Source organism: Hoplias malabaricus, chromosome 11 (genome assembly GCF_029633855.1).
Source record: "Hoplias malabaricus isolate fHopMal1 chromosome 11, fHopMal1.hap1, whole genome shotgun sequence".
Classification (NCBI taxonomy): Eukaryota; Metazoa; Chordata; class Actinopteri; order Characiformes; family Erythrinidae; genus Hoplias; species Hoplias malabaricus.
Window position 1 is genome coordinate 32785756 of NC_089810.1, and position 72089 is coordinate 32857844.

The 72089-nt window shown below is 40.8% G+C and overlaps 2 protein-coding genes across 2 annotated transcripts; one reads left to right on the plus strand and one right to left on the minus strand.

The window, feature by feature from the left end:
- Positions 1-7757: 7757 nt before the first annotated feature.
- rnf7 (ring finger protein 7) lies at positions 7758-10929 on the minus strand. Its single transcript, XM_066685060.1, has 3 exons — positions 10707-10929; positions 9308-9355; positions 7758-8205 (listed from the first exon to the last, which is right to left on the minus strand). Exons 1-3 carry the CDS (start codon positions 10927-10929, stop codon positions 8087-8089), a joined length of 390 nt encoding a protein of 129 aa, XP_066541157.1. The 3' UTR covers positions 7758-8086.
- Positions 10930-19155: 8226 nt separating this feature from the next.
- trpc6b (transient receptor potential cation channel, subfamily C, member 6b) lies at positions 19156-45192 on the plus strand. Its single transcript, XM_066684816.1, has 12 exons — positions 19156-19289; positions 26249-27014; positions 30202-30387; positions 30582-30746; positions 32193-32409; positions 35120-35347; positions 36146-36410; positions 39072-39267; positions 40973-41170; positions 43958-44014; positions 44141-44216; positions 44349-45192. Exons 1-12 carry the CDS (start codon positions 19156-19158, stop codon positions 44483-44485), a joined length of 2625 nt encoding a protein of 874 aa, XP_066540913.1. The 3' UTR covers positions 44486-45192.
- Positions 45193-72089: the final 26897 nt, after the last annotated feature.

Sequence of the window (72089 nt, forward strand, 5' to 3'; positions counted from 1 at the left end):
TTCAACACATTCACATCACCAAGTATGAACAGTGCATGGCTCAAAAGAAGAGAGAGGCAAGCTCCCAGCAACATTAGAAAAAAAATTCCCAGCTTTAATACTGGAGCATATTTAGAGTACATGCCTTGTCAGGGAACTCTGAGGCAAAAAAACAATACCGAAATCATCATTCGTTAATGTAATCGTGGTGAATTATCCAATTAATTGTGATATTGATTTGAGGTCATATTGCCCAGAACTATGCATAACTTCACATACTGAAATGATATTATAACTATCCGTGTGACCTCACATTTGTAGAAATGTTGAAGAAAGACTGCACATTGCTTTATCATTCAAGAAACCCATGAAACCCCTGTGTGTGTTGTGTGTGTTGTTGTGTGTGTGTGTGTTCCTCTTGCTCATTATGCACACCTCCCTGAGGACATGCTGTGAAACGCTTATCCTAGTCATCCAAAAACAGCACGGAGGGCCTGAGATTTTGTGAGTGGATCAACATCTGTTGGTGTTTTACGGAGCCTGTTTTTATGTACTGTCATTTTGAAAGACGTGGAACTGATCAGGCCTTTCTGCAACATGTCTGTGCATCCACACACGTTCGGCTAATTATATGAACTTCAGTGAAACCCTATAAAAGAGTTAGCGGCATGTTAAAGAGTGGCGCAGGCTGTCGGTGGTGGAGGGTTTCGTGTTAGACCCGTGTTAGCAGCCACATGGCAGCTTGTTAAAATGAGATTACAGAACACAGGCGAAACCTAACCCCCAAAATGTGGTGAGCTCCAGATTGCGGCCTGGGTCACACAGGGCTAAACTTCCACCACCTAAACCCGTATGCGTGAGGAATAGGCCCAAAACAAGCACAGGCTTAAAATGTGTCGTGCTGCCCAAATATGTCCATTGTATTCAAATGGCATAGCCAAGCCAAGAGATACACACTATTGTTATATTGTTACAGCCTCCCTGCTTCATGATCATTGAGACTCACACCATTGTATTCCAAAGGCGCTGACACCACTGTAAAATCCCTTAGCGCAGCAACATGTGTCAGTAACCCACAGAGCCTTTACCTTCAGGGCTCTAAACAAGGCAGGGATTCTCTTTTCTCCTATGTATCCCTAAACCAAGGACTCTTATTTGTAATGGCAGAACACTCTGTTCTTCTCACTAGCCTTAAGCATTGAAATCGGATTAAGCCAGAATGGGTCTGTATTAGAGACAATAACTTCCATTTTATAACCTCCACTGATTTCTTGTTTGCCCCCTTTAACCCTTTTCTTCAATGGTCAGGACTCCCACAGAGCAGGTATAATTTGGGTGGTTGTTCATTCTCAGCGCTGCAGTGACACTGTCGTTGTGGTGGTGTCTTAATGTGTGTTGCACTGTGTGTTGAGTTTTTAAACCCACTCACTGTCCACTCGGTTAGACACTCCTACCTCGTTGGTCCACCTTGTAGATGTAAAGTCAGAGACAGTAGCTCATCTGTCATCGCAGAGTCTGTGTTGGTCGTCCTCTAGTCCTTCATCAGTGACACAGGACATTGTCGGCTGGATGTTTTTGGTTGGTGGACTATTCTCAGTCCAGACACTGAGGGGATTTTAAAGCTTCAACAGCAGTGCTGTGTCTGATCCACTCGCACCAGCACAACACACACTAACACACCACCAACAGGTCAGTGTCACTTTAGTGCTGAGAATGATCCATCACCCAAATCATACCTGCTCTGTGGTGGGCCTGACTATTGAAGAACAGGGTGAAAGGGTGTTAATGAAGTATGCAGAGCAACAGATAGACTACACTCTGTAACTGTAGAACTACAAAGTGATCTGTATGGTAAAATAGGTGATTTTAATGTCATGGATGACCAGTGTGTCTATATATGTATACAGTAGATTGTCTTTAATTTGAAAGAAAGTGGAAAGTGTCTCGTATTGTTTCACGCTTTTCAGTGACACGCACAACTGGACATCTGATAAGGCCACATCATTAAGTAAAGACCACAATGTCCAGTGTCTGTGTGGTCTGAGCCCCAATTTACTGCATCAAATGAAAGTCAAAATTCAACACATTCCTTCCTTTAGAGGGGCAGTTTGGGGGGTGGTGGTTGGGGGTGCTGGAAAAAAAATATCACAAAAATATTCCCGCCTCATCCACCTAACGCAAACAGACAAGCCTTATTTTCCTAATAAAACCGCAAGGCTATTTCGGTTCTTGCCCTCGTGGCCAAAAACACGAAGGACTAATATCATCTCCTTTTCCAAAGCCACAGGTTACTCTGTGCTTTAACCACGTCCTCACTCCTCCTTCAACAAAGGGGCCTTGTTTTATATAATAGTAAGATCTATTAAGTTTATCCAAACTTAAAGAGGAGGATTTCATTTTAATTAAAAGGCATTTACATAACATTCTAAGGATGTTTCTTCACATTTAGCTGCTTTCCAGTCTGTTTTGACTCTGGAAACTGTTCTAAACTGTTTAATAGCCACCATGTCTGTAAACAGATAAAAAAAACAAAAAAAACAAAGTGTCTCTGTCTGGTATGCTAGGCTCCCCCCCCCCCCCCCCCCTCCACTCACAGCAGAAAAAAAGCATCTGGCGGTGCTTATAAGAAAAGAACAAATGTTAAAAATTATGAAAATTGATGATGATACTGCTCTATTCCTACTCCATAGGGTGGTAATATTGACTTATCTTTGCTGTTTCTGATTGCTTATGGTGGAACTCTAAATTTGGGCGTTCACTAACTGCATGAAAGTAAACAGTGTGAAAGCGCTACAAATCTAAACAACTCAAGTTACAAACAAGTTTCTGTGGTAAATAACACAGTGAAGAAAAAACCTACAGACAAGTTAAACATCAGTCATTTTGTTCCTCAAACACACCATTCCACTTTAAAAAGCATAAAGCTTCTGAACGTAAACAAACCAGAGAGAACTGTAGTTCCCAACAATTGTTGATACTGAAGGTGTAAGAAAAACCCAAGGTGAATCTCAGGCAATATTAGCTCCCTCTTCTGGCCAGGTGCCGGTGCATCCTTATATTGTACAGCAAAACATGTCTGGCATGTGCTTTTATAAACTCACCTTTGAAGGTGAACCAGTTGTGGTCACAGAAGTGTGTATAATCTCAACAGAAAAGCATTAGCATTATATTTGGAGTCTCTGAAGCAGATGCTGGAGCTAAGTGTTGGTGAGAGGTGTATAAAGCCCCAATTGCTCAATGGCTCAATACCTCTGGGATGAACAGATAGTGGCCTGAGGCTGGGGTCGAACCCAGGACCCTGAGACCCTGGAGCTTTTTGTTGGCACTGTACTGACCTCATATACATTCAGTCCATAGAAATTTGTCAAAAATTAATCTGACCTCATTTGTCACTTTTATGTGTTGTGATCCTCTGTATTTTAAAGAGCTTTTGCTGAATTAAGTGTCAACCAAAGTGCTTCACAATAAGAAAGATCAGGCTTCTGGTGTGATGACCCCAGTGTACAGTAATAGCCGTGAAAGTCTGACCAAGGGATGCAGCTGGACTTGATGGAACAAGACCCTGTGGGTGAGCATTGACTGCCACTATCTGGTAGAATATGGTCAGTACAAGTCATGGCACACCATGAACATCCGAAATTAAGAGCATCAGTGGAGATTGTGTACCCTCTGCTCTTATAGGAAAGCTTTACACTAGGTTTTGCTATCTTTGCTGTGAGGATTTGATAGCATTAGGCCACATAAACATTTAGAAACATTCAGACATTGGATAGTTCTGGAAAACAAACACCAACCCAACTCCTCCCAGAGAACATTCCATTTCCATTGCTCCACAGCCCAAAGATGGGAGGTTTTATATAAGTGAACATTCATTCATTGTCTGTAAGCACTTATCCAGTTCAGGGTCACGGTGTCTACGGAGCCCACCCGGAATCAGGCGAGAATACACCCTGGAGGGGGGCGCCAGTCCTTCGCAGGGTGACATTCACTCTCACATTCACACCTAGGGACACTCTCGAGTCGCCAATCCACTTACCAACGTGTGTTTTTGGACCGTGGGAGGAAACCGGAACACCCGGAGGAAACCCACGGGGAGAACACACCAACTTCCTCACAGACCCTTGAGCTGTGTGACTGTGACGCTCCCTGCTGCGCCACAGTGCTGCTCATAAGTGAACATAAAGTAAAATAAAATTGTTATTTTCAGTACTTGGTGAGAGTTCCTTTGCGCTCAAGGCTGCCTAAAGTCTGCTTGGTGATTTCCCCGGTGTTGCTCTTTATACACTTTTCAGTTTAGGGGCATCTTTCTTTCTTTCTTGCCTTCACTAAGTGCAATACAAGCCCAGTGGGATTCAGGAAAGATGTTTGACTGGCGTGTCAACAACATCCCACGGCTTTGGCCTAGAAAACTGCGTAGTTACATGGTTCACTTTGAAATAAACTGTATCCTGTGCTTTCTGTTCTTGAGGCTTTACAGTGGTTTGCGTCATGTGGTGATCCCTCTGTGCGGCAGTGTTTAGTTCTTTGTGGATGTAAGTGACATGGTTGCACCGAGATCTTTGAGACTTTGGTAAGATCTTGGAGATTTTGTTTCATTTTAATATCTTACTATCTGTAACAGTTAATTAAAGGGGATATTCATTCATTGTCTGTAACTGCGTATCCAGTTCAGGGTCATGGTGGGTCCGGAGCCGTGGTGGGAATACAGCCCTGAAGGGGGATCTGTCATTCGCAGGGTGATATTTACTCACAATGAGGAATAAAGGGATGATTTAAAAACTGTTCAGTGCATGTGCACATTAGTATGGGAATCTGGGGCCCACCCACACACACACTGTGAAACAATACCACCAAGTCAGTTTTCTGTGGGCTGACTAAGTCAGAAAACATTGGACAAACCAAGCCTTTCAGATTAACGCTCCACCTCTGAAGTCAAGTGCAGAGATTTGAGAATGGACCCCTCCCCCTCGCCTGAGTCTCTCCAATCACAGCGCTGGAAACGTGTTCATGCGAGAGTGCAAAGCTAATCTGACATGAGGGGACAAATGAGAGAACCCAGCAAAAACGGCAAAATGAGAGAGGGGAAAAAGAGAAGTGAGTAAAAACAATAGAAACCAGGGCCCACAGGTGTGAGTGTGTGAGTGACTGGGTGAGTGTGTAATCCCCTGATGGATGGATGAATGAATATGAGTTTTCTCATTGATTAGTCTGTACAGTAACAGGACAGAAATGTGTTGAGAGAGAAAGGTACAGATGTTAAAAAAACTTGGTATTAACCATTCAGCTGATGACTGAGGAATATATATACGTTCAGTTATTTCAGTGATTCAAACCAGTTTGAAGATTTTGAGTTTTAAGGAGGACCTCCCGGCCTGATTAGTTTTAATATCTTTCAATTGTTTGAGAGGATTTTGTTGCTCAAATGTTACAGCAGGGCTTGGCATGATCAGAACATATGCTGGAAATGTCATAGCAATATATACAGAAAGAAATGCATCTCAAGATTAAGTTTTAGGGCTATGGCATTGAGAAAGAAAATCTGATTCAGAGAATAAAGTCAGAATAATTGAGATAAAGTCAGAATAATTCACAGACTAAAGTCGGAATAATTCCGAGGTTAAAGTCAGAAAAAATTGCTGAATTTATCCTGTGAAACTACCCTTTCTCTTCTGAATAAATGGGCTCTTTTACAACCTCTGTTTTTAACATAAAGGCAGTTGACAAAAAATATCAATATCATGGTGGTGCAGCAGGTAGTGTCGCAGTCACACAGCTCCAGGGACCTGGAGGTTGTGGGTTCGATTCCCGCTTCGAGTGACTGTCTGTGAGGAGTTGGTGTGTTCTCCCCGTGTCTCCCCGCGTGGGTTTCCGCCGGGTGCTCTGGTTTCCTCCCACAGTCCAAAAACACACATTGGTAGGTGGATTGGTGACTCAAAAGTGTCCGTAGGTGTGAATGTGTGTATGTGTGTCTGTGTTGCCCTGTGAAGGACTGGTGCCCCATCCCTGCCTTGCACCCAATGATTCCAGGTAGGCTCTGGACCCACCGCGACCCTGAACTGGATAAGCGGTTACAGATAATGAATGAATTAATGATTTTCAACTGACAGCCATGAAACGTAACTGTTATTATCACTTCTGGTTGGGGGCTTCCTGTTGGGAACTACAGTAGAAGACATGTAAATAAACTTATAAATGAATGCTGGAGTTAGGAATAGCAAGTGTGAATAAAAATATATATACTTGCTTTATATATATATATATCAATCAAAGAACCCCCACATAGTTTAGTGTATTTTTAATACTGCATAAATTATTTTAAGATGAGACTCATGTTGTCCTGCGAGGGATTGATATGTTTCTACAGTGCTGAGTAGAGTAACAGTAACAGAGGCTATATTTACAGAGGCCTTATTACTGGTCAGTGAAGCATCACAATGAATTTCAAGCTGTAAATTTTAAGTACGTGAATCTTTAAGTAGAATTGTAAAGTAAAAAAAAAGCAAGAAAATTGCCATTTTTACATAGGTGTTTCTGGCATTTCAAAAGCAGGAAAGCCCAAAATACATACCCTTGACTTTGGAAGATCTGGAGAGGTTTTGGTGCTTCATATCAATGTCGTTGTTTATATGTGGTTTTTATTATGTGATTGAGCACAAAGTTTTGTTCATAATATATAACACCGGCATAAGTGTTTTTCTTGTTCATTTTATTTAAAAATAAATATTTCTACCGCCAAAGAACAAAGACCACCAAAAAACATTGTTATGTGTGTCACTGTATTGTATGTGTACAATGTACACATTGTATGTGTTAGTGTCACTGGTTAGAGTAAAGCATGTGAAGTTTGAGTGTGCGTTCAGCTATATGGAGTCTTATAAACACATTAACGCCACAAAATGTCTCCCCACCACTGCACTTTACAATATTTCAGGTAACAACACACACTCACATGAAATAAGACCAATTCAGCAGTCCTGCTCTCTCTCTCTCTGTGAGATATAATACGAATGTAAATGTTGCCGAGTTCCGAGGTGTCCTGCTGATCTTGGGAACAGGAGAGTAACGTAACTATCAGAGCCAAACACAGCCCCAGAAACACACACAGAGCGTTTTCCTGTTTTATTTCCTATTCTTTATTTATATGAAACATTGTAAATGACTCCGTCTAGCTTCACTGAATGATAACTCTATTTGAGATGCTGAGCTCTTTCTTGAGTGACTGAACCTCGACGCGCCCACGGACAAAGCCACGGTTTGTGCTGAAGAACCTACTTTACTTTGGTTCCAGCTGGGAACTAATTTTTGTTTCACAAACAAGTTTGTCAGTGGAAATGCACCGAATGGTTCCAAATTTAATTCACGAACTGGAACCTTTCTCTCGTTGGTGGAAAAGCGCTATGTGAAATATGGCTGAACTAACTGACTGTAGTAGTTAGTTGTGGTAGTAGTAGTTAGATAGCCACCTTGTGATACATGGCTGAACTAACAACAGAAGGTGAAATAACGTTCCTACTCGCATGTATGTTTCAAAATTAGAAGTCAGTCAGCAAGTAAAAATGCCTCTTCTAGGCTGGCCCGGTAGGCAGTCCGCCCAAGACCCAGTATGAGAGCTGTTCATTTATTAGGTGTTGTTTTTCTCTTATTCTAAATTTTTTTTAAAAATAATTTATATATATATATATATATATATATATATATATATATATATATACACGCACTTCAGTAAATGTTTCACAAGGCTAACTAAAAGCTAACAGAAAACACAGTTCTAAACTGTCTTAATATTTACTTCTTTATTATAACACATTTCAAAAGACACATTCACAGCAGAGAGCAGTCCGTACTACAATCCACACCCTCAAAGACACCACAGTGTTGCTCCATAGTGCCCCTCAGTGACGTGCCTTTTTCCAGCAGACAAGGAAACAGAGGAGTGGTGGCCAGCATCACCTGGAATTCTGGTAAAGTCCATCAGTTCTGCTTCAAAGTCACAAACATGCACACTAGTGTCATATATGGCAGATAACAAGTGTTCTCAGTCCTGTGTCCTAAAGCCAGGTGGGGCCAAGAGTGGACGAAGGAATTCAGTGGGCAATTATCGGCATCCTCATTTGCCAATCCTCTGTACAACCCAGTCCTGTTGGCATAGTGGGCATCTGTTGTTCTGCTTTACCCACAGAGACATGCAGCAGTTATGGAAAGAGTGGTTGCACTCCCCCCACACAACTGAAAAAGAAGGAACACATGAATTCACCACATGAGTACAGGTAAGTTCACAACATGTGAGAGAGACAGAACTGAATATCCCAGCTCGTGTGTGAGGATACGAACACTGGTGCTATTGCTGTTAGTGTATTTTTTAGAATAATTGTGAATGCGGCCTTGCGAACTCTGGTGAGCACCAAACAGGTGGCTCTCAGGCCGTATATAAACATTATTCGGTGTTGTTCATTTCAGTTGTGAAAGCAAAATGAACTGAATGCACTGAAACGAACCACAAAGAACGAAACGTTACAAGATATAACAATAATCATGCCATAACCAAGCCAAGGACAAACTCCCTAACATCTTTTCTCTGTAGCAAACCCTCTTTGGCTCGAGTAGTGGAAGAATAACTGCCACTGTTTTTTTGCTCCTTTTTTACACACCCCGAGTCGCCGCTTGCTAATAGCAGTTACAACCGCATAATAATGACTCAATAAATTTGATTAATAAGAGACAGTATCCTACAGACCTCTTGCTCTTCCTCTTATCACCTCTTGCTGTGATTATGTTTCGTAAAAATGCCTCCAGGTAAACACACACAACCTAGATAAGTTGAAACCTCTGATGACTGGCTCGCAAATTAAGTCATACCTGTGTCATATGTCACTTTTTTCTTTTTTACTAAATCTGTCACTGTAAACTTGAACCAATCCAGGATTAAAATATATCTAGGTTTCGTCCAGACCAAGGGAACAGAGCTACAAATCTAAACACACACTCTAAAGATTTTGAACTCTTTAAATGCTGCTACAGTTTAAAATATATTTTGTTGACTGGTCGAGATTGTACACGCTCCAGATGAATCTGAAAAGCAAAATGTGTCTATTATGTTTCCAGAATGCATTAAAGCGGGAGACACACACACACACACACACACAGGTTTTGATTATGGTTCACATTGATGTAGGGCAGTGCAAACACAGTTAGCCCCAGCAGCTGAGTCATTAAAGTCAGTGGTCATGTTGGCCACGACTACGCAGCAGCTGAGAATCAGTGGGCTGCTGCAATCTGCAGCTTACTCTAACTGCGACATGCCTGCACTGCCAGATGCTCTGATACTTACCAACACAATCCTCTTGCTTATTTTCTGCCTGACATCTGAGACATGCATCTGAAAGATGGACAGAATTTGTATCACTAAATGAATATTAAAATGGTGATTTGTTGTTTTTTTTTAATCAAGCATAGCCAGCAATATGCCTTTGAATGACCCTATCACGGAAAGACAAATTTCCTTAATTTCTTGTTTGACATGCCAGTCTCTCTGCAGTGCATGCAGCATGTGTACAAAATCTAAGCTGCAAAAACAGCCCTATAAGTTTTTGTGATTTCATTACAACAATGGCATTTACATACACGCACTTACTCATTCTGCAGTTCATAGAGCAATAAACAATGAACCACCAAAAATAACAATGAAATAGATTCTTTTTCATTTTTACATATATGCATTCTTAGTGCAAATTATATAAGATGAAACAACAAATTGTTTTGTAGTGTCTGACTGATGCAGTTTATAGTTCCTGGATCTGGTCCCCCACCGTAGAATCTGTTTCATTCCAAGGGACAAAGAAAGGTTTAGAAATGGTCATATTAACATGTTCTGGTCCTTGAAACCATCTAGATATCTTTAGGAACAGTGGGGATGGGGACAAAATGCAAACACAATGTAGAATATGGACCCTGTGAACATATTACTTAAATCTAATATATGCACTGTGTAAACATATGTATGAATTATGCTTATGTTAATGACATTTAGATGTTAACTGCCATCATTTCACATGCTGGAAGATATGTTCAGAATGCTCAAGCATGAATATCACAGATATAAATGCAGGCCTACATAATGTACACATATTGCTGGCTGGTTATTTTTTGCCTGTGTTGCAATGGCAAACATATTTGACAAGACACCGCGTAGCTAGGACGCTACTTAGACACTCACAGGCCTATTAGTTTATGTACATTTGTAGTATTGTAACCTGAATGTTAGCTAACTGCCTGAGAGCTGATATAAGGTTAGATAGCAGCACTAGTTATTATGCAAGCTTCATCAGTCTTTTCAGTAAGGCGATATATTCTGCTATTAGGAAGCAAATACCGTTACCATAAATAGACAGCTGTATGAAGAAAGAGAGGGTAGAATGTGCCAGTTGGCTACAGCAGCCAGAAAATGTTGGCCAGAATGAAGACGGGCTGTAGATAGAGAGCTATCACTAGCTAGGTAAGATTACCTAGTAGGACTCAATTATTATTAGCTGGTCAAAAGCAAGCGCGTAATCATACAATTTAGCTTAAGAACTGTCAGCTAGAAAAGACAGGAAATGACACTCGCTCCCTTTAAATGTACTAGATAAAGAAGACCTGTCGTTATTAGTTTCTAACTAGACGTTCTCTGTGTTTTTTTCTGAACTAGTCTCCCAGTAGCTGTTAGCCAGAGGCTAACTAGCAGCACTCACCCATAACCTGGACCCTGCAAATGGCGCAGGTATCACACTCCACGTCCCAGCTCCACATCGCCACGGCGTTCCACTTCTTCAGGGTAAACATCTTGTCCGCACCGGCCTTAGAGCTCGAGGAGCCGCTGAGTGTCTGAACCAGAACCGGCTCGTCTCCGTCATCCATCTCCGCCATGGCATAAAAGGGCATCCGCAAAATGGCCGCTTTCTGGAGCGCGTCCATTCTCTAGTGAAACTGACCCGGGATCAGACACTGAAACAGAAACAGCGGCCTCTTTGTCTACACAGCCTACTTAGACTGATCTCAGAGCAGCGGAACTGGCACTGACAACGTACCGCTGAGGAGTGTAGGAGATTATTATGAGAAATAAAAAGATTTTTATTAAATTTAGAGCGAAATTAAGTGCAGTGTTTCTTAAAAATCAAGCAAAAAAAAAAAAAAACGTTTAAAGGACATTATAATTTGATTAAAGAGCATAACAGAGTAAATAATAACTTAAAATTATTAAAAACCGTGCATTAAATGTTACCTCTGTTTTTTACTGTATTATTATGGGTTCCACTGAAAGTGCTGGAGTTCTGTTGTTTTGGGCAGCTGAGGTCTGACTTTCATTCATTCATTCATTCATTCATTATCTGTAACCCTTATCCAGTTGAGGGTCGGTGTGAGTCCAGAGCCTACCTGGAATCATTGGGCGCAAGGCGGGAATACACCCTGGAGGGGGCGCCAGTCCTTCACAGGGTACTGAGGTCTGACTTAACATACTAAACTCTCCCGCTACTCTGGCGCAAATAATCAGCCAGATCGGTCTGATGGTGGCGCTATAGCGAAGTGAAACGTGTTGGCGTCCGTATCTCCTACCCGTTCCGCCTATTTAGAATTTGTGCTATTTGCATAATATGCAAAACAAAAATGAACTAGATATTTATCCAATATGGACATATGTGGTATCAGTAGAATCATAAGAATTGTAACTTTTAATAATTCTGAAAAAATAAAATGCTGGAATTTCATCACTGCTTGATTCCAGAATTTGCCCAAATATAGGGGAAGCTCACATTGTCTCAAATGTTACTATACTTCACATGCCTATAGGGCTTGGAAATTATGATTACATTGTGGTGCAACTAAAAGCCTAGGGGGCGCTATAAAAAAAAAAAAATAAAAAAAAACTTACACAACGAAGGATTGTCTGATTGACATAACAATTGGTATGCAGTTACTGATGACATCCAAAAAATGAGAAAGAGAGCAACTAGGGGCACAATTTACAGTTCCCATATGAAATTATGGAATACCTAATTGGTTTGCATTATACTCTCTAACAGCTATGGTTAAAAATGCATAGTTTATCTTCAGTTGTCAGGTCTGTGAAAATGGAACTTTTCTAACTAGTCTCTGGATGTTCGTTCTATCAACAAATAACTGGCCTTTTTGCAAACTCTTTTTTCTGTAGGTAAACAGTCATTTTTTTTATTGTAACTTTGGACATGCTGTTGCCACAGTATTTCAATAAATATGAGCGGACAGAACTCTAAGCACACTTTGAACAGTAATTACATTACTGCCTTTGGGATCACAGGGACCATGCACAAACTGATCTTTTAAAGGCCTGGATCTATAATCATCTCAGATTTTTGGCAGAAGTATGTGATCCCCTCAGCATGTTAAACATTTTTTATGCATGTTCTTGTAATATTTGTGAAGGGTGCTGATTTCTTGCCCCTGGTTTTATGCATTTCTGCAATGATGTTGTACAGAAACCCTGTTAAGTGACACCCTGGTCTGGATATATCAAATATTCTGTACTAAACATGGCTGCCCCCTTGTGTTGGACCTACTATATGAAGCATAAACAGGTTAATTCAGGCACTGCACAGAATATTGGTCCACATTTGAATTTAACTAGTGATGCACGATGATAGGTATCTGCAGATTGCTTTGAAAAAGATTAAAGCCGGCATCTGCCTGATGCTTAGATTTTTCAAGCTGATAATTGCTGACATTTATTATATGCCAGAAAAAAAAACAACAAAAAAAAACTGGGTGTCCAAAAAGGAAAGAAAAAAAGGGTCTCAGATTATTCCCTCTCTGACAGTGTGGAGAAGCACAAAGTCAGTGCTGAGGTTCTTCTGTATTACTGTATTGTAGTTACATAAGTCTACTACAGGAGACACTTTTCATTTTATTGTTTGCATACAGATGGTTGAAAGTTAAAATTTTAGGCAAATAAGAGATATTTTTGTCAATAGTGTTAATCCAGGGTATCTTTATCTCCCTGTATTTTCTAAATGTGAATATCGGCAGATATTGTAGCTATATCGGGTTTCGACATCGGCCCAGATTTGCTGCCTTTGGTGGTGAAAAATAAACAATGGTTGCTTTAATGTCCAGAGCCAGTGGGCTGAAATATGATCCACAAAATCTGGGTTCGACATATGTATGAATGAATGAAATATAGTCTAACAATAGTAAAATACGTAACAAATGCAAGAGTTATATTAACAAACCTGCCAGTCCTGCAATATTAATCAAAGCAACTTCATGACCTGAGAGTGAGCTCATGTGGCAGATAAAGTCAGGCAAAAAAAGAAAAAGACAGGAAAAATGTTCAGGTGTTAAATAAAGGACAAAAAAAGCAGAAAGACTAAAAGCAGTCCAGAGGTAACATTTATAATTATTTAGCAAAGCAAATAAGCTTGCTTTCTATGCAGTTAGCGACAATTGATAATGCTAGCTCGTGAAGTAATCCTGACATCTTAAAGTGAAATAACTGTGAATAATTGATGAAGAAATCCCTAAGCTGCGCTGCTATTTCTTGAAAAATAGATGTTCAACACATTATGTCCTCAGTTCCTCATGGCATGTTAAATATTTAGCACATAATAACAACTAAATACAGAGCTGGTGTGGGAGATTTTAGGTAAAAGTCAATTCAAGATAGTTTAAGAAATAAAGATAGGCCTGTTATTTGATGTGGATGAAATGCTGTCTTATGAAAACATTATTTTTGGTGGATTGTCTGTAGCTTGCTGTATTTTTGACCATATTTGAAATCCTTGCTAAGCTAGCTTAGTTGTACACAACAATATAGCTAGCTTTCCAAACTTCAACATTCTTTGTGGGCTGGTTAATGGAAATCTAATGAAAAAGAAAATTAATTTAGATTAAAAGACACTGCATTGCAGCTAAATATTGTACTCTGTGGATATCCATTGATATCATAATAATTATGGTTAAATATTTATTTTATTTTGTAAAGATAAACCACATATTAGCAAGCTTTGTTTAACATTTAGTATGCTTTTCCCTTTCATGAATAAAATCTCTTAAAACAAATTAAAGATAGACATTAAGTCATACAAAACAATTATAGAAAATATTTGTGCTGGTTGTTTCTGTTACCTGTAAATGTATAAGATATTTATATGCTAGACCAATTGTGATACGTTTTAGGGCTGCCACCTCTGGATTCGAACTCTATGTAGACAAGAAAACAGACTGGCATTGAAATTCATTCAGTTGAGATATATTTTACATTTGAGAAAGGCCTCCACGGTGCACACAGGTGCTCTTAACATATTGCTAGTTATGAATGTGGCCTTGTGTTCCCATGAGAGCCAGAGCTTTTTCTTTACATTCTAGTAATGTAACACTCCTTATGTATCTACATACAGGTTGAGATCATGTATCAGCAGCTCCTCATGTCTGCACAGAAAATCTGCTGGTCATCCAGTACAAATTCTATAAACGAGTAAAGGTATGTTCATGTAACACAACAGATTGTAGTAAACAGCAGCAGAGATAATCATGTCCAGAATGGGTCTCTAAACCTATACCAGTGACATGAAAATAAACATGCCCAAAATGTGAACACTTATTAATGAATTAATGTGCACCCATTGCTAACACTGCATTCAACTACGCATTGCTATCTTGTATAATATCCATAAAATAGCACCGCTAATAGAAATGGACAATGCTGATGCAGATGTACATATATAAACTCACTATGCCCAATGCCAAACATCAGCCAGAGAATTATAAATCCCCCTGCACTGGTCTGTGGAGTGGTACAATGTCTTTATTTCAATCAGGGAAGTAGAGGCCTAGCAATCTAATATAGAGCCATTAGTGGGAAAAGGCTGTTCTATATTCTGTATGGTACTTCCAGGATAAGAACAAAGGAAGGACATAAGATAACAATCCTTACAGACAATAAGGAATTAACTGGAGGAGAGAAAGAAAGGTGCATTGCTGCCGGAAATATATGTAAAACTTTACATGTCTTTCAGTCAGCTTAAGCTTAAATGTAGTCTGTTTCTTTGAGGCCACTGGAATCATTCTAAAGGCATTAAACCACTCATTCTAACACATGGCATTGAGCAGGTTGACCTTATGCAGCTGCTCCAAAACAACCCAATTTATTTAATCTTTTTCTGTTAAGATCTTGAAAACAAGCTGTGTATGCACAACTGAATGTCTGTGAAATCTGTGCCACTCCTCAAAACAGTTTCTGTCCACTATGATACAGAGGGCAACATCGCAGGACTTGCAATTCCAAGGAGTGAGGTTTTTTTGTCCACTTGGAGGCAATGCTAGCATGTCTTCTGGCCTTGAGTGGCTTTCTGGCTAGCATCAGTGATCTCTGTGATGGCAACAGGAACATGGTCAAAGCTTCTGTTGTTGGCAACTCCTGTCTTGTCCCCTGCACACAGCTGGCACACTAGTTCAACCAGGAAGTTTTTGTGGGTCATGTGCTGTACCTGTTGTGCGTCAAAGATCTCACAGTACAGGATGTAAGCGTATGTTGTAGCAATGTCCACAAAGTGCAGGAACAGGGTCCGATACCAGCGATCGCACCTACGGTGGGTGGAGTAATACTGGAGGAGCTGGTCTGATAGGTCAACCCCACCCATGTTTTTATTGTAGACAATAATTGGAGTTGGGCATGGAATGTTGTGCACTGTCCAGTGTCCATCTTCTTCCTTCACTCTCCTCTGCACCACTTCACCAGAGTTTGCTGGATGAATTGTGGACCTTACTGACACTTCACGCATGTCCTTCCACTTCACAAACACCAGAGGGTCCTCTCTGATCCATCTCACTGTGTCTCTTTTTGCTTTCTTAGGGAGGGCATTTGCTCTCCCAGTGGGAAATCCTTTCCTGTTGTCCCTAGAGGTACCACAGGCTCTGAACCTCATGCTGGCTAAGTCAAGGTATAGTCTGGGAGTGGTGTAAAAATTGTCCATGTAAATATGGTATATAGTATATGGTATGTATATATAGTGTATGGTATATGGTATAAGGTATATAGTCCCAAGATATGAGGGCTGAATGAGGTCCATGACGGCATCGTATGAGAGTCCACATGCACTGGGTTTGTGAGACTTACCAATGTAGATGATAAAGTTGATGGTGTACCTGTTGTTGGCCAAAACGAATAGCTTGATTCCCCGTTTGGTAGGCTTGTCCTTCACATACTGGGTCATGCCTGTTTTTGCCTTAGTTGCCACCATTCTCTCATTGACGGCCTTTCCTTGGATGGTAATTAGCCTGGCTGTCTTCCCACTTGTACTTCTTGCCCAATTCCTTGCATTTAGCTGCACGTTTGTTGGTATTTCTACAGATATTCATCATTGTATTACTAGAGAAAAACAACTGGAAAAGGTCCAGTTGTTTATAAGTGGAATGTTGGTCCAACTGAGTGCCTGGTGATCTGTGGGGTATGAATCTGCTGGGTTGTGGGGTAGTATCATATACATAGTTTACAAGTTTACAAAGTTATCTTTCCTTTATAAGAGACTTGTCTGGCCCTTAAATAAATTAGGGATGCTATTCACAGTGTAAATAAAAACAGAATTAAGTGATGTGCAAATAATTTAAACCCTAAATGTAATTGAAAACAAAGTCAACTTCTAAAATGTTTGAATGTTGAATGTATCAAAAAAGCTGCGACAGGGAACAAGAGACTGGTATTTTTGTGCATTAGGTTTATTTAAAGAGCATGTTAGAAATCATGGAGGTATCACCTCCGGGTAAAGTGTTGAGGGTCCACTTTGCTGACAGCGCATGGTTAAAAAGCTAGCATTCGTGGTGATGTGGGGGTGCATTAGTGCACTATTCTATTGGGTGACTTTACTTTTACATTTGTGAAGGTACTGTTAACACTGAACATCAACCACTGAAAACAACTGGTGCATTATGAAGTAAAAAACACTAATGGAAACCCCAAGCTGTTGAGGTGCTGAAAGCCTACAACAAGAGCGGGAAAGCATTTCATATTCAAAACTACAGCACATTCAAAACGGGCAAAAAAAAAAATAAAAAAAAATTCTCAGCTTCAACATAATATGTTGCCTTCATACTGTTTTTAATTAAATACATGGTTTAAAAGATTTGCATGAAATTGCATTCTTTATTTACATTTTGCACAGTGAACTGACTTTTCTGGATGTGGGGTTTGCAGTTATCTCAGGTTTATAAACAAATTTACAAAACGATCTCACCTTTCGTCTTCCATCACATAAGTCAGTTTCACCACTGCTTCCTTCACTCTCCGGCTCTGAGGCGCTGCCTAAGTTCTGCAGATCTCCATCTTCATCTTCAGTATGGAAAAACAAGCCCAAAGCCTTTTCAGCATCCAGAGTTCGCTTCATTTTCATCAGCTCCAGCAAACTACAAAAACCTAAAAGCTCAGTCTCTCTGCGTGTGTTTGTTTCTCTCCATTTCTCTCGGTGTAGAGACTGCAGTGTCAGGACCACAGTTCTAGGACTCAGTGTAATCGCTGCCCTCTAGAAAAGTGGATGAGCATTACTCTATCTACTTTTCAATTAAACATTTGTGCCACAAAAATATCTTCTAACTAACTTATTTAACTACTTAGAATTTTGAAGGCTTACAACACCCAAATAATATTTTATCTTGGGACTGGACTCACCCAGGTCTCAGCTAGATATCTGAGAGGTTTTGGGTGTACAAATAAGTTTTGGAGGAATGACAAGAGAGAGCGTGTCCATGTGGGTTTCCTCCGGGTGACTGTCTGTGAGGAGTGTGTTGTGTTCTCCCTGTGTCCGTGTGGGTTTCCTCCGGGTGACTGTGAGGAGTGTGGTGTGTTCTCCCTGTGTCCGTGTAGGTTTCCTCCGGGTGACAGTCTGTGAGGAGTGTGGTGTGTTCTCCCTGTGTCTGCGTGGGTTTCATCCGGGTGACTCTCTGTGAGAAGTGTGGTGTGTTCTCCATGTGTCCACGTGGGTTTCCTCCGGGTGACTGTGTGTGAGGAGTGTGGTGTGTTCTCCCTGTGTCTGCGTGGGTTTTCTCCGGGTGCTCCGGTTTCCTCCCACAGTCCAAAAACACACGCTGGTAGATTGATTGGCGACTCAAAAGTGTCCGTAGGTGTGAGTGCCCTGTGAAGGACTGGCGCCCGGTGGTGAGGATGGAGTCAAGGCCACAGAAACCCAATCATATTAGTTTTATTTCAGACAGTACTGTATGCATGGGGAGAAAACACAACTCCTTATGTGATCTAAGTTGAGGATTGAACCCAGGACCCCAAGACCCTGGAGCTGTGTGGCAGCACAACCATTCCACCCTTGTGGTATGAGTATGCTTTTGACGGTCCTTGTAAATATAAACAAAGAAAGATATGATATAATGTGGGTAGTGCATGCAGGTAAGATGTGTTTATTTTTTTAAATTATTTTTTTATTTTTATTTTTTCATCACATTGTGGAGACTAAAATATTTATACACTCTTCATGGGGGACCCCTAGGTTATCATTAGGTTAATAGTACTTATGGAACAATTAATTGTAAGTCTCCAAAACATGAACTGAAATTTAAGTAATTTTTCCTCATTTTATTCATACAATTAAAAATAAAAAATAAAAACAAAACATGCGTGCGCGCGCGTGAGAGAGAGAGAAAGAGAGAGAAATGGGGGCAGTGAAAGTTCATGCCGAGGTTTAATTAATCTTTCCCTGTTAAAAGCTTTTACACAGGATTATTTCCCAGTCGCTGCTCATCAATGGCCTGTTTAGTGTTTATGTTCTTTACAGTGTGTCAGCAGCGGTCAGTCATTTTCTTAAACTGATCAACTTACTTTCTTCGGATTTTTACTGCAGGTTTATAAATGAGAATAAAATAGAATAAATACTAAAGGTGAATATTAAAAGGCATACACCGTGCTATTACACCTTATTAACGGTTTTTATTTCATACCCGTTTTAATGCAAGTCCCGCTTCCTTTGCGCTGATTGGCCAAGGATTCAAGGTCTTCGATAGGTGGAGAACTTGTCGGCTCTGGTTAATATAAAACGCAAGCCAATCGTAACTCAAGGTTAGAATAGCACTAGCCAATCATTGTCCAGGAGGGTGGGTGTTGTCTGAAAACAGGTGGAGGAAGAATTACGGCGCTGGGTGAGCTGCTTCAGTGAAGGCGAGCTTCAAGTCATGAGGAGACCGGTCTTCACTGACCACTTTCCCTCGGAAACTTCTGTCCACACCGGCGGGGGGAGTGAGGACTGTCACCGAATGAACACCGGCTGTGAGGAGGGGAACTCCGTTTATCAGGGCTATTACCTCAGGTGAGTTCACCTTTCCCTCAGGGAGTAATTTAGTCCTCAGTCACGGTAAGGTTATCCTAGTTTGACAGGAGAGGGATTATTATTGACGGGTTAAAATCACAGAACGGACTAGTTTACCAGAGTATACTTTATTTACCACCAATAACATACATTACACTACGTATCACACAATTTTTCACACATATTTGGTGGAAATCTTGTTCCCTAATATTAATATTCAAGATAATATTTTAGTAAGTGTAAACTACATTTTAGTAAAAAAAAAAATGCCTTCTCAAAGCCAGAATATAACCCCCAAAATAATTTAGTAAAAGATTCAATACATAGTGGGGCACATTTAAAAATAAATCTAGTTATTTTAAACTCCCCCTGCAGTGAAAACCAAGAGTTTGAAATTGCTAACACGTCTGTGGCGTCGTTTACATCCTAGATGTATCCTGTGCAAAATAAGAAGTTTGTGCCATGGCCGAACATTTGGACTTTGACACTTCATTTGTCTCAAACGAGCAGATTCCGACAGCCAGGGTTTGTGATGTCACAAACCTAAGGAACCTATCTCATGAACTCTTGGGGCTGGGTTTTTTAGTTGCAACTGAGATGGGGAGGGGTGTGTGGGGATAGAGGCGGAGACTACTTGCATATTTATTTTTCTTAATGTGAAGGTGTAGTGTGACTCAGATTTGAGTCTTAATTTGAAGTGACTGGTTTTGAAGGAGTGCTCCATAGAATTGCAGTTGGTATGGTGTACTGACTAATACACCAGTCCTCCATGTATCAAAGCCCCCCACACTTGGACTGAAAGATAAATTGTTTTTGCATTGCAGTTGCAAATTTCATGAGTTGCTTATCCAAGATTATGCTGGGAAATGGAACCCAGCTATAAATGGCGAGTGAAAGGGCTGATGAGTTTGACTAGTCAGTGCAACCAGACATCCATACATGGGCTGTGAAATCACATCCACAACACCCACTCCCTTCAAAAAGCAAAAGCTGGAAAATAATCCCAGTATAAATCGCAGTTGCAGTATTGGCTGATGGAATTTACAGAGTGGTTCAATCCCTGTGCCACATTTTTTCAACACGAGTCCTCACTTTTCTACAATAAATTAACCCCTATTAAGTAAATTGAATTTATGTGCCCTATGGTACCAGCAAAGCTTGTAACTATAGCTTTAACCTTTATCTGAAGGTTCCTTAAAGACACCAATACAACAGTTGTGATGTGATACAGAAATAATGACTTATTAAAGAACCCTTGTAAACAAATTTGCTTTCGGGGGCATTTTCCGTGCTCATGATAGTGATTTTTATTGCTGCAGAATGCTGGTCATTAGTGCCAGGGCCAGTGGAGAAATTGCTGTTTATTAACAAGGCAGTCTGGTGTAAATTACCTTCTTGAATTACTTCTCTTTGTTCAGTTAGAAATGCAGTTCATAGCGTAACTGAATTGGACTCCCTCAGTTCTCCTTAAAATGATTTGATTCAATAACGTATATCAAAGCCACTAAAAATAATAAATGTGCCAAGAACGCAAGAGTGAACAAATGTCAGGAACCTAAAATGGTAATATCTTGGCAGATCTTATTATTTTGGATGACTTTTAATAACTTTAAACGTCCAATTTTAGAGTTTGGAAAGTGGCACATCTCAATTACAGCATTACACAAGGCGTAGTGCTGACATTTATTGCCACAGAAATGAAAACCAATTTGTAGGCATGAACCTAAACCTTATTGCTTTGTTAGCGGCCCTCGAGGGAATCGATAGCTTGAAATGTAGCATCTTTAGCAGTAAAGTGGGAGTGTGCATGTGTGTGTGAATAGTCCACCTGTGACCAGATTCCCGTTCTGTATTCCTCTCCTGTCAAAGACAGTTCTTATCCCCCACAAGATGTTTATGATGTTTCTATCTTCTGTCTAGATTATTTATAAGGACAAATGCTTTTATTCCAAGAGCAGTTAGCTCAAAATCCAACAGGAAAAGAGACATTTTGCAACTGGAAGGAAATGTGGACCGTTGAATACCTGACAAACCAGAATACACAGATACAGTGTGCCAGGCTGCTGCATATCAAAGTGAATCTTTATATTCTGCCACTGGCATCATACAGAACTTGGAAAGATTACGCTGCCCTGATTAGCTTTTCCTCCACGTTGGATAATGTTGACGTCAGTGGCGGATGCTGCTCTTTCGAGGAGGGGAAGCTCAATTTCAGCCTACATCATAAAATGTTTTGGTTTATTTATACATAAATTCTACCCTCCGTTCCTTTCCAAGAAAATGATCTGTGACCCTGTCGTACCAACAAGGCGTCTTTTCCAGGGACTTGACTGGTGTCCTCTCAATGGCCAGCAGAGCTAGGCTGCTTAAACGGCCTTGGCCCATGTGAAGTGTGTCCGCCTGTGAGTGATTTGTGACGGTGGAGGGGCTCAGCAGCACCCACTGGATAGAAGTCAGAAAGAGTGATAGAAGTCAGTCTCCAAACACAAGCAGCTACAAAAAACCCCACCAGAAATAGAAGCTCGATTTGTCGCTAGTCGTTTTTAACAAAGAAAATGCCACTGAGAAGATTAAGAAAGTCTCCGGTTCAACTCAGAACAGAATGTCTCGTTTCGCTGCTTCGCTATTAAACTCTGTGGAGCCTCCACACTGTTTAAAACACTGTGAAGCTGCAGGAATGATTGAGAGGAAAGCTGAGTCTTTACCAGTGCTTAAAGAAGAAGCTGATTCTGAACAAAAGTTGAGTGCGTTGTAGTGCATTTTTATTCAATGACATGTACACACAACAGTATATATTTGACAACATTTTAGGGGAAGCTGAGCTTCCCTTGCAGTCTTAGAGCAAGTTGTGGTTGACGTGCCTCCAGGTCAGAGTCACTTCCCGCAAAAGCTGAAATGGTTTTGGAAAACTTTTTTGACGGAGCGCCATTAACTGCATTCAGGCAGGTTTGTAGTCTGTCAGTGTGTAGTGTGTAGGCACCCTCAATACAAGCCAAAACATTTTTTTCTTTTTTCGTCTTGGAGCTGAGGGAGGCTGCCCAAGTTGTTCTGTCTTTGAAAACGTTTCCCCCAATTAGGTACCCACTGCAGCCAGGCCTCTCCAGTATGTGCCAGCTGTCATTACACAGCCAAGGCTGGTGTGATCTTTCTGCACTCCTCTTGCTATGGCTTAGCTCACTTATCCACTTCATACTCTCACAGTGAAATGCTCTAACTTTCAGCACCCTTAAAAATTTCCACACACTTGTCTCTCAAGTCTCAGTCAGTTGTCGGGAGAGCGGGGCACAGACTAACACTGGGTGAAGTGTCGCATGGATATTTTATGTGATAAAACATGTTTGAGCACATTCTCTCATATACTATTTATACGGTATCTTCAACTGTAAATTTTAACAGAAAACTAGCTCATCCTGTAGTAATTTTAATGTAGTCCTGAAGCAAAATGTTTTTCACTGTGGAGCTGTGTAAACATTTTCATCACAAACAACCCGATTATAAACTAATATCCTTTGAAAACCATTGGTGTTGGGCTTGATGTCTTACCTTTGTGTATTTTTTTTTCATTGGATGTGAAGCCTCTTATGGAACTGGCTTGTAACTCACTCACTCACTCACTCACTCACTCACTCACATACTCACTCACTCACGTTTAGGAACTGAACCACAAGGGGATGTTTTATAGATAACAGTATTTCACACATTGTTAAAAAACAAATCATTTTGAAGCCTGTTTAGGATTATTTAGGATACACACCTCTGTGTGGTTTGTGGTGTTTGTTTGATCATTTGGCCAATATGCAGTGGTAGTTACAAACATGTAATTGTTATCCTTAACCTGTATTAGAATGTCACATTTGGGATATGAGGAAAAACAGGACTTTTTATTCTAGAGTTATTCGCATTCTTACTGCACAAACTAAAAAGTACATGAGCTGTATCTGTTTTTTTTTTCTAGCCAGGAAAGGTTGAGCTGTATTCTGCTACTGAGAACATCTCAGGGTTCCTTTGATAATGGTGTCCTTTAACTGCGCTTAGTGTTTGGAGCCTGTTGTCAGGAGTGTTTTTTATTTCAAACAAGGACAGCGTTTGCGTAGGAGGACCTGTCAATCACAGCTTCACCACTTCTGTCCTAATGGATGCGATAGTACCACCTCATTGTCTGACCAATTAAGGTCATTCAAATGTTATTATTTAAACATATCCTTCAGATGTGGTGTCTATTATCCTTCTTACTCATAAACAATTCAGACTTATTCCCACAGGAGTTTTAATTCTGCATCGGCTGTTCAGAATATATAGTACTTAATATATGGCATAGATGATTATTATTATTTAAAAACATTATCACCTGATTAAGAGTGGTGCATTTATAAATTAATATAATTATTACAACAAATACAGAGGGCGGCACGGTGGTGCAGCAGGTAGTGTCACAGTCACACTGCTCCAGGGACCTGGAGGTTGTGGGTTTGATTCCCGCTCCGGGTGACTGTCTGTGAGGAATGTGGTGTGTTCTCCCTGTGTCTGCGTGGGTTTCCTCCGGGTGCTCTGGTTTCCTCCCACAGTCCAAAAACACACGTTGGTAGGTGAATTGGCGACTCAAAAGTGTCCGTAGTTGTGAGTGAATGTGTGTGTCTCTGTGTTGCCCTGTGAAGGAATGCGCCCCCTCCAGGATGTATTCCCGCCAATTCCAGGTAGGCTCTGGACCCACCACAACCCTGAACTGGATAAGCGGTTACAGATAATGAATGAATGAATGAACATATACAGTGAAATGATTTATCTTTCTACAAAAGGAGTAGCTGTGTTAGGAGCGAGTGTGAAGGACAAAGATTGTTTCCAGGTGTTCTCTTTGATCACATTGTTAAATCCTATTGGATGTATAATGTGTGTGTGTGTGTGTGTGTATAAAATCTCCATTTACGCTATGTGGACATTTTTTAGGATGCTCACAATCTCTTATCTCACGTAGAAGATTGCGTCACCCAAGGAACCATTTGTACCTTCTCCTGTGTACACTGCATATTTATGTTTTATGGAAAGAAACACCCACTTAGAACACAACATATAAAGACTTACAACACTTGTGCCACAGAGATGGACAGCAAAGCTTTAATGGCATGATTTGGACCCAAAATGCTCATGGGTAATTGGACGCAGGGCAGGTTATTAGCAGTGACTCAAGCCGAACGAGCATTTAGTTTCTGTGTGGATAGCCTGTGAAATCTGTGGACTCTGAATCACTGTCCTTTAACCATCCTCTCTCTCTACTGTGCACATGCTGTCAACCAAGATAGAAAGAGTTCTGAGAAAAAGAACCCGCACCTCTCAGCAGCATGTGTTTTACACAAGGACGGTGTGTTTTAACAAACTAGTGCAGATGCTCTGGCTTCAGTAAAAACACAAATTATTATCTGTTTGTACTGTTGCCATAAGAGCGTCATGGCCTCCTGATCAAATGAAAGCCAACCTCAAAATAAATGTGACCTTTTTACCGCTTCGATGCCCAGATTCCAGGTCATGTTAAGCATGATTAATCACATTTGAAAGACAAAATTTATTGTTTTCCTGTCAAAATGTAATGACTACTTGGCTGTAAATACCATAAACATACACAAACACGTGTACTGAATTCTGATAGCGGTGTAAGACCTGGTAAATCACAAAATAGTGATAGAAGTCCAGCTCTAATTCTGCTTAATTTTGCATAATTTCACAGGTGTTTGAAAAGATTCAGATTTTCTCAGAACAGTGACCTTTGGAACTATGTAAATAAATAAATAGTAAATAATTATCCTTTACAGGGCGGCACGGTGGCGCAGCAGGTAGTGTCGCAGTCACACAGCTCCAGGGGCCTGGAGGTTGTGGGTTCGATTCCCGCTCTGGGTGACTGTCTGTGAGGAGTTGGTGTGTTGTCCCCGTGTCTGCGTGGGTTTCTTCTGGGTGCTCCGGTTTCCTCCCACAGTCCAAAAACACATGTTAATAGGTGGATTGGCGACTCAAAAAAATTGTCCGTATGTGTGTGTGTGTCTGGGACTGGCGCCCCCTCCAGGGTGTATTCCCGCCTTGCGCCCAATGATTCCAGGTAGGCTCTGGACCCACCGCGACCCTGAACTGGATAAGCACTTACAGATAATGAATTATCCTTTACAGATTCATATAATTAAAATGGATGCTAGTCTCCTGAAAATGGAAGCTGTGATGAAGGTGAAGGGTGGACACAGTAAATACTGTTAAAAATGTTGTTATAGAGTTGTGCCATTTAATGTCTGCATTACATTCTGTGAAACAGGACATTGAAATGGAGGTTGACTGGATATTACCATAATGACATAGTCATAAAACAGGGTAAGGCATCTTCAGTGGCTTACTATTTGCATATAGTGCTTTATTTGAAATTATTATATGGACAAAACATATTATGAATTTAAAAACTTATAAAAAATGTAGTACAGCGCAGGAGTGAAATAGTGAAAATATAGATTTTGTTTTCTGTTATAATTTATAGAACCTTGGCTTTATGTGTGTGGACATTCATTTAACAGACATTAAACCATGCGTGACTGTATGTATTTAAATTCATATTTGTATGTATTTGCTGATACATTATACATTATACATTATACAAATTAGCTGGGGAATATTATCTTTCCATTTAATAATATGAACCTAATGGCCGTTTTAATGATGCTTGAAGTGTGGAAGCAAAACTACCTTTAACTTCAGACACCAAATATATCTCGGCTAATTGTGTTAATTTGATTTTTGGACATTGCTTTAAGTCAATACTATTTGAATTAAATTGAGGCAATTGAACTTTAGGAGCCTGGCAGATTATTGCAGTCGTTAATTTTCTGTCCCAGTGACAGCTGTCCTAGACTAAAGAAATGTGACTGCCCTGGACTGTGACGTGTGCTGTCATTAACCAATTGATATTTTCTTTTTCTGTGTCCTGATAGGAGGAGCAATGCAGACAGAAGGGACGTCCAGAGGCAGGCGTTGGCTAAGAGCCGCCGGCTGGCCTTGCGGGGTCCGGCCTACATGTTCAGTGCTCGTTGCAACAGCCTTTCCCTGACAGAAGAGCGCTTTCTTGAGGCTGCTGAGTATGGGAACATCCCTGTCATCCGGAGGATGCTGGAGGAGCTGCCTGAACTTAATGTCAACTGTGTGGACTACATGGGCCAGAATGCCTTGCAGCTGGCGGTCGCCAATGAGCACTTGGAGGTTACAGAGCTTTTACTGATGAAGGAGAATCTGGCCAGGATAGGGGATGCCCTACTTTTAGCCATCAGCAAAGGCTACCTCCGCATAGTCGAAGCCATATTGGCGCACCAGGCTTTTGCCGATGCATCCAAGCTGACCAACAGCCCCCTCCAAAGTGAAACAAGCGATGACTTCTTTGCCTACGATGAGGACGGCACACGCTTTTCCCATGACATAACGCCCATTATCCTGGCCTCTCACTGCCACGAGTATGAGATTGTACACATCCTGTTACGGAAGGGCGCTCGCATTGAGAGACCCCACGACTACTTCTGTAAATGTAACACTTGTGTGTATCATCAGAGGCATGACTCCTTCAGCCACTCTCGCTCCCGCATCAATGCCTACAAAGGGCTGGCTAGCCCCGCATACTTATCCCTGTCCAGTGAAGATCCTGTATTGACTGCTCTGGAACTAAGCAATGAACTGGCTGTGCTGGCCAACATAGAGAAAGAGTTTAAGGTAAGAACAGGTAAATGGAGTGCTGTCTGAGTTGATTTTACTTAGTGCTGTTGCGTGCTCCCCATCAGTTAAAATGAAATTCCTCTAACACTGAAACACTCATGCCAACCTAACCCACATAAATAATGCAACCATTGTCAGTGGCATCACTGTGCTGAGAATGTGTGGTAAGGAGGGCAGATGTCTACACTGTCATTTTTTTTTTAATTGCCAGTCAAAAGGGCCTTTGAATACAATTTATTCTCTGTTTAGCTTTGGGGGAAAAGCATAGTACACATGTTTACCATATTTAGAGGCAAACAAATGTTATAATTTACCCACACTTTGTTTTTATTTCAGAGGTAAATTTTCAAGGACATTTTTGGGGCTTTTCCCCCCGCATTTTTAAAGTTAAGTCCTAGAAGTTGGTTGCATTTACTGCTATTAATGAGCCTTGTAATCCAGATTCCTCCTCAGTGCATTAAGCCCTTCTCCAACAGGGCTTCCTGACATTTCTACATTCTTTCAGACCCATTGCCTTGAGTTGTCTTCTTAGACAGTTACTTAGTGTTCTCCCTGTGTCCGCATGGGTCTCCTCCGAGTGCTCCAGGGTGTGTTCACATCTATATATATTTATATGTTTTCACTTGGAACCTCCTTTTTCATGTAGTTTTATTTACAGATTAATTTTATTTTAAAAGTGTATCGTCATTTCTTCTTAAAGATATTTCTTTTAGCCGTTTAAACACACGAGAAAGAAATGTGCAAGGCAGCACATACGTGTGGTCAGGTTGTTGCTTGTGGAAATGTTAACATCTCTTTGAAGTTGAACATAATGTCACTGATGTAAACAGGAAAAAAACTCGATGTTGAAGGATGAGGACAGCACTGTTAATGACTTAATGGCTGTAAAGAATGGTCTGACTTGCACAGTAACAGTAAAACTGACGCACTCAAACAAGTTAAAATTTGTGCAGGTAACTTTGGGAGTTGTTGCTGAGTGCGGAGGAGTGTGGGTGTCTACAGCCTCACCCTGTATTTTGCTAGTCTGCAGCCTTTGACCAAATGTGGGTGGTATAGCTTTTAACTAAAAATGCATATATTTGCATAGCTAAATTGTAATTTCAGTGCACTTTCTTTCATAAACAGATGGTAAGAGGCTTTTTGCCATGCTGAATTGTCTAAAGGTTATTAATCTGTGGTGCCCTGATTATAATCACATGAAATTGCAGTGTGTTCACATCCCATGCTGTGATTGAGAGATAAACGTTTGTTGTTAGCACAGCTCTGCATCCAACTTATAATTATTATTTTTTGCTAAAACCATTTGTTTAGGTGCAATTAGTGATCTGAATAAAATGTTAAAGGCATTTATAATGTACAATGTTTTGTGGAAAACAAAACATGAAATTGTTTATTTTTTTAATTAGATTTACTACATTGCATCCCCCAGTTTCTGTGTTTCTTACACGGGTTGTTGAATTCAGATGTAGGTGAAAACATGGATTTATTGTATAGAATTCTCAGTGCCATTTTTACAGGGTGGCACAGCAGGGCAACAGTCCAAAGACACATGCTGGTGGGTGTATTTGCTGTTTTAAAGGGTGAATAGTTGTTTGTGAGTGTGTGATGCCCTGTGAGAGACTGGTGCCCAGTCCAGGGTGTTACTGCCTTGCGTCCTGTGACTTCAGGTAGGTTCTGGACACACCATGACCCTGAACAGGATAAACTGGTTACAGAAAATGAATGAATGAATGAACGAATGAATGAATGAATGAGTTTTATAAGGAGTTATTTCAGTGTTCTCTTAGTGAGACTGAGTGCTTCTTTTCTGTGGTGAATGCCACACCATTGGTGTATCTTCAGAAATTCCAATCTCCTCAACTTAATTATTCATCTGTTGATTTGGGTGCTGTTGTCTTTTCTGATAAAACCAAAACAGTTTGAAAGTGGCATTAATCTAATATGTAAGGTGTTCTGTCCAGCTCCTCAAGGCCTAAGTGTCTCTATGTACAAAACCATATGTACAATAATAACCCCATTCATTTTCCATCCATCCGTCCATTATCTGTAACCATTTATCTCACAGACAGTCACCTGGAGGAAACCCACGCAGACACAGGGAGAACACACCACACTCCTCACAGACAGCTACCTGGAGGAAACCCACGCAGACACAGGGAGAACACACCACACTCCTCACAAACAGTCACCCGGAGGAAACCCACGCAGACACAGGGAGAACACACCACACTCCTCACAGACAGCTACCTGGAGGAAACCCACGCAGACACAGGGAGAACACACCACGCTCCTCAAAGACAGTCACCCGGAGGAAACCCACGCGGACACAGGGAGAACACACCACACTCCTCACAGACAGTCACCTGGAGCCGGAATCGAACCCACAACCTCCAGGTCCCTGGAGCTGTGTGACTGCCACACTATCTGCTGCCTCATTCATTTTCAGTTTTAGAAATGATATTACTTAATGACATAAATTTGAATAGATCAATTGTGATTTTATAAAGAATAATTAAATAAATTAAATTCCAACATATATTTTTTTGTATTTGTTCCCAGAATTCATTAGACTTTCTTTGAAGGTCGAGAAGGCCCTGAGCTTTTCCCAGTGTTATTAAGACTAACAAAGGACTTTGATTAAGTATCTGCAGCTGCATCGAACACCTAACAGATTCTTTATTTGTTTTCCTTCTGCTGATTCTGCTGCACAGTTTTATTGCAGTTTTAATCATATTCCCATTCTCCTCTCATTCAGCTCCTCTTCAAGGCTCAATTAACTAAATTTAGAGTTTGCATGTAATTAAAAAACGGACCCTGGCTTAAATAGCTCCTAAACTCTGCAATGGAGAGCAAATTGTATGTGTTTTTAAATTCAGAATGAAAACGTTAAGGATAACTCTGGCTCAGTTTCATTTAACATAATATTTGCATATTTTAATTCTATTGCTGTGTGAAGCATATTATATATTTGTAACTTATTTTGTGATTTATTTAAAAAAAATGTATTTTTATTATTATTATTATTATTATTTAATAAGGATATACCCGGATCATGCTTCACACTATGAGTGCACACCTTAAACCAATAGATCACCTGAGAGAACAAAGTGGACGCCAAGTGGAACGCCTTTATTCATTGTAATGTCATACTGTTACATTAAAGCTTCTCTTCTTCATTTCTCAGAATGATTATAAAAAGCTGTCTATGCAATGCAAGGACTTTGTGGTGGGTCTTCTGGACTTGTGCCGAAACACAGAAGAGGTGGAGGCCATTCTGAACGGAGACACGGAGTCAAACGACAACTCTGACTCCACAGGCCGACCCAGCCTTATTCGCTTAAAACTGGCCATCAAATACGAGCTTAAAAAGGTTAGCGTGATGTGAGTTTGCTAATGGATGTGGCGCTTGGGTGCCTCTGGACTGAAAGTGTATTTTATGTATGCATTCATTTGATTTGATTAGATTAATGGATAACAACTACAAGTGTTGATATTTTACATGGACTTCACTGAATAAACTCTTTCTCTGACGCATCTCCGTCTGTTCCAATGCTTCCCACACAGTTTGTAGCTCATCCAAACTGTCAGCAACAACTCCTCTCCATTTGGTATGAAAATCTGTCAGGGCTCCGGCAGCAGACCACAGCCGTGAAGCTGTTAGTGGTATTAGGGGTGGCCGTGGGACTGCCCATTCTGGCTCTGCTGTACTGGATAGCACCCTCAAGCAAGGTCAGTATGGACCTTGTTCAAGTGGTGTACTGCTTTATCTTTTCTGGCAGGATCTCGTTCAGATCTATTCATACCAGTCTCTCAAAAAATGAAGTGCCAAGATGTTTTAGCACTCAGATTTTAAGAATATGTCCACATTCAATTAGAAAATCGAATATCTGGTTATGAAACCAAAGTCATTTTGTATTGACAAGGACCTGTCTGCATTAATTGCTAAAATTTTACATGGTAGAAACGTACGGAAAGTTTTTTTTTTTCCACATAAAAGTGACTGTATTAATGGTAGTATAATTAGTTAAAACAATTCTGGGGTCTTAATGAAACATCTGTTACCTGCTTTACTCAAAATCCCACAAAGATCAAACACCACAGCAGCGTTGTCCCCCCCGTCTATGCAGCTCTGTTCAGAATGGCCCGTTTCAGTGCCTGTTCCTTTAAATGATAATGAGTCACTGATCACCCCACCCTCATGCATGCAGCCATGAGAAGGGAGGCACAGAAGCGATCTTTTTATTTTTGCTGCTTTAGCTCATTTGTCTTCATTCTCTGTTCTCATATTTGTAATATTTTTGTCACATGATTTAAGCTCTTCCTCTCCCCCTGACCTAAACAGGGCAGTGATTGGAGATAATCAAAAGAGTGGGTGGGACTAGTCTCCCCACTTAACATCAGAGGCAGCCCACGGAAAACTGACCAGGCCTTTCTATATAAAAATGTCTTTAAAGGAACACTAGGTAAGATTTGCGTTTTTGCTCCTCCAGCTCCCCCTTGTGTAATTCATTTTTAGAGCAATGTTCTGAAATAAAAAGTCAGGGAGGGAATGGGGGTGGTTTCCTACCCTCCTCCAAAAGATACATAATTCAGTTTCTGCAGTGCCGAACAAAAAGCAGCACCAACACAGGCTCTATTCTCCCTATTACAGATCAGTGAAGCATCAAAAAGATTTGGAAGCTATTATTGCAAGATATAAACATTACATAGTGTTCCTTTAAGCCTGTTATAAAGACATCAATGTCTGTGGGACGCTCAGGCCGTAGGCAGGGGCATTCCAAATATATGACGATGCATGTCAGACCTGGGATTACAGCTAGAAATACAGAGAACAGTAAGATCTATGAGCTAATCCAGTGAGTTTCTGTGAGCACACTTAACATCTAGGAGGAGAATTTGATTAACTTTGACCTATGAGATGAAAAGCCAGTGCAAAGCATGTAATTTTAGTGTATTTTGAATTAATGTATGGTACTGATTGGCCACATTGGGTTGAGACTATGGATACAGTGGTTTAAATTGTTATTGGTTCTCTAAAAGAGCAGTTAATCACTCACTCTTCATGCTTTAGGCAAGTTCAGGCCTAGCTTAGGGAAACTGTAGGTCTCTTACACTGCCTTTCAGGCCATGTAAATATAAATAGTGTTACTGGATATTTGTGTGAATGTTTTACAGTTGGGGAAAATCATTCGTGGCCCTTTCCTAAAATTTGTGGCCCACGCAGCATCCTTCACCATCTTCCTGTGTCTCCTGGTCATGAACGCAGCCGACCGCTTTGAAGGGACCACTCTCCTTCCGAACATGACTGTCCACGACCACCCCGCCCAGCTGTTCCGGATGAAGACCACTCCTTTCACCTGGATGGAGATGCTGATCATTTCATGGGTCATAGGTCAGATATCATTTCTAAATCTGTCACACTATATTATTTGAGAATCTGTAGGGAGGAAAGCTTGCAGCCGAAATGAGTTTTCAAAATCTGGGAGGAGCTTGAAATATCGGGACATCGATATGCATGCCCCCTGGGCACGACTGATAGTGTGGACTAGGGCGGTGCCATATTGTATCGTTCGCAATAATATTGTCATAATTTTTAAAATGATATTAAAAATCTGTATTGCGAAAATAGTGACATTCTGACTTGTTTACGTGAAGACATTATGATGTTACCCATAATACGGCCTACATTCTTTACATTAGTGATTTAGACACTGTGAAATAAGGTGGAAAGTGGCTCTGAGGTGGAGGAATTTGCTCCAAAAAAAGGGGGAGTGACTTCAGTCATATGGAGGTGGTTTGGTTACCAAATAACCGATATATAATACACCATGGTATTGTGTAAAATATATTTGTATTTAATATAATTAATAGTAATATAACATTTATTTTGTTGCAATAGCGTGTTTTAGAAATTAATAAAGTATTTTTCAGTGTTTTGTTCCTATCGGAATATAGTTTTCACCAAAATACCCTGAAATATCGTGATATTCATTCATTCATTATCTGTAACCGCTTATCCAGTTCAGGGTCGCGGGGGGTCCAGAGCCTATCTGGAATCATTGGGCTCAAGGCGGGAATACACTGTGGACAGGGACGCCAGTCCTTCACAGGGCAACACACACACACACACACACACTCCTACGGACACCTCACCTACCAACGTGTGTTTTTGTACTGTGGGAGGAAACTAGAGCACCCGGAGGAAACCCATGCAGACACAGGGAGAACACACCACACTCCTCACAGACAGTCACCCGGAGGAAACCCACGCAGACACAGGGAGAACACACCACACTCCTCACAGACAGTCACCCGGAGGAAACCCACGCAGACACAGGGAGAACACACCACACTCCTCACAGACAGTCACCCGGAGGAAACCCACGCAGACACAGGGAGAACACACCACACTCCTCACAGACAGTCACCTGGAGGAAACCCACGCAGACCCAGGGAGAACACACCACACTCCTCACAGACAGTCACCCGGAGGAAACCCACACAGACACAGGGAGAACACACCACACTCCTCACAGACAGTCACCCGGAGGAAACCCACGCAGACACAGGGAGAACACACCACACTCCTCACAGACAGTCACCCGGAGGAAACCCACGCAGACACAGGGAGAACACACCACACTCCTCACAGACAGTCACCCGGAGGAAACCCACGCAGACACAGGGAGAACACACCACACTCCTCACAGACAGTCACCTGGAGGAAACCCACGCAGACCCAGGGAGAACACACCACACTCCTCACAGACAGTCACCCGGAGGAAACCCACACAGACACAGGGAGAACACACCACACTCCTCACAGACAGTCACCCGGAGGAAACCCATGCAGACACAGGGAGAACACACCACACTCCTCACAGACAGTCACCCGGAGGAAACCCACGCAGACACAGGGAGAACACACCACACTCCTCACAGACAGTCACCTGGAGGAAACCCACGCAGACACAGGGAGAACACACCTGGAGCTGTGTGACTGAGACACTACCTGCTGCGCCACCGTGCCGCCCTATTGTGATATTATTTTATGGCAATATCGCCCACCCCTAGTGTGGACCAAGGACAGGCTGCAGGGGTTATGTCTCTCACCTGGGCTTCCCTCTGGAAGAGCTGGCAGAGGTTTGGGGGACAGAGATGTGTGGAATTCTTTCCTCACACTTTTGACACTGCCACCCTGAAACAGATTCACCAGAAAAGGGTTTACAAGAAGAGAACGTATTTCATATAGAAATTTACATAGATTATTTTGTTAAGATACATTTAGGATAGATGTTATAAAAATTTTTGTAATATTCGCAGAAGACATCTGACACTCGTTCATTTATAACCTTTCTGTTCACCACCATAGACGGTTTACTAAAGGACAGTTCCCACACTGTTTGACTTAAATAACTGTTCACTCAGGGTCAAGGACAGTGCAGATCATAGAGGAGCATTAACTGTTCAAGCTCTTTAACATCTGTCATGCAAGCAGCCTACACTCACAAACACTTTTTTAAAACACTGATATACTTGTACATTTATTTTCCAACAGTGCAGACAGTTTAAATGTTGCCTCTAAAGTACAACAGTGGTCTTAATGTCCAGTATGTACCCTAAAGGTTCTTTTTTCTTAACCAGGAGGAAAGAAGAATGTCTTTTTTTAATAGAATAAAGATATATAGTTGAATGAAATATGTGCTGTTTATTGAGGAGGACAGAGGCTCTTGGATCTTCAGCCTTCACCAACAACATAAAGCATTCAATCCCCCTAATGCTACACAAATTGGTAAAGATGGGAGAAGGTCAGGAATCTACTATGTAATATTTCTTTTCCTTATAAAGCTGTGCTTTGTGTGGTTTGTAAAGTGCAGTAAAATACTGATTTACCTTTCACTGAAATGGTACGAGACAAACATGTTTAAAGGACAAGTCTATTTATTAAATCTCCTCCCTTTTTGAGATGTATTTAAGTGATGTTTTTGTTTTTTTCTAAATCTCTTCCCAATAGCCTTGTGTACTTTGAAAAGCACTTAATAGTGCAATTATGTAATAACTGTTATCATTGCGCTTACGTGCCCTGTTTCCCCTCCTTTAAGGAATGATCTGGGCTGAATGCAAAGAAATCTGGTCTCAAGGTCCTCGGGAATACCTGCAGGAACCTTGGAATCTGCTGGATTTCGGTATGCTGGCCATATTCGTGACCTCATTCATAGCTCGGTTCATGGCTTTTTGGCACGCATACATGGCTCAGAGCTATGTGGACGAGCGCTACACAGACCTCTCCAACATAACGCTGCCCTTTGAGATCGAGTACTACCGACTGGGTAAGTCTGATCACACACTGGACCCAGAAAATTCTCACTAACATTATTCTCACTAAAAATGAAGGGCATGAATGAACTGATCTGAACTGAAATGATATTGTGCCTTTGCATTTAAATAATCTGAGGCTGTGAAAAACACACACACAATCACACTAATGCATTAAGGGCAGTGAGCACACATACACACACACATAGTGGTAAGACATAGTTGTGGTTTAGGTGCCTTGCTCAGTGATACGAGTGGATCAGACACAGCAGTGCTGCTGGAGTTTTTAAACCCTGTATCCTCTCACTGTCCACTCTGTTAGACATTCCTACCTTGTTGATCCATCTTGTCGATGTAAAGTCAAAGCTCCTCTGTTGCTGCACAGTTCGTGTTGATCTTGTGGCACTTCTCTATCCGATCGACTCTTATCAGCGCAACACACTGCCACCACGTCAGTGTCACTGCAGCATTGAGAACGATCCACCACACAAACCATACCTCTCGGTGTCCTGACAGTTGAAGAGCAGGGTGAAAAGAGCATACCTTAGTATGCAGAGCAACATATGGACTACAGTCTGTAATTTTAGGACTACAGAGTGCTCCTGTGTGGTCAGTGGAGCTGAGAGAATGGACATTGAATGCAGAAAGAAGGAGGTGGTCATAAATTTATGGCCAAATTATGATAATGACTCTGTTTCAACATTAAATACAAAAAATAATAATTTGGTTACTTTTTCCATAAATAAATGAAAGTGTTTTTGTAATAATGAATGCTACCATTTGCAACTGACTTACCAGACTTTTGTTTTTAGCTCGTGTCTATTGGGTTCCCTCGGATCCCCAGCTGATTTCGGAGGGTCTCTATGCCATCGCTGTGGTCCTGAGCTTCTCCCGGATTGCATACATCCTGCCAGCCAACGAGAGCTTTGGCCCGCTGCAGATTTCTCTGGGCAGGACTGTTAAAGATATATTCAAATTCATGGTGATCTTCATCATGGTGTTTGTGGCCTTTATGATCGGCATGTTCAACCTCTACTCCTACTATCTCGGAGCAAAGCAGAACAATGCCTTCACAACGTGAGTAGATCAAGGTCTACGAGGTCTGTGGAGTGTCTATTGGGACAGTGTTTGTATTTTCGTTTTCTGACACAATGTAAAATGTGTTATTCAGGTACTTACAATAACAATTTATTACTTTGTTACTTTATTTTAAATTTGAATACTTTATATTCAGTAACAATACAACTTGAACCTTTTCCAAGGTATCTTGCTTTTGCATGTGCTTTTAGTTTTAGACCAATCAAATAACATGCATGCAGAATGTTGTTAATACAGCCAATCAGCAGCTTACATTTGTATGATCTGGGTGGTGGATCATTCTCAACGCTGCAGTGACACTGACATGGTGGTGATGTGATGTGTTGTGTTGTGCTGGTGCGAGTGGATCAGACACAGCAGTGCTGCTGGAGATTTTAAACCCTGTGTCCACTCACTGTCCACTCTGTGAGACACTCCTAACCCATTGGTCCACCTTGTAGATGTAAAGACAGAGACAGTAGCTCCTCTGTTGCTGCACAGTGTGTGTCGGTCGTCCTCTAGTCCTTCATCAGTGGACACAGGATGCTGCCGGCTGGGTGTTTTTGGTTTGTGGACTATTCTCAGCTGAGGGGTTTAAAAACTCCAGGAGCACTGCTGTGTCTGATCCAGTCATACCAGCACACACACTAACACAGCACCATCACGTCAGTGTCATATTCATTTAAAGATGTTATTTTTTATATGAGAAATGAGTTAGTAGTTAAAGAACAGTGAATTAGTAGTTTCCTAACCAGTTATTTAAAGTACATATTCAAAGTACAGTGGAACCTCTACTTACGAATGCCTATACTAACAAACTTTCCAAGATATGAACCGGGCATTTGAATATTTTTTGCCTCCACCAACGAACCATGACACTAGAAACGAACCCGAGCCTCCTCCGAGCCGGCGGCTGGAAATGGCCACTGACCCCAATAGGCGAGTCTCCCAGCGCCCAGACTTGAGTGAGCTTTTAAGATTAGCAAGTTGTAGCTTTAGCAATTTAGCATTAGTGTAAATAGCAGACATTGAAATTCGTGCTAAGTTAAGCCGTGTCTACGCTTCGTCTCCCCACATTCACCCGCCTACTCTCCGTTATTCCATCCACCCCCACCTCATACAGCCAGTGCCTGTGTTACTCCTCCAGCCAGTCGTCACGTCTTCAAAGTAGCGATGTGTAACCACTTACAACTTTATTATTTCTTTTTTATTACTGTTACCACTGTATTTCTTTTTTATTTTTAGTAACGCTACATGTATTTTTTTACTAATTTGAGAGTTTTGTAAACATATATCAGTGCAAAAATGTGACTTTTTTTTTGGGGGGGGGGGGTCTCCCTGAAATACCTGAAAATGTATCATTTTTATTGTACCCTTCCACATGAAGTCATAACCCAACACAAAGAGCAACTAAACAGATTTCACATAATTCAAAGTTGAAGAAAACCCTGAACCCTGAATATGGCCGAACATCAGCCTTTGAGTGTAGCTTTTTGCAAACTACTTCCCTCTATCATTCAAACGTTTTAACAAGTGCTGGACTTGTTGTAATTAGTTGAATTAGCTGGTATTTTCAAACAACATGACTTTGATGACAGTTTTCAGATATCTCCCAGATGATTTCCTAGCTTGGTCATGCCATAATTTGTCACATATTTGCAAAAACCAGAAAGCCTTTGGCGGAAACACTTAAAGCCATATTGCCAGTGGGCGTCTGGCAATTGAATGACTCACAATGAGTGGACTGGAGACTGGAGGGTGGATGTGTAATAACACAGTAGACAGAAGTTTACCAAAGATTTCTAAATACATTTTGAGATTTTAACCACTTCTAAAAAACTCTCATCTTTTGCACTGATTGTGATCTAAACATGTGTAAACATATGCAGTACTGAGCAAAGGTCAGAGACCACTTCATTTATTTAACCTTCAGAATCAGGAAAGTAATCTTAAGAACCTGTTTAACAAACGTGACTCAGAGTGAAGCTAAATACATATTTTCAGTGTTTGGTGTCTGCCCTTTGCCCTCTTTCAGGAGATTAACTTCCAGTTTTTTGTAATTTTCCACACATATCACAGGGGACAGACTTGGCCTGAAGGTTACAGAAGAGGCCTTGAGACTGAAAGGCTTCTGGTTCACTGTCCTTGACAGGCAGGAAACAGAGGTTTCTCCTTTCCCCTCCCACAGGGCCCAATTTCTCTCCAGGGACTGGGATGTCTGCCCACCCCTCTGTGTGTGTGTGTGTGTGTGTGTGTGTGTGTTCACTGTACCTAGAGCTTTGTGTTTTCACTAATACAGATGGGTTAATTGTGGAGGCACCATTGATTTTTCTTTCCTGAACTCATCTCTTCAGAAATGTCTACTTAAAAGTAAATAGATTTAACATGTGTTTACAGGCCATTTGGTTTGAATACTAAATTAAATCAAGGGTGATCTCTGACTCTTACACAGTACTGTGCTTTACTGCTGAATAAAGGTCAGCAATTCCACAGTGACTGGTCTTTCCAAATAGTTTAAGCCTCCTTCCTCGAGAGAAATAAACATCAGTGTCTTGTTTAGGTGTCCTGTGTCTGATATTAATGTTTGGTTTACTATAATTTCCTCATCTGTATGTTATGTAACTTTATGTCATTATGTAACTGTTCTTTCCTTCTTTTTAGTGTTGAAGAGAGCTTTAAAACACTGTTCTGGGCTATTTTTGGACTTTCTGAGGTAAAGTCAGTGGTCATTAACAATGGACACAAGTTCATCGAAAATATTGGATACGTCCTTTACGGGGTGTACAATGTTACCATGGTCATCGTCCTGCTCAACATGCTCATTGCTATGATCAACAGCTCCTTTCAGGAAATCGAGGTAATTTGGATGCACACAAACACACACACACACACACACACACACACACACATATATATATAGACGACAGTGAACAAAAAGTAGTCAAATGTAAACACTGAGAAAAAACGTGATGAAAGCACAATCGCACACCAGATATATACAGTGCTCAAAAAACAAGAGAGGAACAAGCTCCCAGCAACATTAGAAAAAATGCCAACTTGTAACACTTTGTGTACTTTTGTAAATACAGCCATCTAAATAAAAGAGGTAGGATATTATGACAGGCTAAAAGTAGTTTATCAGAAAATGCTGTCAGGAGAATATAAGCAGGAGATAAGCCCAATCTAAATCCCAGTATGAGGGCAAATATAATGTAATTCTGATGATAAGTTTTTTTAATTTAATTCACCATGTACAGTTTCGCAACGCCCAAGCAAATAATAACGATAAGCTAGGATTGTGCAGTGCCCCTGAGGAAAACAACATGAAAAATTACATGAAAACTGTGGGTCTGAGTATGTGCAGAGCCCCTACGTAGGACATATTGATAAGTAGCACAACATGTCAGGACACCGGGGTTACACTACATGACTTTTAGCCCCCAGGCGGGCAGAGTGTGTGCTTGTTGGCTCTAGTCTGCAGATTCTGGTGCAGTTGTCAGTTGGAGGGAAAGTCAGGTCTTGTGTGAGGGGCACAAGGTGTGGGGGGTTTCAGACTGGTTTCAGACCAGTCACAGCACATCAAATGTCTTGATTGTATTAGTAGAAACTCATCACCAACTCAAGCCTGACCTAGTCCTGTCAACAGCCACTGCAAACAGAAAGTAAAGTTAGGTTGTAGATATAGAGATGCAGCAATGTGCCCACACCTGCAGTGACACTCTACAGTGAAGGATGGATTAAATGGTCAAAGACATTACATAGTGCTCAGTGTGCATAATAACCAGTATTAGCTGCAATAGAAATAATACAGTGGGTTACAGAACAAGCTGATACGGCATTTAACCTTATTTTAATTTTCCACTCCGCCAAATGATACAGAAACTACATTATTGTGTCCACTGCTGCATGTCTGATAATTCAGAATCATTTGCAATGGAACGTAGCTTAAGGTCTGTCCTGTTCTATTAATCTCTAACTCCCTCTGCAGTGTGTACAGTGCTGACCACGTCCCCCCATCAGCGACACATCAAAGACACACAAAAAAAAACATTAGAATTTTATATTTTTTCCTTTTGGACCTACAAAAATAGCAGTATAGCCACTGGGAATGTATGTTGAATATTTGGTTTGGGGTTGTGCAGCCTTATTATCCCCAGTCGTGTAGTGTATCCAAGTCTATGCTCACTTGAAGCATTGTGCCACTAAGAGGCCCATAGTAAATTATTTTTGGAATACCTTTGAGTTTCTTTAGGCAATTTTCTCTAATATAAATTGTCAGCATATTTCTAAACAGTAAGAATGCCATTCACTCTGTTTTGTTACTAAATGGACTGATGAGTGCACTCTTGAGAGCATCTCCCAGGGACCAGCTGTGCCCCAGTTTGCTTGGCTTATCAGCTGGAAAAAAACCCAAAACATTTCATTTAAAAAAACATTTAATTTAGCTCCAAAACTGCCAGTGTGTGGGAGGGGGTGTAAAAATAACAGATTTCGATTACACTTACTGAAACTACACTGTGTGGGCCGTGTTGTTTAACCCAGTGTTCTGTTTCGGGTGACAGGACGATGCAGATGTGGAGTGGAAGTTTGCCAGAGCTAAGCTCTGGTTCTCCTACTTCGAGGAAGGAGGGACATTGCCAGTGCCTTTTAACCTCGTTCCCAGCCCTAAGTCTGTGGCTAAACTGGCCATGAAGATCAGGCAGCTCCTGCCTCTACGCAGACACAAGGATGGAGGGAAGGAAGACACAGAACTCAACGAAGTGAGATACAGACCCTCCAGAGAGTGCTTTGGTTTTTAAAGCCCATGATGTGTATAAAATAGATCCTAGGAGACATTGGTAATCATGGTAATTACACTATATTGCGAAAAGCATTTTCTTTTCAGTCTTTGCACACATATGAACTTGAGTGACATCCCATTAATCCATAGGGTTTAGTATGATTTTGGCCCACCCTTTGCAGGTATAAGGCTTTCCACAAGGTTTAGGAGCATGTTTATGGGAATTTTGACCATTCTTCCAGAACTGCATTTGCAAGTTCAGACACCGATTTTGGACGAGAAGGCCTAACTTACAGTCACTGCTCTAATGAAGGCCAGTCAAGTTCTTCCATATCAGACTCGCTCATCCATGTCTTCACAGACCTTGCTTTGTGCACATGAGTGCAGTCATGTTGGAACAGCTAGGGGTCATCCCCAAACTGTTCTCACAATGTTGGGAGAATTAAATTGTCCAAAATCTCTTGGTATGCTGAAGCATTAAGAGTTCCTTCCGTTGGAACTAAGGGGCTGAGCACAACTCCTTAAAATAAAAACACACCATAATACCACATCCACCAAACCATTCTCCTGGCAACCGCCAAACCCAGACTCGTCCATCGGATTACCAGATGGAGAAGCGTGATTCTTAACTCCAAAGAACACGTCTCCGTTGCTCTATGGTCCAGTGGTGGCATGCTTTACACCACTGCATCCGATGCTTTGCATTGCGCTTGTTGATGTAAGGCTTGGATACAGCCGCTTGGCCATGGAAACTCATTCAATGAAGCTCTCTCTGCACTAATCTGAAAGCCACTGTAGTAAGTAGGTGCAGCACTATGCGCACTATGCACCTCAGCATCCGCCAACTCCATTTTACGTGACCTTACGAGTTGCTGTTGTTCCCAATCATTTTCATTTTGTTATAATACCACAGATAGTTGACTGTGGAATATTTAGTAGCAAGGAAATTTGGAACTGGAATTGTTGCATAGATTGCATCCTATCACTGTACCACGCTGGAATTCACTGAGACCCAGAGAGCCACCCATTCTTTCAAAAATGTTTTTAAAAGCGGTCTGCATGCCTAGGTGCTTGGATTTATATACCTGTGACCATGTGGCCATGGAAACGATTGGAAATTCAGTGATTTGGATGTGTGAGGGAATACTTTTGTCTATATAGTGTACATGCTCTCAAAAAGAAAACAGTGGCTGTGTCTGAAACATCCTAAATTCTCTACATTGAGGCTGAATTTATTGGGAGGATCTCAGTCTTGTCTGAATGTTTTTATAAAATGGCTGCCTGCTTGTGTCTCGATATCACCTAAGCTGCAATTATTCTGGCAACATGGTAACATACCATGGCCTTTGAAATGGGTCTCAAATATGATTTGTTCACAGGTCCCTTCTTTTCAAGACGCTGTCTTCTGAGGCACTGACTCATTGTATAGCATAAGCAGAAGTGTCAGTGAAGCTAAGCACAATAGCACTCCGGTCTGTGTATCTTTCAATATTTGGTTTTCCATTTCTTATCTTGCAAAAGATAAACCAAGAAAAAGCCATATCACCGTTTTGCAGCTTTCATTATCTGGTTTTCTGTATTTAATCCTGCACCTGAAAACTGGGGAAACATGTATATGAACCAGGGTGCATCTAAACATGATGTTGCCATAAAAGGTTCTTTAAATGCTATTTTGGTTTCCTGGGGAGTATCTTTAATTTAAAAAAAAAAAGAGACAAAGTGCAGTTTCTGCAGTTCTGAGCTTGGAGTAGAAACGACAGAGGCTCTATTATCCCTATTACAGGTCAGCTGTAATGAAGCTGTAATTTTAAGGTAAAAATATTATGTAGTGTTCCTTTAAGTTTAAGACAAAAGTTGGGTGACCAGATCTGAGATGCAGAAAAAGAGGTCTCGGTGGGTGGGGGGGAGTGATGAGCTCTCGCCCCTCGCTGCCTTTGTATTCTTAGCTGAACCTACGTGTGCTTTTAGGTCCTTTACACCTTTATTTACTACACAAAACATGGAAATTTCTTTTTTAATTAATCCGAGAACTTACGTTTACGTTTCGGCATAGCTGCTCGAGATGAGGGTACGTGAGCTTTGCCTGACGTAAACAAGGACTACTGACGTGCAGACTGACCAATTAAATGTTTACAGAGAAGGTTATGACCAATAACGGTAGCTCTACAGTCAGACCGTCCAATCAGAGGATTTTAGGCTACTTCACCACGCCCCCTTCTCACTCAAGCGAACCAATCGGAGTAGGGGGGGCGGGACTAGTTTGTGAACGAAACGCTTGTCGAAGTTCTATGTACGCTCTAGAAAAACAAAATGCCGGACGTTTATGAAATTCCGCCTTTTTTTTTAAGTCTAAGTAAGAGGACACGTCCGGGTAAAAGAGGACGTCTGGTCACTCTAGACAAAAGCTGTCCAAGTGGCCAGCAGTTAGCTGGAACGGGAAGTTACTTTGCCCATGCCAGACTTGCAATAAAGCAAACCTTACATACAAAATTCATACTATTCTGGAAAGAAGCACAAATATTATTTTAACAGCTGCTGAGTTATTATATTAACAGCTGTTGAGTGTCTGGTTTTGGCTTTAGAGGTTTTTAGCAGCTAAACAAATCACTGTCGTCATTTTTCTGCTTCCACAATAAACCTTTATCTAAAATCGCTCCTGGCCATTGATAATCAGTCTTTGGCGCCCTCTTTTGTCTCTCAGTTGTAATAGCAAAAGTGAACAGAGTGGTGTTGGTAATCCAAGAATCATATGTTTTTTCATTTTCAGCTGAGCAAACAAAAGGGTCCAAACTACAGAGGATCACCACGATCGAGTCGCTATCGGGTAAATCTTCATGATAAAAATATCACTAAATAATCCATGCCTTTGTGAGTGCTTACTTCTTTCTTTTAAAATGTAACATTATTATTGTCTTCCTTTACTCATCTCTGGATGTTTCCCCTCAAACAGAGGATCATGAAACGACTCATTAAGCGGTATGTCATAAAAGCACAGATGGACAAAGAGAGTGATGAAGTCAATGAAGGTACATACACACACACACAAAATGTAGCTCTGCTTGATTCTTCAGCTGCACTGTAAAACAAGACTACAGCTGACAGATGTACATTCATATTGATAAAGAAACGAAGCCTTGACACTCTCACTTTCTCCACAGGGGAGCTGAAGGAGATAAAGCAGGACATCTCCAGTTTACGCTATGAACTGTTGGAGGAGAAGTCTCATGAGACAGAAGAATTTTCAGAGCTCATCAGGAGACTGGGGGAAACACTGAACAGGCAACAGAACCACTAACCAGGCCTTAGTGCCAAATGCTGCAACTGGCAGGCCAGTTTGTAAGGACTAGATCAAATTAGATAATGGTAATTAGTTGGTAATATGTAGTTAATAACATGGATATAGACTATTTTTATAGCTGTAAATTGCTATGGAGAATGTGTTAGACTCTGTGCCTGTTTGACCTATGAGTTTAAACCAGTCATCAAGTTCAAATTATTATAATGGCACAGAGTTTGGCTGAAGAGTTATCTTAGATTCAAATCTCCGGGAATAACATCATCTTCACACTTGAGATACACTGTCCAAGGGTGTGTGTATGCATCCCACGCTCAATTTCATGTAAACAACATTCCTAGAAAGGGGAAGCTTTTACTGCAGCAAAAAAATGGGGGCAAGCTATTTGTTAATAGCTTTTAAATATAATTTCAGAAGCTGTGTCGTATGGGGAGGGGTTCACTAACGTGAGACCTTTTAGTGTAAAACAGTGCAGAATGTACGTTAGTCATGTCACACTCTGTACTGGCTTATGTTTTAAGACCTCTCTCCTGTTACATGATTTATTTTCTTTGATATTGTCGCCCCCTGCTGTTCTCATGCCCTTACTGCATACTTTTTACAGGGGATCTGTAATGTGCTGTTTCGTGTAACTGAATATGACTGAATAACTTTAATCCTAATATAAGACGTTTATCAGGGTACACAACAAATGCTGAGATTTACCTTATGCTTCAGGTATTGACTTTATGAAAATAAACTGTGATTTCGATACTGAAAACATATACTTGTCCTCCTCTCCTGAGGCACATATAAAGATCATTAATATTGTTGTATTATATAATATTCTTTTCTATTTACAGTATTTGACAGGACATATTAAGGTGGCATGGTTCAGGAGGTGTGGCTGCCTCTTTTTTCCACCTGGGTCTGAGTGCTGCAGTATCGTCCCTCTATCAAAGCACATGTTGGTGTGTGAAATTGTCAACAGGTGTGAGTGACTGTCTGCATTGATTCACATCTTAAATGCCAGTAGGTTTTGGTTTTCTTTGGTTTGGGCCCGTGGGCGGCACGGTGGCGCAGCAGGTAGTGTCGCAGTCACACAGCTCCAGGGACCTGGAGGTTGTGGATTCGTTTCCCTCTCCGGGTGACTGTCTGTGAGGAGTTGGTGTGTTCTCCCCGTGTCCGCGTGGGTTTCCTCCGGGTGCTCAGGTTTCCTTCCACAGTCCAAAAACACATGTTGGTAGGTGGATTGGCGACTCAAAAGTGTCTGTGAATGTGTGTGTGTGTGTCTGTGTTGCCCTGTGAAGGACTGGCGCCCCCTCCAGGGTGTATTCCCGCCTTGCGCCCAATGATTCCAGGTAGGCTCTGGACCCCCGCGACCCTGAACTGGATAAGCGCTTACAGATAATGAATGAATGAATGGTTTGGGCCCTTCATCTTGGTTTGTGGGTATTGATCTTCAGACCTACGTTTTTTGTCTGAAATAAGAACTGACTCAAGGTAAAGTTTTTCACCAGTGGTAAAAAGTACCTGTAATTTACAGTTACGTAATCAATGAAGTCTCAATTTTCACATCTCATGCATTGGAGCATAACTTTGCTTGTCAGTACTAGAAAAATGCTGTGTATTGTGAAAGTACTTGGAAGCAGCACAGTGTCAAGATTCCCATCCTATTCTTGCTTTAAATGATGTTAAGGCACGGCCATTAGATGATACATAAGCTATAGCCATTGTTGTTCAGGTGGTCACAGTGGCGAGACCTGCTTTTATATCAGTTTATGATGATGTTAAGTGCGTACATTTTATTTGTATAGCACAATTAAACCCAAAGTACTTCACAATAAAAAAAAAACAAAAGACATAAATCGTCTGGTCACCACTTACACAAACACAAACAAATCAATCCATAAATCCACCTCTCAGCAGATTAACAGCTGCTGAAAGGAAGGTGACATAAATATGTTTTGAGCTTGGACTTAAAAGCTATCACAGATGAGGCAAGTCTGATGTCACTCAAGAGTCCCCTCCAGAATTTTTTTGCAGCAACAGCAAAGGCACAATCACTTTGTTGACAGACAGAGGTGATTGTGGTGATGACATTAGAGATCTTGCAGACACATACAGGGGTGGACCTGGTTTTAGACTACAATAATTCCTTTGTCAGCGTCAGCTCGTCTTGGGAATGACATACACAAGTCCTGCACAGTGGTCAGAGGGATTTTAAGCCATTCTTCTTGCAGGATAGTGGCCAGGTCACTACGTGATGCTGGTGGAGGAAAACGTTTCCTGACTCGCTCCTCCAAAACACCCCAAAGTGGCTCAATAATATTTAGATCTGGTGACTGTGCAGGCCATGAGAGATGTTCAACTTCACTTTCATGTTCATCAAACCAATCTTTCACCAGTCTTGCTGTGTGTATTGGTGCATTGTCGTCCTGATAGACGGCACTGCCTTCAGGATACAATGTTTGAACCATTGGATGCACATGGTCTTACTGCTGCAATGTGCAGTTAATGAAGATTGGCCACCGGGCTGCTCCAATTTAGCCATGAAACCTCCCACACTACAATGACAGGTGTTTCAGTTTCATTGTCCAACCCCTGTACATGTAAAGCCATAACAGGGCTTTAAAATATCATTAATATCTTATACCGAATTCTGTAATGCACTGGGAGCCAGTTTTCGGAAGCCAGAATTGGAGTGATGTGCTCATTTTTTTTGTATCTGGCAGCACTGTTTGGAACTAGATGTAGACACGAAAGAAGACATGATTCCAAATTTACTCATTCTGAGCAATGTCTTAACCACTTCATTAATTTACTTGTCAAGGTTTGCCCATTCTTATGCCATACTTTGTATTATATGACTGGAAAAATACCCCACAGTCACAGTAATTACACACTGGATTGTGAGTTTTAAGGATCTAAAATACATTGGGTTTTGTTCCTCAAAGTGGTTTTAGTGTAGGACCGGACTATTTCTTTGATCTGTTTGAATGGAATAAAACTGAATTCAGGCCAAATGTGAGAGACTTTGATGTCTATTTTCAACATTTAACCCCTGTCCTCTTTGCAGACAGTTCACTTGATTTACTAAGTCATTTGTTTCATCATAGAAAAGTGCTCCAGGCTGTGATGGAACATGATGGTTTAGGCAGGTTTTCCAACAAAACATTTTGAACATTAAAGCTGCACATAGCTTAATGCCACATAAACCCACAGGAAGATTTGGGCTAAGTGAACCTTATAACAGGAAATCATGGCCAGAAGTATATGATTTACATGTGCGCTGTAAAATGAAACGCAACTAGAAATGTAACAGGGAATAGATGTCATGGACATGGACTGTTGAAGAGTATATATTCTACCCTTTTTCCACAAGTGAAGATACTTTTATAGCAGTGTTCTTCCCCTGCCTAAATAGCTCTGTCCAGAAAAGCTGGTTTCAGCACCTGTTGCTTCCAATAAAAACAAGCCACTCACCGTTCACCTCGACCTGAGTGCACAGCAGTGAGTGAGAAGCGAGGAGCAGATGCTCTGGATTTTAGCCATTTTTATCTGTTATCTTTTTTGTCAGTTCTCATTTTCTCAGTTCTAACTCAATGCTGTTATATTTCTGCATGTGTTGTGTTGGTTTGGCTATATTTAACCTCATATTTGCTCTCAAATAAACACTGTTCCAGTGCAGTGAGTGGAGACACTCAGAGGAGGGCCTCCTTTTGCAGCCAATACAGCGTCAGTTCATCTTGGGAATGACATACACAAGTCCTGCACAGTGGTCAGAGGGATTTTAAGCCATTCTTCTTGCAGGATAGTGGCCAGGTCACTACATGATGCTGGTGGAGGAAAACGTTTCCTGACTCGCTGCTCCAAACCGCCCCAGAGTGGCTCAGTAATATTTTGATCTGGTGACTGTGCAGGCCATGAGAGATGTTCAACTTCACTTTCATTTTCATCAAACCAATCTTTCACCAGTCTTGCTGTGTCTCAGTAATTACACACTAGATTGTGAGTTTTAAGGATCTAAAATACATTGGGTTTTGTCCCTCAAAGCGGTTTTAGTGCAGGACTATTTCTTTGATCTGTTTGAATTGAAACAAACTGAATTCAGACCAAATATGAGAAACTTTGATGTCTATTTTTCAACGTTTAACTCCTGTCCTCTTTGCAGACTTTGATTTACTAAGTTCAGTCATTTGTTTCATCATAGAAAAGTGCTCCAGGCTGTGATGGAACATGATGCTTGAGGCAGGTTTTCAAACAAAACATTTTGAATATCAAAGCTGCCACATTAATGGCACATAAACCCACATGAAGATTTGGGCTAAGTATAACTTATAACAGGAAATCATGGCCAGAAGTATATGATTTACATGTGCGCTGTAAAATGAAATGCAACTAGAAATGTAACAGGGAATAGATGTCATGGACATGGACTGTTGAAGAGTATACAAACCAGATTCCAAAAAGGTTGGGACACTAAACAAATGCAGGCTGCAGGCTGCCATTTCAGTACCCGGATCCTTCTCCTACGTAGCCAGGATGTTGTGATTGCTGCAGAATGTGGTCTGGCATTATCTTGTTGAAAAATGCAGGGTCTTCCCTGAAAGAGATGACATCTAGATGGGAGCATATGTTGTTCTAGAACCTGAACATAGTTCTCTGCATAGTTCTCTGTCCAGAAAAGCTCGTTTCAGCACCTGTTGCTTCCAATAAAAACAAGCCACTCACCGTTCACCTCGACCTGAGTGCACAGCAGTGAGTGAGAAGCGAGGAGCAGATGCTCTGGTTTTTAGCCATTTTTATGTTATCTTTTTTGTCAGTTCTCATTTTCTCAGTTTTTTACTCAATGCTGTTATATTTCTGCACGTGTTGTGTTGGTTTGGCTGCATCTAACCTCATATTTGTGTTCTCAAATAAACACTGGTCCGGTGCAGTGAGTGGAGACACTCAGAGGAGACGGTGGGAAAATTCTAAAGTCTCTGCACTTGAAGTCATACTTGGTGCAGAATCAGAAAGGCTTGTTTTGTCCCATGTTTTCTGACTTGGACAGCAAACTGAAAACCGACTGGGTGGTATGCTCCAGTTCTCCAAATTAATGTGCACATGCACTGGAAAGATGATTTTTCATAAAATGTCCCCTGTAAGCCTCGAAATGGTGTGTTTGACCAATATTAATCGAATTCTACTGAAAAAAAAATCTTGAGAAATAAGAATACAAATATTGCTAGTGTCACTTAAAGCTTGAGGAGATTGAGTTAATGTCTAATGTCACTGCATTGCACTGATGTGTTAGCTCTCAGTTAGTATGGATGTAGAGTTAAAGATATTTTTGACCCCTTAATGACCTTATGACTCAGAAACCCAGTGTCATTTTGGGAGGAAATGTACACAAAGGAAAAGGTATGGCTTTGTTTATTTCAGGACATGACATAAAACCTTTCAACATTTATATTCCACACAGGATTCAACCTGGATTTCCTGAAGCGTGGGTCTGACAACTACATGACGCATTCACGTCATTGAAGACGATTCACGTCAAGGTTCCTACTTGTTTGTATTTCACACACTAGATACTTCATGCTGTCCTTCCAAACTTCAAATTCCCATGATATCAGCATTTCCTGTAAACAACAAAATGTATTACGTTCCATGATTAAGCCTCAGATATTTCAGAATGGGTTTAACTTCCCTGAAGAGATTATGAGCAGTTATAATGGGGGTAAACATTTTTCCTTTGAGCATGGTCACACTTGACATTTATCCTGATTTACATCTAAGCAGTTTTATTTTCCATAGTTGACATTTAGACTGTTCCGGTTGGGACCTGGGTGTTAGATATTCTCTGTATTTTTTGTGTGTCATAACCACAGATGTACTGAGATTGATTTGTGAGTCAGTGTCTGTTTTCAGGGAACTGCAGATTTTTTTCAGAAAGCCGTGTTGTGTCAGGAGGATCCTTCTTGTGTGAAGATGCCCACATGCTTGGGCAGGAGGTGTGGTGTATGAAAGCACTTAGTGATTGATGTGCTAATACGTTGCCCTCAGTACGGCCCAGAGATGCTGAAATTGCAACCAAAACCCCATCTGTCCTCCCAGTCCTCCTCAGTTTCTCTTTAAAAATGCTTGACATACCTACGCTGATTTCCCACAGTAAGACGCAGTAGAACGTAGAAACTTGTTTGGGCTCATGTTCAAGTTTTTTATTCATCCTAAGTGGAGTCCTTCAGAGTCACTGAAGTGAAAGATGTTTCCAGATGTTCGTATTTAATAGTGAGTTTTGAGATTATTTAAAGACTAATCACTTAAGTGTGGATATATTTGTTTATTTATACCTTTTATATATCTATTATGTCCCTGTTTTCCTCCCATAGTCCCAAAACACATGTTGGTAGGGTGCCTGGGTGTTTAGTTGTCCACAGGTGTGTTTGTATGAGTGACTGGGTAAGTGTGTGTAATTGTCAACAGGTGTGACAACACAGGTGTGCCACACACTGTGTGTGTGGCAGTCTTGCCATGGCATGTTGCTCAGCAGTAGTGTTTCTGTTGCATAACGCGGGTGGCCTGAGTACCCACTGATCAGCAATAACATTACTACCACATCCTTTGTTTGTACACTCACTGTCCACTGACTGTATCCATGCACTTTGTAGGTCTATGATTACAGACTGTGGTCCATTATTTGCGCTTATTTTTCTATGGTCAAGACACAGACAGGTGACCACACATTCTCTTTTTCCCAAGCTTGTCCTCATTTTGGGAGCTAAAAGAATAGTTTTTCAGCTTGTCTGAAATTTTTTCCCATTAAGAGAGCTCTCAAACAGCAGCATTCAGTACATTCATTTTCTGTTTAGCTATCACAGTAAACATTGAAAGCCACAAACCCTTAATCACTAAAATCAACCCTTGGGTTACGGAAACATCCACCTTAAAAATATACGTTAACCGCTAGCATACCAGACAGAAACAGTTTTACTTTTTATTTTTTTTTCCACTCTTTTACAGACACTGGGGTTTTATAAAAACATCAGATACTTTGTAAAACCATGCAAACAGATTAGAGAGCCAGCAAACTGTGACGTAACATCTGAAAGTTATAAAAAGTGTCTTTGGTATAATCGTGAACTACGCCTCTAAAGTTTTTTACAGTTTAGAGAGATGTTGGGAATAGGTTGCATGTCAGTTGGTCAGTTAGCTGCTACCATTTAAGGTGGAACCTGAAACTGATTTTATTGTGCAGTCACTTAGTAACAAGCAGTGTTGGGCAAAGTAAACAAACCTTGTACTTGAGTTAAAGTACAGATGCTCTGTAAAATATTACAGTAGGGAGGGGGAAGGAGCGGGTGGTTTCCTATTCTCCTCCAAACGTTACATTGTATGGTCTCTGCAGTGCTGAGCCAATAGCAACAGAGGCTCAATTCTCCCTATTACAGGTCACTGAAGCATCACGATGAATTTGAAAATGTAGTTTGAAGGTAATATATTACATAGTGTTTCTTTAAGCTCTCTTTTTTGTCTACATAGTTCCAGAGCAATTCTGAGGCAACTGTTTTTTAAACAGGCTGCCGTTTTGTTTTCCTGATTCTTTTTTTGTTTTTGGACTTGTTTATTTCTCTGTACTGATTTTTGGAGTTTTGGAATATTTTTTTCTGGTTTTGACCTCGCTTCACGGATTGCGTTTAATAAATCTCCAACTGACTCTCACCCTCTGAGTGATTTGTGACATCTACAGATCCGTAAACCGTGTATATGAATAAATAGTAGTACTCAAACACAGCCAAATACTAAATGGTACAAATCATTTTGTTAATTCATAATAGTTCTAAGAACTGAAAGTGATTACTTACAGTTTAAAATTCACACAACCGTTGATTAAAAAAGTCAGCCTTTGGTATTATTCATTTTAGGCAAAGTAACAATTAAGTATTGTTTCAGCCCAGCGACGTGTTCGTTCGTTACCTAGCAACTGTGTTTTGCATGGAGAGCTGTGCAGAGCAGGGAGATTTGTTCAGACACGTTATGGTTTTATTCACACATTAAATGAAAAGAATGGCAGATTTTCATAATGTGGTGGTGGGAAAAGTAAGATATTTAACTTTAAAATGTAGTGGAGTAAAAGTAAAAAGTTGCCCAAAATAGAAGTACTTAAGTAAGGTACAGATACGTGAAAAAAGTACTTAAGTACAGTAACAAACTACATTTACTTTGCTATTGTCCACCCCACCAGTGACTACTGAGTATGGTGTAGTACTGAGTACCATATTTTACTCAATTCTGTGGGTGCTGTGTCCACTGGTAATGGACTTAAAACCTAACATTACTTTAAGTCAACAACCGTAACTTTAATGTTCATAGGTGTTGTGACGTTGAATGACTTTGTTATTTGGTTAATCCACAGGACAATAAAAGAGAACCACACCACAGTCATCTTGGGAGCATCGTGATACCAAAGTGGCTCCAACTGCTAATCAACATGTTGTATGTCTTAGTACGATTGTGAGCTTTCATTAGTTTCCTTCCATTATAGGACCCTTGCAGAAGAAGACGGTTCTGATGCTGCCAGGAGTAACCCTGAGAGATTTAAACTCAAGCAATACTGCTGTGTCTGATCCACTCATACCAGCACAACACACACTAACACAGCACTGCTATTTCAGTGATTTACCACCCATACCATCTGTGAAAGCGTAACAATGTATGCAGAGCAACAGATGGAATACACACGAAATGTAGAACTAAAAATTGTAACATGATCAATGGCACTGATAAAACTGACAAAGAGTGTAGAAACAAGGTGGTGGTTGTAATGTTATGGCTGATCCGTTTATACATTTCTCTCATGTCTCTCACGTCCACTTACTTGGAAACATAACCTGGCAAAACTTGTGTGAACACAGTGGAAAATCAGATATTGGGCAGATGTTTCCTGCCATATGGGTTGCCTTGTTCTGCTGCGGTCAGTCAGCATGTAATAGGCATGACTTACTTCTATTAGCTGTGGGGAAAAAAAACAGGCGACATATTTTACCCCTTTTACACAAGTTGAAACATGCCTTGCTCAAAATACCACAAGGATTAAGCAGAACAGCCGCCTCCCTCCCCTAGTCTAAATACACCTGTTCCTTTAAGTGATAATGAGACACACACATCTCACAGTGTGTGGGCTGGTAGCTTCCAGATGTCGAAAGTAAAATGCAAGTGGGGGGGATAATTTTGTATTTATTTATTTATTGTATATTTGAAATTTTAACCTCTATTCAGCTACATCCTCCACAGGACCCAGGTCAGATTTAGACAGAAGCTCAGCGGAATCAGCAAATTGTTGCTCCCAGATGTCACAGAATTTATCAAAAGACATTTGTTAGACTTCCTCTTACACACATTCCATTTCCCACATATCTTTTCCAGCATTGAGACTAGACTCATTCTTTATTTAGGAAAGTTGCTGATCTGACTGTATCCTTGAACTTCACAGGACAAAGTTGAGTGTCTTTGTTTTATAGCAATGAAGATTTATTATTATTATTATTTTGCCACTTTTAAGTACAGTTCAGTCTAAAATGAAACACAGCACCACTGAAACAGAGCTGTTTCTGAAGAGGTTTCAGTGGAATATATTGCCCTGGGAATATAACTTCCAAAAGGATTAAAAGGAAGCCAGAGGTCCCATGAATCATAGGGTTGCTTTCTAGGTGTTTCTGAGAAATAAAAAAATACCCATCTATCAGTTTTCAATGCCAAGTTTCCGTTACAGGGACCTTGGACCCTTGGAGATGTGCCGTTAAACTCCCTAGTGATGGAGTAGTATCCAATAATTTTGGGAAGAGTTTCATATCTAACCAGCCATCATTTGAACCAGACCCTGCTCATGCTCATGTCATTGAATGCCATCAAATCCTTACAGATACATTCCAAAATCTAGGGTAAAGCATCTCTAGAACAGAAGAAGCTGTTACTGCAGCAAAGACTGATACTCTCGGATGAATCTGGGATCTGCGGGTTGTTAAACTATTAGACAAATAAAGTACATCGGAAATCAAGTGCTGTAAAATTAAAATTGTTCCAACATACCATAATATTAGTATATCTATTACAACAAGCTGTGGCAAGCCGTGCCAAAATAGAAACCCATAACCAAGTGCTAAGTATAATGTCATTATATATTAAATATTTTAAACATGGCAATAATTAAACAGCTGCAGCAGACATTTTAAAACATAATCACCACAGAACTGCAACAGATCAGAGGAAGAATGTTTCCACTGGAGATGTTTTCTTGTGGTGATTGTGGTCCAGGACACAGTTTTAAATTAAGTTCCAGAACTCCAGGGATGTTGAACAATTGCAGCTGCATCTGATTTAAAGGCAGTGTAGGCGTTCATATGACATGTCTGATTAACAGTATTTATCATCCTGAAGTGTCCAAATCTGATTAGGCCACACTTGTTTTGTACTTAAGTAGTTTTGAGAACATTACGGTGCACATTCCATTGTTTTCAGTGAGTGGTTTTTAATGATTTCTAGAAATTTCTCTTAAAGCAACACTAGGTAGAATTTTTACCTTAAATTTACAGCTTCAAAATTATTGTGATGCTCCACTGAACTTCAATTTTGTAAAAATGAGTTACACTCTGCAACTGTTGTTCCTTTTTTTCTATAATGTAACATAATCTGTGGTCGTCAGGGCATCCACAAACCATCCTCTGAATTTTGACGTTAAAACTTTGATTTACTGAACATTCAACATCATAAGAATATTATTTAAAAGAATAAGCATTACATTAAAATGTTTTTTTTTTAATCTTGTACGTAATGTTTTTGTGGAGGACTGCTGCCAGCTGCCAGTTTCTTGAGGAAAATATCTTTATTTTTCTTTTAGTATGACATCACAATCAGACCTTTAGAGGTGTGCGGTCTCAAGTGTCAAACCACACTCTGACACCTGCTCATCCAACATTTCAGTTAAAATCAAGGATGTTAAAGGAACACTAGGAATGATTTAGGGGGATGGAAGTACAGTTTCTGAAGTGCTGACCCCAGAGTAGCAAAAGACAGAGGCTCTATTCTCCCTATTACAGCTATGTGGATTTTGAAGCTGTAATGTCCAGGTAAAAAGATTACTTAATGTACCTTTAATAGGGAGTTTGGCCCCTTTGCTGTAGTAATAGATTCTTCTCTTCTATGAAGGCTATACGCTAGATGTTGGAACGTTTGCAATGAGGATTTGATTGTATTCAGCCACAATTACACCCGTGAAAGCAGGTACAGATGAAGAACAATTCCAGCTCATCTATAATGCACTGGAAGGAGCTTCATCACTCCACTGAATATCAACATATGGCTTCCCATTGAACATGGTGCAGCAGGTAGGTGTCACACAACTCCAGGGATCTGGAGGTTGTGGGTTGGAGTCCTGCTCCGGGTGACTGTCTGTGAGGAGTGTGGTGTGTACTGCCTGTGTCTGCGTGGGTTTCCTCCAGGTGACTGTCTGTGAGGAGTGTGGTGTGTTCTCCCTGTGTCTGCGTGGGTTTCCTCCGGGTGACAGTCTGTGAGGAGTGTGGTGTGTTCTCCCTGTGTCTGTGTGGGTTTCCTCCGGGTAGCTGTCTGTGAGGAGTGTGGTGTGTTCTCCCTGTGTCTGCGTGGGTTTCCTCCGGGTGATTGTCTGTGAGGAGTATGGTGTGTTCTCCCTGTGTCTGCGTGGGTTTCCTCTGGGTGATTGTCTGTGAGGAGTATGGTGTGTTCTCCCTGTGTCTGCGTGGGTTTCCTCCGGGTAACTGTTTATGAGGAGTGTGGTGTGTTCTCCCTGTGTCCGTGTGGGTTTCCTCCGGGTGCTCCAGTTTCCTCCCACGCTCCAAAAACACACGTTGGTAGGTGGATTGGTGACTCAAAAGTGTCCATAGGTGTGAGTGAATGCGTAAGTGTGTGTTAACCTGTGAAAGACTGGCGCCCCCTCCAGAGTGTATTCCTGCCTTGTGCCCAGTGATTCCAGGTAGGCTCTGGACCCACTGTACTGGACCTTGTACTGGATAAACGCTTACAGAAAATGAATGAATGTAATTGAACATAGTAGCCCTAAACAAATCTGCAAATGCTCTGGAGCATATAACAATACATTCCTGTCCATAATGAGCGCACATCATCCATCTCAAGGACATACTCCTCCATAAAACTATTCCACTTTTCACATGAAATTCAATTTGTGAATTTATTACTTCCTTTGAATGTTTCTCTTGGGTAAACCCGTGATATGGAAGATTCTGTATATATTAACAAAGCCAAAATATTTTTCCAGGTCCCAGAGCCAACTGGGACTGTGTTAAACTGGGTGTTGTGCTTCTGAGAGTTTTTATTGCTATGACTCCTCCCTGCCATCCACACGAACTATCTGCCAAATCTGTTCCATTTCTCCAACTTCGTTTCACACGTTGCCTAAAGCAGATTTCACTTTTTTTTATATACAGCCTTTACTTCTCTACTCCTAAACAGTTTGAGTTATTGCCCCAGTTTTGCAACATCTGGCATGCTGCAGGTGGGAAAACCCAGCACCATTATCATCAGTCATATTCAGCAATTAATGGATTATTTGTAGAATAATTGGAGAATGTTTGCAGAATAAAGTCAATAGTTCATGAATGTCTGGAGGGTGAATAAGGATTATTTGGGTTAGGGTTAGAAAAATATTTTGAAAATACTTGAAGAATGAAATTAATATTTTAAAAAATATTTCGAGATTATTGGGAGGATACCGCTGATATTTTGAGAAAACTTTGAGAATATAATTTATATTTAGAGATTATTTGGAAAATAAAGTGGGTATTTTGGAGAGTAAACTCAGTATTTCGAGACGTTTGTGAAAAATGATTGCTAGCATTTCCGGTAAAAGTCACAGTATTTTGACTAAAGGCGGCAAAGGGTAAACAGCACTTTCTCCGAATGGAGGACGTTGAATTTTACTCCAGAGGTTATACGTCCGAGGAGACTTTTCTACCTATCGATTTGTGCGTCAGATTACTTTATCACACTTCTCCACAAGCAGTGTCTGTCTTGTGAATGTGTTGGTGTTTGTGAAAGACAACGCCGCTCGGGTCTGTTCCTGCGAAACACTCAAATCATTGCTCGGTGTTTCATCAGCTCCTGCATTACGTCAGCGTGCGAGCGAAGGTCGGGTGAGATCGGGTTACAGCACGAAGCTGCGTAGTGCTGACGTATAAATGCGTGTTTTTTTCTTTATGGTTTCACTTCATTAATTTTCCTAGGAGTGGTTGAGGGGGATCCCGGGAGAGGGGTTTTCCCTCACAGCAGCGCACATTGAGCTCATACATTGTCTGGGAGACCCCCAAACTATTATAGAGCTTGGGAAGTGAGTTTGTGCTGTGACCACATGGAAGCACAAAAACATTACTCTCTTGAGCAGCTGCATTGTTTTGCAACATACAAAGCTAAGTCTGACTAGAAGGGATCCCCTCTGCATTAGGCTGCGGAGTAACGGAGAACATTAACTTTTCAGGACGAGCTGCTCGGTGTCCAAACTGTGTCTGAATGCTGTCTATTTATTACTCTTCAAAAATTAATTAAAGGCAACAGAGGATTCTGGGTAACTGCTGTTGTCTATGAAACAGCCTGTAAGAGTAAGAAGCCCGCTGTAGCTTGTTTGTGGTTGAAGTTTAACACTTGTAACTCGAGCAGTTTAGCTTTAGCACTTCTGGCCCGAATTTACTTTCAGTGAAAGGTAGCGGTCTCTTCAATTTGGAGTCAGTTCCATCTTAAGTAATGTAACTTTTAACAGCAAACACAAGTCTGCGATCCACCTATGGAGCAGAAATTGGGAAATATCCTTATCTCTTTTCTTACTTTTCAACATTCTGAGGTCTCTCCAACATCCAAACGCCTCCAGATGTTGTTACTCAGCCAGTGATGCTGAGAGAGAGAGAAAACCCGAGTCACTTTAGACCAAGTTGCATTTTTGTTTCACATTTACCAAGCCAGAGTTTTACAGTCTCCATGTAAATGTCTCCAATCTCTAGTATCACACTACAGCCTTTTGCTATGTTGTGCTAATATTGACACCTTTTTATTCTCTCAGATATCTATATAATAAAAAGTTATTTTGGGCCACACGGTGTTTACAACAGCATTGTTGTTCCAAATCCTGGTCATGGTGGTCCTCTGCATACACCTTTTAGAGATTCCTCTACTCCCAACACACCTGATGCAACTAATGAGCTCATTAACAACCCCATCAGAAGGTAGAGTGCGGGAGAATTTAACCACAACATGCAGGACATAGGCGCCCCATGACCAAGCTAGAGCACTGTTTTGAAGACACTCATTTTAGTGAATACATCAAAGAAGGTGATTAAAACATGGTGTTTTGTATCATAATGTTTGTTTATTTATTTATCTTAATGGAGACCTTGCACAAATTACATTACTCTGAAGAACCAGTCTTAGCTAATAAGCTTATTTCTATCTATCATTCATTATCAATGTTATCCCTAAGAATTCTTAAAAAAATAATAAAATAAAAATAAGAGCCTGATAACATTTTACTTTACACTAACTTTCAGATCCATAGAGAATGCATTGCATTGGTTAATAGTTTTGTTAGAAAAAGCAGATTTTGCAAAGGAGGTAAATGTGTAACATTTTACACTGCCCCCTGGAGGCAGTACAAAGTTCTTCAAACATGAAAGTGCAGTGACGTGAAAGATCTTGTTTCCCACACAGACATTAAAAAACAAATTCCTATTATCGAAATTCAACACGTTTGGAGGGTATTTGAGAAGACACACAGATCAAGCACTACTCTAAATGACCACTCCAGTACAAAGAAGAGCATCTCATGCCCCCCAACCAACCCCAAGAGCATGCTTCAACCAGCGGCTCCCACAACAGCTCAATTTAAAATTCCCAGAAATATTCAGGGTTGCACCTGCTTTCCTCCTCCTCCACAACAGCATTGCCAGGCCAGCTCTTTCATGCCCCTGGAGAGAGAGAGAAACTGCTCCCAGGCAAAGAGACATCCTGCCAGGGCTGTCGAGAACAGCGTGCGCTGCTGCCAAACACATTCCTGCCTCCTGATGTAAACACTTCAGATAGACACGTATCTGTATTCATTCCCCGCATGCACATGAAACCAGTGACTGCACGTTACAACCACTTCACTTCCACTCCTCTCTGTCTCCTGTGGGAGCAGGCAGCATTCCAGACTGTAGCTGTTTTCCTAACCACATTTCCCTCTCCTGTCTCTGTCACGTTGCTTTGGCTTGGCTTGCACCTACGCTTCTTGTAACACCAGCCAAGGTGCTGCAGGCAGGGTACTGTCAATTTCACAGTGAGGCATTGAGCTTCATGCTGAAGGGCAGATTGGGCATTTCTGGGGGCTAAAGAGAGTCTCACAACACGCAGAAGCATGATGCTCACCACCTCTTTGTGTCAGGATTACACTGTGATGCATTAATGGGAAACTGTTTGCATGTTAGAACCCCCCCCCCCAGTTGAAAAGATTCTTGAAGGATAATGTCACGACTGTCTGAAAGTGAGAGTGATCAGTGAGAAATGTTTCAATTGTGCAGTGAGTCAAGTCAAGAACGAATCGCAAATGTCTCCCTACACCTGCCGTAAAGCACAGTGTCATAAATTAACGGGGGTTTTGCACTCACAAAATTAATTGTTTCTCTATCAAATTAGTATCTGATTAGTGTCTGAGTGCAGTAGTTAGTGTTATTTGTGATAAGCACTGTGTAAGGAGTATGGTGCTATTTGGAATGCGGCCCTGCAGGGCAATGTTTAAATTACCATAAAGCTCCAATTGTTTATCCTTGGAAATGTACTGTAAAATATCTGCAGGAGATCATGGGATCTGGAAAAACACTGACAGCTCCCTAACTTCCAGTATAGTACCGCTTATTGCCAGCAAGGGGTCCCTGATCTCTGGGGCCCATGCATATTATTTATGAATTATTTTTGTGGTGGTAAAACCTGCCCTGGTTAATGCTGTGGTGGTCTTGTTTATTTAAGAGGGTCTTCACTCACTCTGCTGCTGGAACCGTCACTCTGAGGGTACCTGGTGACATCAGCTTCATATGATGTGAAGCCCAATGCCATACTCCCACATGCACTTCTGGATCCTTTGAAATTCAGTTCCTCTACTAGTGGATTAGTTTCTAAGATTTATAGTAAACTTGTATCTTTTATGCCACAAAAACTTGGTGTGGTGAGAGTTTGGAGCTATGATTTGTCTATAAATGAAGAGGCATTGGATTGGGACTGGGTGTGGAGTAATATATTTGCTTCCTCTAAGAATTTTGCTCACCAATTACTTCTATAAATTTGCCTTTTAATAGATATTATATTACGCCATACCCTACAGTCCAGATGAACCATTGCGGACTATTGGCACATTCATGCATGTTTTCTGTGTTTACATGTCCTCCGAGTGCGCAACTTTGGAAAACAGCTGTTATTTTTATCTTCCCTGTGAGGTCGGGATTTTCAGTTCTCCAGCTCGGTTTCTGCTTGGAGATGACTCCACTATTAAAGTAAACTTTTGTAAAAAGAAAATAATTATGGTTGCCTGTACCGCGGTCAAGAAAACTATTTTTAAATTTCGTGCCGAATCTGTGGTATTTTTAAACTATTTGGACGTACTTCTATTGGAGCGAGCCACTGCCAGGCTACATCCTGCTAAGGCTACAACAGTTGAGAGATGGTCCGAAGCTATTGCTTTTGTTAAAGACAAACTGACTGACTTGTGAAATTGTATGAAGTGTATTATATACTTTCACCTTTTTGCCCTCTTTGCTTTCTCCCTCACGTGTGCGTCTTTGTTTCTTTTTCTTTTTTGTGTGTTGTGTGGAAAACATATATAATATGTTCACAAAAAAAAGCAAATGCCATACTCCTTTTTGTTATTGTCTTTTTTGGTTGTTTTCCACTTGGGCAAGCACAAGGCTATTTGTTGATTAGCATGTTAGCTAGCTCTGTGGACTTTGGGCTATTACTCCAAATGGCCATCAGGCTAGCTCCACTTCTAGCTTGTGTTGATCTGTCACAATTGCATTTGTGATATTAGCAGGAGGTGAGATTGATCATGGTTTCCTCCGGGTGCTCCGGTTTCCTCCCACAGTCCAAAAAAACACACGTTAGTAGTTGGATTGGCGACTCAAAATTGTCCGTGTGTGTGTCTGTGTTACCCTGTGAAGGACTGGCGCCCCCTCCAGGGTGTATTCCCGCCTTGCGCCCAATGATTCCAGGTAGGCTCTGGACCCACCGCGACCCTGAACTGGATAAGCGGTTACAGATTTATCGTTGATCTAAACTGTGTCACTAGACTGACCCAATAATCTGTTTAGGGTTTGTTTTTGGTTAAAATATTGCCAGCTTCCACTGTTTTCTCTATAGGTGACAAGGAGCAAGGACGCTCACTGGATTGAAAGACAGCCTGATGTTTTCAGTAAATTTGCAAAAAAAAAACTAATGCATAAAATGCATATTTTACAAATGAATTCTTTCTTTGCCTTTGCATTTTTTGACCTTATTTATTTATTTTTTGTGATCTTTTTATATTCGTTTATTTATATTTTGACGCAGATCCTGGTGTTAAAATATATCTGTAATGAGACCCAAAGGATACAGCTTTGTTCCTCTCTCATTAGATTCTTCCGCTCTTTTGACTTACCAATGTTTTTGTAAAAACAGTAGAATATTCATAAGTACAGGAAGTAAGATCCCATTTCCTAGGACTTACCCGGTTGGCGGAAATCATTATTCAGAACAATAGCAAATGACATAATTGGCATATCTGGTGTGTCACTGTTTACAGTAAATTTAATGCCATTAAAAATAAATTCTCTATTTCTGAATATATTAATACGATCTAAACCTCACAAGAGCCTGTAGGTCACATGGACACCATGTTTCATTTCTAAAGAAACTAAAGACCTTTCTCGCATTGGGCAACATCTGGAGATCGCTGAATGTCAGAGGTGTCTTTAGCAGAGTTGCAAGGAGAAGCCACTGCTCTGTGAAAAGGACATTACTGTTCATTACCGTCTACAGTGTGTAAAAGATGCTGATGCATACTAGGAAAGTGTTTATGGACCTATGAAACTAAAATAGAACATGGCTTAATTGAGAGACATTATGTCTGCAGAAAGGGAATCATTTATTTTTAGTGGTTTTATGGTTTGGCCTGGTGTTTCCACTGGGCCAGAGGAATCCTGAATAATGAAATTGTCTGCCAAATGGCATAAAATATGCCAGAGTCTGCAGTTATTAGACACTTTTTTCAGACGTAATCATGTTACTGAGACTAACATGATGTTAATAATAATAATAACTGTCCCTGTTTTACAGTAGTTAGGATATTTAACCCAAAATCACTTTATTAAATGGAACCCCAGGAAAAAAATGTACTCCAGTTTAAACAAAATTAAGTAATATTTTTACCTTAAAATTACAAAATCACTGCGATGATCCACTGAGCTGTAATAGGGAAAACACACCCTCTGTCATTGCTGCTCTGGGCTCAGCACTACAGAAACTGCACTATGTAATTCTTGGGAACTTTTAGGATGCTCTTTTAATTTTTATATTAACTCACCTGTCATAGATAACATGAGCTGGCAATACCGATATCATATCTACAGCCAGTTTGTGGAGTTTTTGTACCACACAGATACACACCTGTTGGACTATGTTCATTCATTCATTCATTATCTGTAAGCGCTTATCCAGTTCAGGGTCGCGGTGGGTCCAGAGCCTACCTGGAATTATTGGGCGCAAGGCGGGAATACACCCTGGAGGGGGCACCAGTCCTTCACAGGGCAACACACTCACACACACATTCACTCACACACACACACATTGTGTCTCACACCTACAGACACTTTTGAGTCACCAATCCACCTACCAACGAAACCCATGCAGACACGGGGAGAACACACAACTCCTCACAGAGGAGCTGTGTGACTGCGACACTACCTGCTGCGCCACCGTGCCGCCCTGTTGGACTATGTGAGAACCATTATTGTGGAAAAAGATGGACAGTCTGAATGCTACAAGTCCTTCTCCATAGATCTTAATATTCATGTGTCCACTGTGTGGAATGTTCCAACACACTGCATTGCACTGGAAAAAACGTCACTGGATGTTTGTGGAAGAGAGGAATTTTTGGTTTGTCTCAGAAGATTGTCTCTGATGGCTGTTTGAAACATCAATACACTTCCAAGCAAATTCGAGCTTTCTTCAAAGGCTTTCCTTAATTTTCTGTGAGTAATATTTGTTCAAACATGCTGGAGGATCAAAGATATTGGATGGATTTTTTTCCTGCTTCTGGCACTCTCGAGCATGGCCTCATGAAATCCAAAGACTGCCAAAAACAATTGGAGAAGTAATCTAAGGGCCCTGTTACAAAAATCAGGATCTCTGTCAGAGGTTAGGTGTCTTTCAACAAGACAATATCAACAAACTACTTCAGAAAGCCCTCAAATGGTTTGAGAGAGAGCACTGGGGAGCTCTGAAATGGTCAGCTATGAGTCCAGAGTTAAATCCCATAGAACAACTGTGGAAAGATCTCAGAACAGCAGTCGGGAGAAAATACCCTTCATATCAGAGAGACCTGGAGCAGTTGACAAAACAATAGTGATCCAAAATTCCAGATGAGATTTGAGAGTCTCATTCAGAGTTACAGGAAGCAAATCATTGCAGTTATTGTTTCCAAAGGGTGTGCTACTAAATCTTAAATGTGTTAATGTTTTCCAGTACATTTCTTAAGCTACGTGTGCAAAGAGATCAAATTTGGCAACTGTTCATTTTGTTCCAGTGCAAACATTAGGTAAAATTGACTGCAACCTTATTTTTTTTTTTTTGGGGGGGGGGGGGGGGGGGGGGGTGTCAAAGTGGGGCTTTGTATGAGAAAGAAGTGTTGTGGTGCCAGTATATTTGTCCACTGCTGTCAATTCCCAAACCTTGGTATATAAATAAAACTAATATCACACACGGCTCATTTAGGCCTTCCGTATACATTCCACAGCCTCAAGAACTGTAACATCATGACAGGAAACATCACTTCATATAATAATCACAGATAGTATCTGTGTAAGAGTAATCTGTTTGTTTTTACCACAAATAGAACTGTAATTTTCCCTGTAAATGAGAAGATGAGATGAGAGATGAAAAATAAAGCTTTTTTTAGTCCCTGAAATTTGAGAGTTTGCTCCATGTTTAAAATAAAAATTCTCTAATGCTAGGGTTGGGTGATTTACCAGAGCAGAAGTAAGATAAAACATGAAACAGTAAGAAAAACCTGCCTTAATAAAGTATTACAGTGATCCCTCGTTTCTCACTGGGGAAGCGTTCCAAGACCACCCGCGAAAAAAGAACTTCCGGGAAGTAGAGGAAAGATATATATATATATATATAATATGTGTGTGTGTATTTGGACTTTTAAAACTCTCCCTGTGCTGTTAACAACCCACCCTTTGCATTAAACAGTGATTCTATAATGTTTTTCAGCTGGAACTACATGTGATATCCTACCAGTTTCTTTAATAGAGTCATTCCTAAGCTGTGATTTAGCGTAAGTAAATTTCTCTCGGATGTGGACATGAACAATACATGTACTGTACGTAATAAATACTTGTAAATGATATATTTTGTCACCTACAGGCCCAGTCTAATACATGTAAATAATAAACCAAAAAATGTTTAATTTACACACCATAAGAAAATGATATTTTTAGGCACCCAGTCTAAAATACTTTACAGTACACTAATAAAATAAAACCACTGTTTTCATTTACATACCTACTCTAATAAACACAGTAGTACAGTAATAAAAAACATGTTTCATTTACACACCATAAAAATCCTTAGTCTAAGCACCCTTGAACAAATCTGCAACTATATATACAATCTAGAAATAATAAAACTAATGGTGGTGTGGGGCTACAAATGCGCTTAAGAAAACAAATCTGCGGCTGCCTTTCATGTGCCTTGTGTGAACTTACCACTGATGCTGTCAATTTTTCATTATCTGTTATCTGTGCATGCATTACACTGCATATGGCAGGAAGGAAACTGAATGCAGGTAATCACTGTATGAGAGTCCCCATCTCTGCATTACAGGCACACAAAGAGGAAACATTCATTCATTATCTGTAACCACTTAGGATAACCTTCTGTAACCAGTTCAGGGTCGCGGTGTGTCCAGAGCCTACCTGGAATCATTGAGCGCAAGGTGGGAATACACCCTGGAGAGGGCGCCAGTCCTTCACAGGGCCACACAGACACACACACCTACGAACACTTTGTCACAGGTCCCTGGAGCTGTGTGACTGCGACACTACCTGCTGCGCCACCGTGCCGCTCCAAAGAGGAAATGATTAACATAATGGAGGGAAACGACGATAACCATTTAAATCTCTTACTGTAAATGATCCAAAATCCAGTCCAATTTACACTTGATTTACTGTAAACTGAAAGATTGGCCTTTAAACCAAATTAAATGTCAATATTAAATGGTAACCGTAGAAGTAAATACTAAACAGCAGTGGTGAACATAGTACACAAACCATGTACTTGAGTTAAAGTACAGATACTTCATGTAAAATAGAAGTTGTGTATATCTCCACTTGAGTAAAAGTACAAAAGTATTTACCTTCAAATGTAAGTCCATCCATCCATTATCTGTAACCGCTTATCCAATTTAGGGTCGCGGGGGATCCAGAGCCTACCTGGAATCATTGGGCGCAAGGCGGGAATACACCCTGGAGGGGACGCCAGTCCTTCACAGGGCAACACAGACACACACACATTCACTCACACCTACGGACACTTTCGAGTCGCCAATCCACCTGCAACATGTGTTTTTGGACTGTGGGAGGAAACCGGAGCACCCGGAGGAAACCCGGGGAGGACACGGGGAGAACACACCAACTCCTCACAGACAGTCACCCGGAGCGGGAATCGAACCCACAACCTCCAGGCCCCTGGAGCTGTGTGACGCTACCTGCTGCACCACCGTGCCGCCCCTCTTCAAATGTAATTATAAAATGTAAATGTACAACGACCTACTATGGTTCTAATGTCCTATTCTAATTTTTGTAACAAGACTCATGCTTAACACATTGTAGGTGAAAAGGGACAACTTCAGATCGATCAAATAAATAACTAATTAGATATGTTAATCGGGAATACATCCATACTTCTGATATTATTTTTTAAAACCAATTTAAAGCTCAGTATCAATGACAAAATGGAAACTGTTGGATGGGATCTATCAATGTGGCCACGTAGGCCTTGTCTATACTCAAAAGTAAAGGTGCTACTTATTGTTCTTTTGAGCAATGAATTTAGGTTCCATAAAGAACCGTTTTTGTTAATACATTAAATGTCCTTTAGATTGAGTGATGTATTTTTAAACACTCGCACATCTCTTAAACCAACATGTTTGGTCCCAAAAGTTGTTCTAATATAGCATCGCTCAAAGAACCCTTTGTAGCACCTTTTAGCACCGATGTCATTGAAGGACACTGTCCAAGACCTTGAAGAGCAACCAAAACGAGCTATTGATATCACAGTATTTATCTCCAGGAACAATCAAAAATCTTTAAGTCTCTTAAAGAATGTGAGGACAGACAAGTATTTCTGACTTTTTGTAACTTTACACTGAGGTGAACAGGTGTCCTTAGGCCAAACTGTGGAGAACTTATTAAGGCATCAATAGTTTTTCCCCACACACCTGCAGCCCAACCCACACTGTCATTCTTGGCATCTGCCATATTGGAGTTTCCTAAATACAACGTTGTGTCCCAATAACAACCTCAGGCAAAACGTCTACATTGAGACCACAAGAAGCCACAAGAATTCAGTAATGTGACAGCAAACCTCAACCAATATCATAATTGCAGACATTTTAAAACTAATCTATGCAAGCTGTAACCAATTTCCTAGATATGCTGAAAATAAAGACAAAAAATATATATTGAAATCAAGAAATCTAGCCACTAGCTGACCATCAGATATGCACAAGTTTGTTTTGGACAGTGCCGAACATACTTTAACACCAACCTCAGCACAGACAACATATGATTTATAAGAGGAAATATCTCCATACATTTTGTCAAGAAAATAACTTTGTGTTCAAGCTACAGTATGCTTTTACCACCTCACGGGGGGAAATACACGCTATTTCAAAAGAAATTCTAAAATTTTGTTTCCAGTGATGCCAATCATTTGTTATATTTAATATGTTTACTTTTTAGGAGAATTGACAAGTAGAGTTGGTGCTGAAAAACGCACATTTAAAAAACTTAGAAAAGGCTATGCCTGCTAAACTACATTTGTTTCATTGAAACTGACCCTAAGCAAACAATTTAATTTACATTTACAGCATTTAGCAGATGCTTTTATCCAGAGCGACTCTCAAAAGTGCTTAATGTTCAGACAGAATGTATATCCTAGCTAGTACAAATAGGTTAGGGTCCTATTTATGTTGTCAGAACAAGGGCCAGTGCTGATACCTAGAAAGAACAAATTGTAGTAAGTGAAATGCACAATACAGTCTAGTCAATGCTCATACATAGAAGGAAAAAGTAGTCAGTGCTCATACCTAGAAGGATAGTTAAGAGCAATATAAGTGCAAAAACAGTCTGTTAGAGCGAGCACTTAGATTAGTTCTCACCTAAGTGGGTCAGAAAAAGATGCATTTGAAGACTGTAAGAGAGTCCACTGTTTGGACAACCAGTTGAAATTTGTTCCATCATCTGGGCACCAGGACTGAAGAGTCATGATGCTAGTCCTCCGTGTGCCTTTAGGGATGGCAGGTCAAGTCGAGCTGTACTTGAAGCTCGAAGGGCGCAAGGTGCAGTCTGACTCTTGTCCATTGCCATAATGTAGGGAGAGGCATGATGGCAAGCATGAGATTTTTAAACCAGATATGGGCAGCTAAAGGAAGCCAGTGAAGAGAGATCAGCAGTGGAGTGATGTAGGTGAATTTTGGAAAATTAAAGACAACCCGTGCAGCTGCATTCTGGCTGAGCTGAAGGGGCCTGATGGCCCACATAGGAAGACTAGCCAAGAGTGAGTTGCAGTAGTCAAGCTTTAAAATGACTAGAGGCTGGACAAACACCTGGGCAGCCTCCTCAGCAAGAAATTGTCGGTTCCTCCAGATGTTGTACAATAGGATTCTGTATGACCTTGTCAGGTTTGTGATGACTGGCTATCCAGACTCACACCAAGGCTCCTTGCATCTCCAGATGGAACAACTGAGGAGTTCTCAAATGAGATAGCAAAATCTTGGTGAGGACTGGCCATTCTAGGTATGTAAAGCAGCTCAGTCTTGCTAGGATTGAGCTTCAGGTGGTGAGCTCTCATCCAGCCAGCAATGTCAGTCAGACATAACGAGATTTGACTGGTAACCTGACTGTCAGATGGTGGGAAGGAAAGCATTATTTGAGTGTCATCAGCCTAACAGTGATAAGAGAAACCATCCATCATCTGTAACCGCTTGTCCAATTTAGGGTCGCGGGGGGTCCAGAGCCTGCCTGGAATCATTGGGCGCAAGGCGGGAATACACCCTGGAGGGGACACCAGTCCTTCACAGGGCAACACAGACACACACACATTCACTCACACCTACGGACACTTTCGAGTCGCTAATCCACCTGCAACGTGTGTTTTTGGACTGTGGGAGAAAACCGGAGCACCCGGAGGAAACTCACGCGGACAACACGCCAACTCCTCACAGACAGTCACCCGGAGCGGGAATCGAACCCACAACCTCCAGGCCCCTGGAGCTGTGTGACTGCGACACTACCTGCTGCGTCACCGTGCCGCGATAAGAGAAACCATGAGAGGTAATTATATCACCAAGTGAATGGGTATACAATGAAAAGAGAAGAGGTCCCAGCACAGAGCCCCGAGGATCACCATTGGAGAGCCAGCATGGAGCAGATGTAGTTCTATAATTCTTTAACTGTAATTCTGTTGTGCTAGCCAAAACATGCCAATATTGTCATTGGACTAAGTGATGTAGGAAAGGGAGGGCCCTTCTTCCATTCTTTCAACAGTTGGAAGAGGAAGAATAATCACAATTATAGACTGGGACTGGCCATTGGTGCGGAGTACCATGACCCATTCACAGAATGAAGGACACAATTCTCTTGGTCCCTTGGCTGTACTTTGTGGGAAATGAGATTGATATCAGTAGTGCTCTCCTTGTTTTCCGGCTGTGGTTTGCTTGAATGAGAAACCAGATGGATTGGAAGGAAATTTGGGAAGTTGAAGTCTTTCAGTAAATTGCTCAGAAAATTATATAATAGATAAATTTAACCTGGGTATGTTTTGCATTGTTTGGAATCGCTGATCTGAACATTGATGACCTTGTGGCATTGTGTCTGTTTTGTGTCCTGGAAGAATTATTTTAATGATTTTATTTTGGATGATGTATCTCCTGCTGCGGAGGTCCAGAGGAGTCATGAACTAATTTAGATTAAATAGTATGACATGTTGACATCACATGTTAATTTTCTTGAGAAAGCATATCCTCATCGAGATGCATAAGTATATTGTTAGTTTGATTATAGTGTATTATGGCCTATTACTGGAAATTATACACTGAGCACCTGAGAGCTCATCAGCCTTAACATTATAACAATGACTATGTTTTTTTAAAAAAAGAGACTAAATTAACTATGGTGTGTTCCTTTAAATACAGTTTATTAAATAAATTTGACATGCATCTGTATTCGACACAATGGAGTATTTCAGCCTTATTTGACTGAATTTTAAACTCCCACCTCTAAAGCTAGCCAGCCCAGAAAGAATTCCACAGATGTCTCCAAAACAAAGCCTTCAAAGTCACAAAAGAAAGTCCCCATTAAATACAAACAATTTCCATTCCTTTCCCTTTTGCAGCTGGAGCTCCTTCAAACTGAAAAATGTCTTATTGTGTCTTATTATTTAGGATATTTAATATAGTTTATCTCAATTATTTCTGGAACAACATATTGACCACAAAACAAAGGCCTCACCAGTGTCAAAATAAATAATGCCAAATAAATATTGTCCAGAAACAATTGCAATAAACTACATTAAATATTCTAAACAAAATAAAACCACTGTTTTCAAACTATTAGACATAAGGGCCCCAGAATGTAGAGTCCAGAGAAAGTGTCACGCCCTTGTCCTGTCATGTCTGTTTTCCCCACCATGTGCTTACTTAGCACATGGCTCTGTTTGTTGTTGTTCATGTCTCCACCCTAGTCCCGCCTTTGTTCCTCCTCCTCATCAGTGTCTCATTTGTAATCCTGCCCTCTCGTTATCTGTCCCAGGTGTTCCTTGTCTGTGGTGTGCATTTACGTTCCCTTATCTCTGTGTGTTTTTGTTGGATATTCCACATTTGTGTGTCTGTTTCCCTGCGTCTGGTCTGTCTGTTTCTTTCATGTGCTTTCTTAGCTCATTTGTTTTGTCTATTTGTATTACTCTGTTTAGTTCTATGTTCTAGTTTAGCCTCTGTAGCTCACTTTGTCTGTTTTGCTCTGTTTGTCTAGTTCTCTCTCTTCCTGTCCATGTCTATCTGCCTAGGTCTTTCTTTGTAAGGTTCCTGTCATGTTGTGCTAGTTCATCTATCTGTTTTGTTATCTTTTGTTTAACAAATGTCACTGTTTTAGCAAGTGTGTCCGCCTCCATCAGTCCGCCCCGCAGTCCTGACAGAAAGCCACACAACAGAACAGATTGAGCAGTGTAGTAAGGTCATGAACATTGTAATAATGCTGAACTGAACACCCACACAGAGGAAATATCATCACTGAATATCCTCAAATGTGGTGGGTTGGAATCTGTGACATGAGACCATATCCCACATTTCTCTGGCAATCCACAAAGTCCAGTCAGCCTTCCACTTCTCGAGCTTCTTCAGTGTAGCATTAAGCTGAAGAGAAACCACCACATGGTCAAAATTAGTTTCTTAGGTTTTTGACGTAAGAAACCCTGTCTCTCTCTCTGATGTGTGCTTATGAGACTGTTGGTGAAGCACAGCAATGTCAAAGCAAAAATGCTCAGCTGTGGTTTTGACCTCGAATTTTGTTCATGATGCATCTCCTGGTGAATAAGCAAGATGGCCCAGACTTAAGACGTCTAAATACTTGATTTTCACAGGAGGGCGTTTTTAAGTCATGGCCTCTCTAAAATGTTCACCCTTCTCTGCAGCTTCCACTAAACACTGTCGCTTCTGAAAAATTGTTTTTTGGAAACACAAATGGATGTTTATTGAAATAACCCTCATATATTGAGTCTTAAAAAATGACTTGAAATTATAGCTTACTTCATTAAGCACCTGATACCTTTCAGAATGGTTCAGATTGACATCATCTCACAACCTTTGACAGAGCTGAGATCATGTAGTTTGTAAAATTGTGAATTTACCCACTGTGGCACTAATGAAGCATTGTCTTATTCCAGCCATTAAAGCTGAATACAGTGTGGAGTCATGTGTAGTCCTGTACCATAAGAGGCAAGTCAGCACTCTGAAGAAAGCATATGATCAATGTCAATTCAGTGAGGTGTGAAGAGAGGAAACAGGATTTTTTTTTCTTGTTGGCTCTTGGCCTTGTTCTAT

Coding starts and splice junctions, on each gene's coding strand:
- rnf7 (XM_066685060.1), bottom strand. CDS start 10,929: ATGGACGCGCTCCAGAAAGCGGCCATTTTGCGGATGCCCTTTTATGCC. Junction 9,356..10,706: donor TTGCAGGGTCCAGGTTATGG/GTGAGTGCTGCT, acceptor TCCATCTTTCAG/ATGCATGTCTCAGATGTCAG. Junction 8,206..9,307: donor TAAGCAAGAGGATTGTGTTG/GTAAGTATCAGA, acceptor CTTCTTTTTCAG/TTGTGTGGGGGGAGTGCAAC.
- trpc6b (XM_066684816.1), top strand. CDS start 19,156: ATGAGGAGACCGGTCTTCACTGACCACTTTCCCTCGGAAACTTCTGTC. Junction 30,747..32,192: donor GGATAGCACCCTCAAGCAAG/GTCAGTATGGAC, acceptor AATGTTTTACAG/TTGGGGAAAATCATTCGTGG. Junction 39,268..40,972: donor GCTCCTTTCAGGAAATCGAG/GTAATTTGGATG, acceptor TTCGGGTGACAG/GACGATGCAGATGTGGAGTG.